A 60,795-nucleotide genomic window follows, 5' to 3' on the forward strand; every position below is an offset into this window, starting at 1 on the left:
TAAATTTGAACCTTGAACTTGAACTGAAAGCCTGATGTAAAGCATCTAACATCATCAGACATTTTAATCTTTAGATTCCCTTTTCAAACCGGATCTCTGAATATCAAATCAGTAGCCACTTTCAGCAAAATCACTATCATTCTAAATAAATTCTGTGAAAAGTGATTGGCAATATATGGTAATATTTGCAAATATTTATAACATTTTCATATGGCTGAAAATCAGTTTTCTAATTGCAAACATTGTTCTATTTTAATTTTAAAAAATACAAATCAAGCAGATAATGCTGTTTGGTTTGTTTTTATTCTACTCAAGAGAAAGCAAAACTTCAAAACAGCAAATCTCAGAGCCTGAGAGACAGATGTGTTTGCAGGAATATGATATCATTTACAAATCATAACTTTCAAATTGTTTTGTCATTAAATATTTCGTGTTTTGAAAGTCATTTATGCCATTAACAAATAATTTTTTAGTAATTGCACATGTATTGACAAGACTTGGTCAACGTCATAATAATTTAAAATACTGTCCCTTTACTAATTCTGATGGAATTTAAGCTCCTGAAGTATGGTTTCATGCCTACTGGTTAATCTTAATTAACTTGTCACTTCTCAAGCCTTGTTAACAATGATGACACGCTATTTATAAACGTGTAGCATTACTACCGAAGCTGATCACATTCTGAATGGAGTCTCTGGCAGGAATTATTGAAAAGTGACTTCTGCATAAGCCTGGAGATATTTTCCTTTCACAGCTCCAAGATGAAGCCAAAGGCATTGCTCTTCCTGCTCAAGGGCAGAAGTTTTGTTTGATTCTGTTACACCACGCTAATATTTGAGCACATGGAATTCCAGCTATCATTAATACCTTTGAACGAACAGATCAAAATCAGGGGTACCTGAACTTACCTTGTGGATATTTCTATCACTTGTGTCAAACACTAGCCAAACTCAAAATAATACTCATGAAATTAGAAAAAAAGGTCAGTTATTTTACACACTTAATATGACAAGGTAAAAAAACAGAAGTTTATTTACATATTGTTAAACTATAGGCCTAATGAACATGATTTATTTTGTTACTGTTAAATTGAAAAATCATGAAAAGTTCCAGCTCTTGATCCATTTTCCTTTCATTGACTTCTCAACATAATCTAGGTAAATTTCAAACACAAACTTGTCAGAAGTTTGATAAGATTGTAATTTTATTTCCAAGATTGAATAAGATCAAAATGGCAGGTTTAAGTATGAAAATTAAAATAAAAATGACAAGGACAGGAGCAACCTACTTTCATAATTTCATTGCAAGATTGTTGTTTTTACATCAGTGATGCCACTCTCCCACTGAAATCAGTGAGATTGGGACATGCCCTGTAGAAATACTGTGCTTAAAATATATCAATAAAAATGTTCTAATTCCTATTTGCACAAACCTTTATAAAATATTTTAATTACAAAACATACTACAATAAAACTAAATTTCCTACAAGGTTATGAAGTATTTGTGAATTTATTGTAATATTACCCATGACATTGTTGTATTCTTGTCTTGGTCAAAACATTACTCAATAATATTAAATATTAAATCAGTGTGCTGAAGTAAATGGAATATCAATAAAATACACTAGCGTTTGGTACTTCTGACTTGTTGAGAAAAGTGCAGTTGGTGCTGTGAGTGTCAGCCTATTTTTGTATTAATTGCACAATTTAAATATTACTATTTGTAGTTTGGAAAAGATGGTTAAAATACGATTTGAAGTTAAATATATTTTCAAAACACTAAAAGTAATGCAGAAGTTGCACCACTTGGAGGTATAAAACATTAATCAGAAAATCTGATTCATGCGTTGCAGTGATTATTGCTTTTAAAAGATACAACACAAACACTGCTTTACTGTTCCCTCAGTATAAACAATTAAATCAATTAGTGTTTTCAACTAGTCTTCAATAATTTGCCAGTATTTTTTCTATAGTATTAGTGTAATTTCCCTTTAAAATATTATTAGTTTTCTGTCAACTTTGCTTTAAGCTATTTGAACATTTGAAACTTAGTCTACTGTCACTGAATGGAAAGGAGATTCCACAATTTTCCATCTTATTTGGCTTCTTTGGTGATACTGGATTGTATATGGCAAATCTGAAGAATTGGAAGCAGTAATTGAAATGCACTTTGGATGTAAGTGGCACTGTTCGAGCCCTGAAAAGAAAACCCGAAGTATTAGTTCCTTACATTATTTTTGCACATAAATAAATGCAAACATTTCTTAGTACTTTTAGGTGTACTTTCTGTACTAGCATACAGTGGATCAAATTGCTTATAGTCAAAAACTTGAGACAACTGGCTTAGTGAACAGCAAACTCTGGGTATATCATGCAGTTAGAATATTTATTCAGGATTTAAAATTAATAATAAAGGATATGGATTTATTTCTAACTGAAACTAAAGATCATATGCTTTATTGATAGTGGTTCTACGTCATGTGGAATGAGCTAAATAAACCAAGTACAGTAAATGCTAAGTAAAATTAAAGTGGAACACTGCAAAAGGTAGAAATCTGAAACAGATAAAATCCTTTACAGAGATGCATTACACGAAAAAGTAAGACTATAATAAATTGTATGTTGAACAGTATTTGTGGTATTGAAGAAAGAGAAATGTGAATGCAGGCCTTCTACCACATAAATACTGCTACCATCCAACTCTACTGCCTGAGTTTGCTTGAGCCAAAACCTGTTTCAGTTAAATACTCGGAAGGCTAAAGCTAGAACACTACAGCACAGAAACAGGCCCTTCATCCATCTAGTCCATGCTGAACTATTATTCTGCCAAGTCCCATTGACCTGCACCCAGACCATCGCCCTCCATATCCCTCCCACCCATGCACCTATCCAAATTTTCCTAAGTGTTGAAATTGAACTTGCACCCACCATCTCTGCTGGCTACAGGTCCCACACTCTCACCACCCTGAGTGAAGAAATCCCCCCTCATGTTCCCTTAAACATTTCACATTTTACTCTTAACCCATGACCTCTAGTTCTAGGCTCACCCAACCACAGTGGGAAAAGCCTGCTTGCATTTACCCTATCTACGCCCCTCAATCTCATAACTCTGAAAGTTAAACAACACAATTGGGTATTTAAATGTCATTGGAGTGCAAAATAAATCCGGATTATGCAACATAAAACAACAACTGGAGAACTTTGAGGGTTTTTTAAAAAAATAAAATATAGAAGTTACCTCCAGCAAAATGGTGTTTATTTGTGGATTTAGCACCTCTGCTTTCAGTTTAGCCTGTGTACAAAAACACAAAAGCAATGTAAACAAAGCCTCCTTAATTTACACTACCTAACTCTTCAAATTCAGGAGAAGTAACTCAAAGATTTATGGATATATTCTATTACAATTTTAACGTTAGTTTGAAATGTTCTATTGTGTATTTAAAGATGATACCTCTTGGCTTAATTACAATGTAAAGCATATATTTGCAAAAGAATGTTTGCATTTGTAAAATAATCATTATTAATATACATAAAAACAATTTTCAGAATTGGTCAGTGGAGTTTTATCTGTGTTACGTTGTCTAACAAATGCAACAACTCCTACTCTTCAGAACTTCAAATTTTGATGCTTCAATTAAAGATCCATTTGTGAGTACAATGACTTTCTTGTGGACTGGGACATCATTATTAAAGGCCACTGATGACTTAAAAGTGCATTCAGGCAGTTCTAAAAAGAAAATTACAACAAATTTTTAACTATGTGGAAATTATAGTAACTTACCCCTGCTCGAGTTAAACAGAGAACAAATTTCTGGGAAAGAAGGGACACATCCTTACACATAGCAATGGTTAACCTGAATCAATGAAAGAAAAAAATATAAAATGTGACTTATAAAGCAAACAGAATGATCATATTTCCTTGACGAAAGACTCGTATTAAACACCAACGTGCAATCATGGAAAAGCTATGCTGGACTTTACTAGATGTTCAAAGGAAGCTATGTTAAAACATTATGACATTTTAATAACATTTTTTCTTCTAGTTGTAGATAACAATCTGACATTAATTATTACATAGAGTTTTGTGGAAATTTGTGATAGGAATTTGACTTATCATGTTTCTGTATTATGCAGACTTAGACTAGTGCAACTGAACAAAATGACTGAAATTAGTCATTTTTTGTTTGTTAATTTTAGCAAATAAACACATTCTCATAAATGGCTTATGGAAACAACCTACTTTTGATTAAAATTATTCCAAACAATGATTAATGATTACGTCTTACTCAGTCAGGACTTTAGCCTGATCCAGTGCTGATTTCTCGATATCCTGTCCGTGGAGGATCAATTCAGCCACCTTATGGAGTTGTTCAATGCAACGTGCTGTTACTTCGGCCAAACTCTCAATGGATGACATCAAGACATCCTGTGTTTAAAAAATGGTTAATTTTAGAAATAAAAAAATCTCTACAATTTTTGCACACCTCTATATTCTGAGATTGCTTTCCAAAAGCACCAGCCGCTTTAACTTATTTTGCCAATGAGAGCTGACATGTGAAATGTCTCCTAAGGTTTCAGTGTCATGCCCAATTATACCGTTTTATCAATGTTCTTTCAGGCACTTCCATTAAAAGCTGCAAAGTTAAGAGCCTGAGTTGTTGCTTTCCTTAACTTAAGTGCAACATTTGTTTTTACTGCTATTCTTTCTGATATTGGCTATCAGAGCAGAATTGAAAAAGCAGGAACTTCTCAGTTTGCTTGGTGGACAAACAAGGAAGTTTTGATATATTAACTCAGACTGCACAAAGCCAAAAGTACCAATTTAAGTCCATAGTACAATTTACTGGGCAGAATTCTCAATTGCAGGTAATGTCAAGACTTGTGTTTGTCAGCATCATCAGGAAAGAGCCATTTCTGACTTATATTTGCATGCTAACACAGAAGTTGCCATTGAATTGTAACCTTCACTGAGCCAATCTACTTTCAGGTCACCGTTACAGTATGATATAGGTTTTATCAGGAAAGTGATAAAAATTATTATTGATAGCGCTATCATTTGACATGGTCAACACAGGTGAATTCCAGAATTGAGGCAAGAGTGACTTCTCTGAATATCAAGACAACAGTCAACTCTGCCATAAGGTCTGGCAAAACTGAAATCTTCAAGGGAAAAGGATTAGAACAGTTGGAGTCAAAGGAAGATGATTGTGGCTGCTGGATGTCAATCACCCCAGGCCAAGACATCACTGCAGGAATTCCTCAAGGCAGTATCAGATCCAGGTGCTTTATCAATAACCTGGAAACACAAAAGACTGCAGATGCTGGAATCCGTAGCAACATATAAAATGCTGAAGTAACTCAGCAGTTGTGGCAATATCTATTGAGGGTAGATTAATGGACAGTCAAGGCCCTTTATCAGACCTGATGAAGCACCATGTGTACTGGCTTCGTCAGTAACAATCCTTCCACAATCAAGTCAATAGTAGGGACGGCTGCACAACATTATTTGGGACTAGTGATTTGCTATCTGACTATTATGAAATAATGATAACTTCACATCTTGTTCACCATTTGAAATCCTGATGATTCACCATCTAGTTCTGGTGATAAAAAAAGAATGGGACGATACATTGGTGGAGCTTCGCAATTTAAAAGGTACTTAAAAGACAACTTAAAAAAACACTTGCAAAATAAGGTTTTATTTTTGATTGAGAAAAAGCATTTCAAATTAGTATTCAATTTAAGCTGTCCTTGGAAGATCTCACCTCTGTTTGTATTTTGCCTTTTTGAATTTCTTCCTGCTTTTCTTTCTCATCCTGCTTATCCTCTTTTTCATTATTTGCACCTGTACTTTTTGTTTCAGCTTCTGCTGCAAGAACAGAAATGGTCTCCTCCACCCAATCGTAAGCTTTTCTTCTTGCCTGGAAAAATGATTGCCTGCCAATTAGGACCACTGCATTTTGTAACTCTCTTTACTTTAAGCAATTGATAATATAATTCCATAATCACAGAAGGTTAAAAGACTAATCCATTACTCTACATCTATTGAAAGTAACATGAAATGGTCAATATCTGAAATTAAAATGATCTTGTTTTGTCTAAGTGAAACTATTTTAATTGTACCAACTCCGCTTTGACAAAGATATTAAGAGTTTGACATACCATGTTTAGATCAAGTTAAGTAACAGGTTCAAACATGTGCTAAAGACATATTACTGATTTATCAGTGCTTTCACTGGGAAAATCAGTAGCCAAATTGTATATAGCAAGGTTCCTCAAATCGCAGTAAACTAAATGCTTCATATGGTATAATTATAATGGACATATTTTATATAAAGCTTCATATTGGCAAAAGAGAATCACTTGACTGAGTTTAGCATCAAAGGGCGCTCGTAAAACTGGTTAATGAACATCAAGGTAAAAACATTACCTTCAGCCAATCAACCATTAGAAAGCTTTAACCTTGACGTTCATTGACTTCAGTTTTATGAGGGCCCTCTGATGCTAAATTCAGTGAAGTGATTCTTTGATGCCAATATAAAGCATTATATAAAATATGTCCATTTTGTCCATTTGTGGCAAGTAATATTTGAGCCACAGATATGACACACATTGTTCACCTTAATGTCCAGCTACCTAAACCTGCTACTCAATGGCATTACAATTACCAGGTCCCCCATCAGCATTATTTGGGGGTCCTTTTGATCAGAAACTAAACAGGACCAGCCAGATGAACATGTCAGAGGCTGAATTTCCAGAGGAAAGTGACTCTCCTTCTGATATCCCAAAGCCTTTACACAATCTACAAGGCAAGGTTCAGAAGAAATCGATGAGTACAGCTCTAAGTTCAACATCAGCAAAGCAAAACAGACTCCTTCATTGGTATCCCATCCATCACTAGCACAGCATGGTTAGGGTGTGTTTCTGCTACAAAATCTAATGCAGCTATGCATTCAGCCTATTCCTACAGCATCTCCTAAACTCTTGCCCTTTAGCACCAGGATGGACGAGGAAAGAAACAGCTCTGTGTTTACACTTCCACTCTTGTCAGACAACGTTTTAAGTTAGAAATATACTGCTTTCTTCATTATTGCTAGGCCCTCAAACTTGAAAATCCCTACCAAATACAAATATAGGAGCTTCTTCAGTAAAAACAAATAGTCATAGTCATACTTTATTGATCCCGGGGGAAATTGGTTTTCGTTACAGTTGCACCATAAATAATTAAATAGTAATAATAAAACCATAAATAGTTAAATAGTAATATGTAGATTATGTCAGGAAATAAGTCCAGGACCAGCCTATTGGCTCAGGGTGTCTGACCCTCCAAGGGAGGAGTTGTAAAGTTTGATGGCCACGGGCAGGAATAACTTCCTATGATGCTCTGTGCTGCATCTCGGTGGAATGAGTCTCTGGCTGAATGTACTCCTGTGTCCACCCAGTACATTATGTAGTGGATGGGAGACATTGTCCAAGATGGCATGCAACTTGGACAGCATCCTCTTTTCAGACACCACCGTCAGAGGGTCCAGTTCCATCCCCACAACATCATTGGGCTTACGAATGAGTTTGTTGATTCTGTTGGTGTCTGCTACCCTCATCCTGCTGCCCTAGCACACAACATCAAACATGATCACACTGGCCACCACAGACTCGTAGAACATCCTCAGCATCGTCCGGCAGATGTTGAAGGACCTGAGTCTCCTCAGGAAATAGAGACGGCTCTAACCCTTCTTGTAGACAGCCTCAGTGTTCTTTGACCAGTCCAGTTTATTGTCAATTCGTATCCCCAGGTATTTGTAATCCTCCACCATGTCCACACTGACCCCCTGGATGGAAACAGGGGTCGCCAGTATCTTAGCTCTCCTCAGGTCTACCACCAGCTCCTTAGTCTTTTTCACATTGAGCTGCAGATAACTTTGCTCACACCATGTGATGAAGTTTCCTACCATAGCCCGGTACTCAGCCTCATCTCCCTTGCTGATGCATCCAACTATGGCAGAGTCATCAGAAAACTTCTGAAGATGACAAGACTCTGTGCAGTAGTTGAAGTCCAAGGTGTAAATGGTCAAGAGAAAGAGAGACAAGACAGTCCCCTGTGGAGCCCCAGTACTGCTGATCACTCTGTCGGACACACAGTGTTGCAAGCACACGTACTGTGGTCTGCCAGTCAGGTAATCAAGAATCCATGACACCAGGAAAGCATCAATGACAGCAGTTCAAAGCATGGCTCATGTTCTCAGGGAGATTTAATGCCAGCAACAACTCATCCCAAAAAATGAACAAATGTTGAGCTCTCATCGTCTAGAAAGACCTCAGGATTGTTCTTCAGAACAAGAAATCTGCCATTAGCTGGGTTAAAGAGAATCACTATAATTGCCATTGAAACGATTGGGTTTGAGAACAGTTGCTCATGAACTGTGTAGAAAGATTAGGATGGGCGTGTTGATGTTCACTCTGGGCTGAGATAGGATCAGGTTCATGCCACGTGGATGTTCCTCCCCTCACGAATGGGGTGCAGCCTTCAACGAACTGAAGGCATAAAATAAAAAGGCTATGGAGAGCAAACACAGAGGCAAGTACGTACTTGCATAGTAATATATATGAACAATCTTAGTGCTTACCCATGAAAATCGCATCTAATTTAATTGTTGCATGTCTGCAATTTTCATTGTACATAAACAAATCTATTTACCTTGTTAAGCTTGTCTGGAGTAGCAGCCACATGCAATTCAAATAGTAGTTCAGTTAGCATGTTCACAAATTCTTCATCATCTGCTTGAAACAAAGCAAAAACAGTTCGCTATTTCACACTTCACTCAGCATTACAGAAGGTGATGAGGATTTTTTCCTAAAGCACGCATGTATCAAAGGCAATAATTTAAGTATTTGCATTACTTTACAGCCTCATCGAAATAATGGAAAATTATTTTTAGATGGTGATAAATGATAGGGGATTTATAAACAAATGACAGGGAAATTGCAGTTTCTACTCAATGATTAAAGACGATGAAGTCTCGGGAAAACAGCTGGTATGAACTTCACATGTCCTAACCCAATTTAGGACATGAACCACTATAGAAATATTATGGAAAACCTCAACCATGACAATTTTCTGTGGAGATGTAACTTTGTTGAATCGTCTGTCATAAATAAATTTTAGTGTTCAACTTATATGGCAGCCATGAAACTAATTTATAGGGAGAAATTCAGCCTAAACAGGCCAAGATTCCAGAATTTCTAGAACAGCTTGATTGTTTCCCTATAAAAGTGAAATTTAGAATCGTTTAGTTACATCAAAATGTTATTGTTGATTAATTTTCTGAAGCCAATACTTTAATTATTTGAACAATTGAAATTCAGGTATATTGGCATACTTCTCTGTTCTTGATTTTCTTCTGTATTAAATTCTTTCAATAAGAACAACTCTTTAATACTAATAAGGTCTGTTTTCATGGTCTCCAATTCTTCTCCTGTGAGGGACATGAGAGCAGTTTGAACCTGATAGAAAAACAAAGTCTATCATTAGTAATTGATTATAAGTAAAGCTGATTAGAGCATTGATTTTATGAGTTGTCATGTGTAACACTAGCAAGAAAGAAATCAAAACAAGGCATATTGCAAAGTAATAGAGCAACCATGTTTTAATGGTATAATGCAAATTTTAAAAGGTTTACCAATAACATATGATTGCTCTAAATATATAGAGAATGGACAAAAAAAACATCTCAGGTAGCAATTATAATACTGAAATTATATTTACTTCCAAATTTTCCCTCTGCTTATCCACCCAATATGACAAATACTCTTTTTCAGGTTAAACCATATCAAAAAGGACTGATAGCTATAATTTATAAATGGTTACTGAATTTGCGAAAGGTATCTAACGATAAAATTAAAGGTGCGTAGGAACTGGAATTTCAAGAGTCACTTTCAGATAATCAATGGGATAACATTTTTCATTTGGTAAATACCTCATCTATTTGTGCCCATCATTCCTTGATACAGTTCAAGGTAGTACATCGGGTGCATATGTCAAAGGATATATTAGCCTGTATTTTTCCCAATATTAATCCTATTTGCGACAGATGTAATATTGACGTGGCTACTTTAACTCATATGTTTTGGTCTTGTATCAAGATAGATAATTTTTGGAAAGATGTCTAAAACTTTATCAAAAGTTTTGAATTTGGACCTACAACCAAATTTATTTACAGCAATTTTTGGTATCATTCCACCGGAAGCAGGTTATGTTCCTGTTTCTGCTCAACGGATGATAGCTTTTACAACTTTATTGGCTAGGAGAGATATTTTGCTTAAAGGGAAGGACTCTAATCCACCTACTGTCTTTTATTGGCTTTCCTTCATTATGTCTTCGAGAAAATAAGAACATTTGGTATATCCTTTAAATTTGAAGAAACCCTGCGACCTTTTATTCAATATTTTCATATGGTTTGATTTACTGCTCTTCCAGTTACTTTCTGGAAACTTTGGATTTGATCAGAAAGTTTCTCTTTTTTCTTACTTTTACTCTCAATATGGACTGCCCAGTCCCCTTTTTCTCTTCCTCTTTTTTTGATTATTTTTTGTTTTTGTTTATCGAGAATAGTGGTTTTTTTATACATATAAAAATTATAAAAGTTTCTTTATCTTTTTTTTCTTTTTATGAAACGATAGGGGAGAATTGATTATCTTATTTTTTATTATATACTATTAGATTAATACTATGTATGATCTTGACAATGTTTATTTTACCTTTTATATGTATTGTTATCGATATAGATATCTGAGATAATCCACTTCTTGTTTGTATATATGTACTTTTTTTAAATTAACAAAAAGATTGATAAAGAAAGAAAGAAAGAAACTATAATACAGTTTGCAGGGGATTGGTGGGGTGAGCAAAGAGCTGGAGGACAAAAAAAAAAGGATTAAAACAAACAACAACATTGAAAATAATGATAATTAAATCAAATGGGGTGGGTGGAACTGGTATAGATAAACAATAGTACATAAAAACAGAAATAATTCATACCGTGGCCATTGCCTGTAATGCCAACACATTCTCTAACCTTTCTCAAAGCACTGCTTTTCATCTTATAGATGGTACACACTTTACTGACAGCAAAGAGTGTAAATGTGCAAGGAGGAAAGTGGGAAGAAAGAGCCAACTAAATGAGACGCCTTGTCCTGGGTTATGTTGAATTTGAGCCTTTTGGCTGGACGCATTTAAGAGTATTCCATCTCACATTTTTCAATGGTGAAAGGGTATCAGGAAAGCACATCCTCTGCAAAGGCTGATTCAATGCCAGCATCCAAGATATTGAACATCACAGATCTGAATGTGAATACATTTGGTTACACAGTCTCTTGCTAGACAATCAATGCATGCCACATGGATGTTTTAATGTTATCAAGGTATGGCTGCATGATTATCTAAGAATAAAACTGAATACCCTTTAATCTTGATCATTTTAACTACTGGCCTTATGACAAAAGGAAAGTCTTAATATAGAAGGTATGTCATAATATTGTTGAACGATGAAGTAGACGCGGAGACATAAATGGCCTGCTCCTGCTTTAAATACCTGAAAAACATAGAAAACATAGAAAATAGGTGCAGGAGTAGGCCATTCGGCCCTTCGAGCCTGCACCACCATTCAGCATGATCATGGCTGATCATCCAACTCAGAACCCTGTACCAGCCTTCCCTCCAAACCCCCTGATCCCTTTAGCCACAAGGGCCATATCTAACTCCCTCTTAAATATAGCCAATGAACTGGCCTCAACTGTTTCCTGTGGCAGAGAATTCCACAGATTCACCACTCTCTGTGTGAAGAAGTTTTTCCTAATCTCGATCCTAAAAGGCTTCCCCTTTATCCTCAAACTGTCACCCCTCGTTCTGGACTTCTCCAACATCAGGAACAATCTTCCTGCATCTAGCCTGTCCAATCCCTTTAGGATTTTATACGTTTCAATCAGATCCCCCCTCAATCTTCTAAATTCCAACGAGCATAAGCCTAGTTCATCCAGTCTTTCATCATATGAAAGTCCTGCCATCCCAGAAATCAATCTGGTGAACCTTCTTTGTACTCCCTCTATGGCAAGGATGTCTTTCCTCAGATTAGGGGACCAAAACTGCACACAATACTCCAGGTGTGGTCTCACCAAGGCCTTGTACAACTGCAGTAGTACCTCCCTGCTCCTGTACTCGAATCCTCTTGCTATAAATGCCAGCATACCATTCGCCTTTTTCACCGCCTGCTGTACCTGCATGCCCACTGTACCATGCAAGGTGATAATTAAGTACTCTGGCAATCTTTACCACTGGAAAACAAGGCAAAGTTTGGCTTGCGGAAGCTGGAAGACATTTCTAACAAATTTCAAATTTCCCAATGTTAAGAAACACTTAAAAATTGTTAGAATTTCTGTAAATAATATAATAATAAAAACTTTTAAATAGTTAAAAAGGGTTTAAAACACAACATTGCTTCAGGAAGTAATTAAAGTATTAGAATAACATGAAATAATAACACAAGTAGAAAATAAACTTAATTTATCTGTTCCTTCCTCTAACACCATGTATACACAAACATGCACACACCTTCCAGAATCTAATCGGGTGAATAGGCAGAATAACTTCAACCATCTGTGGTACCATCCATACAGAGCAACATCACAATCTTTTGAAGTCACTGCTTTAGTCTGATGATGGATACCTAGTTGATTTTGTAACAAGTTCTTGGTTTGGTTTTGATGAAGAAACCTGACATTAAATGGAATAGTCCTGTACTTCAATTAATACTGGATGCTCTCACCCATTAATAACTAATGGGTGAGAGGATTTCTTGGAATGTATGCGGGATGATTTTTTGAACCAACATGTCGAGGAACCAACTAGAGAGCAGGCTATTCTGGACTGGGTTTTGAGCAATGAGGAAGGGTTAATTAGCAATCTTGTCGTGAGAGGCTCCTTGGGTAAGAGTGACCATAATATGGTGGAATTCTTCATTAAGATGGAGAGTGACATAGTTAATTCAGAAACAAAGGTTCTGAACTTAAAGAGGGGTAACTTTGAAGGTATGAGACGTGAATTAGCTAAGATAGACTGGCAAATGACACTTAAAGGATTGACGGTGGATATGCAATGGCAAGCATTTAAAGGTTGCATGGATGAACTACAACAATTGTTCATCCCAGTTTGGCAAAAGAATAAATCAAGGAAGGTAGTGCACCCGTGGCTGACAAGAGAAATTAGGGATAGTATCAATTCCAAAGAAGAAGCATACAAATTAGCCAGAGAAAGTGGCTCACCTGAGGACTGGGAGAAATTCAGAGTTCAGCAGAGGAGGACAAAGGGCTTAATTAGGAAGGGGAAAAAAGATTATGAGAGAAAACTGGCAGGGAACATAAAAACTGACTGTAAAAGCTTTTATAGATATGTAAAAAGGAAAAGACTGGTAAAGACAAATGTAGGTCCCCTACAGACAGAAACAGGTGAATTGATTATGGGGAGCAAGGACATGGCAGACCAATTGAATAATTACTTTGATTCTGTCTTCACTAAGGAGGACATAAATAATCTTCCAGAAATAGTAGGGGACAGAGGGTCCAGTGAGATGGAGGAACTGAGCGAAATACATGTTAGTGGGGAAGTGGTGTTAGGTAAATTGAAGGGATTGAAGGCAGATAAATCCCCAGGGCCAGATGGTCTGCATCCTAGAGTGCTTAAGGAAGTAGCCCAAGAAATAGTGGATGCATTAGTGATAATTTTTCAAAACTCGTTAGATTCTGGACTAGTTCCTGAGGATTGGAGGGTGGCTAATGTAACCCCACTTTTTAAAAAAGGAGGGAGAGAGAAACCGGGGAATTATAGACCGGTTAGCCTAACGTCGGTGGTGGGGAAACTGCTGCAGTCAGTTATCAAAGATGTGATAACAGCACATTTGGAAAGTGGTGAAATCATCGGACAAAGTCAGCATGGATTTGTGAAAGGAAAATCATGTTTGACGAATCTCATAGAATTTTTTGAGGATGTAACTAGTAGAGTGGATAGGGGAGAACCAGTGGATGTGGTATATTTGGATTTTCAAAAGGCTTTTGACAAGGTCCCACACAGGAGATTAGTGTGCAAACTTAAAGCACACGGTATTGGGGGTAAGGTATTGATGTGGATGGAGAATTGGTTAGCAGACAGGAAGCAAAGAGTGGGAATAAACGGGACCTTTTCAGAATGGCAGGCGGTGACTAGTGGGGTACCGCAAGGCTCAGTGCTGGGACCCCAGTTTACAATATATATTAATGACTTGGATGAGGGAATTAAATGCAGCATCTCCAAGTTTGCAGATGACACGAAGCTGGGTGGCAGTGTTAGCTGTGAGGAGGATGCTAAGAGGATGCAGAGTGACTTGGATAGGTTGGGTGAGTGGGCAAATTCATGGCAGATGCAATTTAATGTGGATAAATGTGAAGTTATCCACTTTGGTGGCAAAAATAGGAAAACAGATTATTATCTGAATGGTGGCTGATTAGGAAAAGGGGAGGTGCAACGAGACCTGGGTGTCATTATACACCAGTCATTGAAAGTGGGCATGCAGGTACAGCAGGCAGTGAAAAAGGCGAATGGTATCCTGGCATTTATAGCGAGAGGATTCGAGTACAGGAGCAGGGAGGTACTACTGCAGTTGTACAAGGCCTTGGTGAGACCACACCTGGAGTATTGTGTGCAGTTTTGGTCCCCTAATCTGAGGAAAGACATCCTTGCCATAGAGGGAGTACAAAGAAGGTTCACCAGATTGATTCCTGGGATGGCAGGACTTTCATATGGAGAAAGACTGGATGAACTGGGCTTGTACTCGTTGGAATTTAGAAGATTGAGGGGGGATCTGATTGAAACATATAAAATCCTAAAGGGATTGGACAGGCTAGATGCAGGAAGATTGTTCCCGATGTTGGGGAAGTCCAGAACAAGGGGTCACAGTTTGAGGATAAAGGGGAAGCCTTTTAGGACCGAGATTAGGAAAAACTTCTTCACACAGAGAGTGGTGAATCTGTGGAATTCTCTGCCACAGGAAACAGTTGAGGCCAGTTCATTGGCTATATTTAAGAGGGAGTTAGATATGGCCCTTGTGGCTACGGGGATCAGGGGGTATGGAGGGAAGGCTGGGGCGGGGTTCTGAGTTGGATGATCAGCCATGATCATAATAAATGGTGGTGCAGGCTCGAAGGGCCGAATGGCCTACTCCTGCACCTATTTTTCTATGTAAAGTAGATTTTGTTTTTGTTTTGTTCTAATTGTGTTTTCTTATAAAATTGTGTATAATTTAAGTTTTCATGTGAATACTGCTTATATAATGCTATATGTTCGTGAGGCATTGCAAGAGGTTTTCATTGAACTTGTGTATACCTGTATATGCAAATGATGATGAACTTCAGTTGACCTGATTTTATGTGTGGAGAAAGATGTTCTAATTTTAATGTAAATGTATTACCGAAAGACATATCTATTACTATATACTACCTTGAGATTCATTTTCTGACAAACAACCAACGTGTAAAAGAAGACAAACAAAAAAAAATGAGAACATGAGTGGTAAACAGTTCTTGAAAGTGAATCTGCAGGTGATAGAATCAGTTCAGTGTGGAGGTAAATGAAGCAATCCACGCCAGTTCAGGAGTGTGATAGTTGTAAGGTAATAACTGTTACTGTACCCGGCGGTGTGGAACTTTTAAGTCTTCGCTAACACCTACCGATGGTAGTAGCGAGAGGAGAGCACGGCCTGGACGGTGGGGGTCTTTAATGTCCGATGCTGCTTTCTTGTGGCAGCCTTCCATGTAAATGTACTCAATGCTGGAGAAGGGTTTGCCTGTGATGGGCTGGGCTGCATTCACCACTTTCACTTGTGATGCAGCCAGTTAGGGTACTCTCCTCTGTGCACCTACAGAAGTTTGCCAATGTTTTTGGTGACATGCTGAATCTACACAAACTTTTAATTAGAGATGCTGTTGTGTCTTCTGTGTGATGACACTTATGTGCTGGTCCTGGAACAGATCCTCTGATATGTTAAAGCCAAGGAATTTAAAGCTGCTGATGTGATACGTACACCTCTGGGTATTTTTGACACATTGGCCACTACCCAGGGCCTGGCTTCTGGAGGACTTCTCTCCTTTGCCTCCATACTGAAGACTTGTTCCTGAATCCCTGTGGCTGCACTTATCCCACAAATCTGACTGACACAGGATTCCTGAAGCGGATTCGCCTGCATAAAGTTCCGCAACAGAGGGTCACTGTTCACTGAACACATCTTCAGCTTTTAAGGGATAATCAGATATACATGACCACTTTACTTAGGAGTTTACCTCAAAATGCGGGTCAGAGGTATCATAAATCAGCTCCGAGATTACCACTGTGCAGCAGCATGACTACTTCAAACTGGACAATAATGCCCCTCTAGTTGTCTACTAATAATGTCTCCAAAGTCAGTTTTCTACTCTTGCTATCAAAGATGATCACATTGTTCATGGAAATAAAGCATACAGTGTTTTCTGGTTATAAGAGCTGATTCACTCTTTCCAATACTTAGACATTAAGAGCAGCACTCATTACTCATCCTTTACTGCCTGAGAAAGGAGTGCTGCCTTAGTTGAACTGCTGCAGTCCATCTAGCAAAGGATTTCCAAGATTTAGATCCAGCAACAGTGAAGGAACAGCATTATATCACCAAGTTAGGATTGTGCATGACGTGGAAGGCAGTGATGTTCCCTTAAACCTGTTGGCTTCGTCTTTCTCAGTGCTAGAGGTCAGGGAGGCTCTATAGAGCAGCTTAGACAAGTTATTACAATGCATTTTGCAGATGGTGCAGACTGCAATCATTCTGTGCTGCTATTGCATGGAATGAATGTTTTTGAGTTGATGATGGCATGCCAAATCTATGGGGTGTTAAACTTACTGAATGCTCACAATGCTCTGGTTTCTATAATTGTTCTATGATCCAACTCAAGGGAATCTAAGATAACAACATTCATTAAATAATCATGTCATCTACATTTCCTGTCAAGTCACAATTGAACCTTGCAAGGTGTGTGACCTTTAAGATCTCCAATTTCTTGTATGTGTTGATTATAATCAGATTATACTAACACCAGCAACTTGAATTTCAATGGAAACCTAACTCATTCAAACACAAAAAGAGAAAGTCAATTAAATTTCCTCAAGTATGAAGTGCTTAAGACAGTACTTACTTTTATTTCACTTCCATTGGATAAAATTTCCAAAGCTTCTAAATGAGAAAGACCTTGGAAGTCATCAAACAACATCCCAAAGTGAACTGTCTTCTCTACAGCAATCTGGCAAGAAAGTCGTTGTTTTTCTTTTTCTTTTGCTTCTCTTAACATCTAAACATTGAAATTATATGTGTTAGTTGCTCATGGACATGACACTAGTACACACTTTTACCTCACTACCAGTGGTGGACCAAAATTCAAACATATCCCGAGTATTTATCTTTTAAAGTCCTTATGAAAATTGCAATACTGAATTGTCACTGTCATGCTACTCATATCATGCGATGAAAATCTTGATGAATAGTAGTCATTAAATGTGAATGAATGAACCTTATTATCATCAGGCAGTTTCCACCCTTCTGTTAGGAAATATTCCTTGATAATTCTCAAACCACTACACTTTCAGTTATCCCCTTCTCCCAACAATGAAACACTAAGCATTCGTCAGGTGGGAAATGATGAATTTTAAAATCAGAAGTAAGCAGGCAAAGAAATCTGGTTACTTCACAAAACTAAAACCATGAATGCAATTTGAAAAATCGAATACCATTTGAAAACAGCAAGTCACGTCAGGAGGGAGTCATTCTTTGAAGTAGTAAGTGAGAGCACAACATTGTTGCAGAGTGGGGGTAATTTGAAAACTGTAAGACTCGCTGGGAGTGAGTTTTATTTGAGCCAATTAAAAGAAGTGAGGTGTAAGTAGAGTGGCAATTGTCAGGAATGTTCCGGTATGAAGGAAGGACAAGGATTGAGTGGATGTCAAGGAGGAAAAGGAAAAGTATGCAAACCTTAGCAAGTTAGAATCAGACACAGCCCTTGAGTATAAAGAAGCTAGAAAAGAACTCAAGAAGGAAAAGGAAAACCAGGAGGGGCCATGAAAAGTCATTGGCAAGTAGGATTAAAGAGAATCCCAAGGCATTCTATACATACATCATGAGAGGTGGAAAACCAGGCAGAGATTAGGACCAGTCATGGATAAAGGAGGGGGGGGGGGGACATTTGCTTGGATGTGGATAATGTGGATGAGGTCCTTAAATGAGTACTTTACATCAGTATTTACCAAGAAGAAGGACATGGAGGATAGGGGAGATCAGTGCTGAGCTAGAGCACTGACAGAGCATTTCAAAGTCAAGGAGAACGTAGTGTTGGGTCTCCTAAAGAGCTTTAAGGCGAATAAGTCCTTAGGGACTGATGGGATATCACCAAGATTATTGAGAGAAGCTAATGAAGAGATTGCTGGGACCTTGACCAATACCTTTGTGTCCTCTCTTGCTACAGACGAGGTCCCCGATGACTGGTGAGTAGCTAATGTTGTTCTGTTATTTAAGAAGGGAACCAGAGATAATCCAGGAAACTGTAGACCAGTGAGTCTCCCATCAGTGGTAGGATAGTTACTGGAGAGAACTCTTAGGGATAGGATTTACGAGCATTTGGAAAGCCATAGCCTAGTTGGAGAGAGCCAGCATGGCTTTGTATGGGGAAAGTTGTGTCTTACTAACTTGATTTGAGTTTTTTTTTGGTCGTGGCTGATTGATGAAAGTGAGCTGTGGGTGATATCTCCATGGATTTTAGTAGGGCATTTGACAACATCCCTCATGGGAGGCTCATCCAGAAGATGCATGGGATTAACGGCAAGTTGGCCATTTGGATTCAGAACTGGCTTACCATAGAAGACAGAGGGTAGTGGTCGAAGGAACTTATTTTAGCCGGAGGTTCGTTATTAGTGGTGTTCCGCAGGAATCTGCAGTAGGACCTCTGCAGTTTGGGATACAATGAATGACCTGGATGACATGTAGATGGGTGGGTTAGTAAGCCTGCACTTGATACAAGGGTTGGTAGAGTTGTTGATAGCATAGATGGCTGGCAAAGAATACAGCGTGATATAGATCAATTGCAGATATGGTTATAGAAATGGCAGACGGAGTTTAACCCAGCCAAATGTGAAATGTTGCACCTTGGTAGGCCAAACTTAGAGACAGCACACTGTTAAGGGCAAGATCCTGAACAGTGTTGAGGAGCAGAGGGAACTTGGGGTTCAAGTTCATAGCTCCTCGAAAGTGGCTGCACAGATTGATAAGGTGGTTAAGAAGGCTTATGGCATGCTTGCCTTCATTACTTGAGGCAGAGTCCGAATATCAGGAGGTTGTGTGACAGTTTTATAAATCTCTAGTTAGTCCACATCTAGAGAATTGCATACAGATCTGGTCACCCCAATATAGGAAGGTTGTCCCAGCTTTGGAGAGGGCGCAGAGGTTTACCAGGATGCTGCCTGGATTTAGAGGGCATGTGCCATAATGAGAGGTTGATTATTTCCCATGGAGCAGCAGAGGCTGAGGGGAGATCGGATGGGGGCTGGGGGGAGATCGGTCGGGGGCTGGGGGGAGATCCGACGGCGGCTGGGGGGACATCCGACGGCGGCTGGGGGGACATCCGACGGCGGCTGGGGGGACATCCGACGGCGGCTGGGGGGACATCCGACAGGGGCTGGGGGCACATCCGACAGGGGCTGGGGGCAGATGACAGAGGCTGAGGGGAGATCTGACGGAGGCCGAGGGGAGATCTGACGGAGGCCGAGGGGAGATCTGACGGATGCTGGGGGGAGATCTGACGGACGCTGGGGGGAGATCTGATGGACGCCGGGGGGAGATCTGACGGACGCCGGGGGGAGATCTGACGGAGGCTGAGGGGAGATCTGACAGAGGCTGAGGGGAGATCTGACAGAGGCTGGGGGCAGATCTGACAGAGGCTGAGGGGAGATCTGACAGAGGTTGAGGGGAGATCTGACAGAGGTTTATGAAGCAGAGGCCGAGGAGAGATCCGACAGGGGCTGAGGGGAGATCCGACAGGGGCTGGGGGGAGATGACAGAGGCCGAGGGGAGATCTGACAGAGGCTGGGGGGAGATCTGACAGAGGCTGATGGGAGATCTGACAGAGGTTTATGAGGCAGAGGCGAAGAAGAGATCCGACAGAGGCTGGGGGGAGATCCCACAGGGGCTGGGGGGAGATCTGACAGAGGCTGATGGGAGATCTGACAGAGGTTTATGAGGCAGAGGCCGAGGAGAGATCCGACAGAGGCTGGGGGGAGATCCGACAGGGGCTGGGGGGAGATCCGACAGGGGCTGGGGGGAGATCCGACAGGGGCTGGGGGGAAATCTGACAGAGGTTTATGAGGCAGAGATGAAGTAATAAGACAGCATCTTTTTTTGGGATTGAAATGTCTAAAACCAGAGGTCATGTATTTAAGCTGTGAGGGGGTAATTTCAAAGGAGATGTGCGGGGCAAGTTATTTTTTAAAATACAAAGCAGTGGATGCTGGAAAGGCACAGCCCTGGGCAGTAGTAGAGGCAGATACATTAGAGACTCTTAAGAGACGTTTCGGTAAGCGCATGAATGTGAGGAAAATTGAACATTGTATAGGAAGAGGGATTAGACGAGTTGGCTATTTGATTACTAATTTATTTGATTTGGCAATAACATTGTGGGACAAAAGGGCCTGTTCCTGTTTGTACTGTTCTATGTTCTACATTCTAATTTAACAAAGGATTTGAGTTAAAATTTTTTAATTTCTCTCCAATCAACTATCATGAACAACAGCAAACTCTACAGACACACACAAAATGCTGGAGGAACTCAGCAGGCCAGGCAGCATTTACTGAAAAGAGCAAATAGCTGACATTTCAGCCTGAGACCCTTCACCAGTCCTGAAGAAGGGTCTGGGCCCGAAACATTGATTGCAGTCTTTTCCATAGATGCTGCCTAGCCTGCTGAGTTCCTCCAGTATTTTGTGTGTGTTGTTTGGGTTTCCAGCATCAGCAGATTTTTCATCTCTTTACTCTACTGACATGAATTTTTTAGATATATACTCAGTGGCCACTTTATTAAGTATCTCCTGATAACACTCTTCTGCAAACCACTGTTTGCAATAATGTGTGGGGTATTTGAGTTACTGTTGCCATCCTGTCAGCCTGAACTAGTCTGGCCATTCTCCTCCAACCTCTCTCATTATCACGTAATCTTGCCCTAAGAACAGCTGCTCACTGGATGTTCTTGTTTCTCACCACTCTCTGTAAACACTAGGGACTGTTGTGCATGAAAATCCCAGGAGATCGGCAGATTCTGAGGCACTCAAACCACCCCGTTTTGTACCAACAATTATTCCACAGTCAAAGTCACTTAGGTCACATTTCAGTCCCATTCTAATGTTTGGTCTGAACAACAACAGAACCTCTTGACCATGTCTGCATGTCAGGGAGCAGGAGTGAGAGCCATTACTATTACAAAGGAAAAAGTGCTAGGCAAACTGAAAGGTCTTAAGGTGGATAAGTCACCTGGACCGGATGGACTACATCCCAGAGTCCTGAGACAGGTTGCTGAAGAGCTAATAGATGCATTGGTCATGATCTTTCAAGAATCACTTGATTCCTGGAGGACTGAAAAATTGCAAATATCACTCCATTCTTTAAGAAGGGAGGAAGGCGAAAGAAAGGAAATTACAGGCCAGTTAGCTTAACCTCAGTGGTTGAGTAAGTGTTGGGGTCTATTATTAAGGATGAGGTTTCGAGTTACTTGGTGAATAATGATAAAATCAGTCAAAGTCAGCATGGTTTCTGTAAAGAGAAACCTTGCCTGACAAACCTGTTATGAGTTTTTTGAGGAAGTGACAAGCAGGATGGACAAAGGAGAGGCAGGGGATGTCATTTACTTGGATTTTCAGAAGGCATTTGATTAGGTGCCACACATGAGGCTGTTTAAAATCCTATCATGATACAGGAAAGATATTGGCATGGATAGCAGAATGGCTGACAGGCAGGAGGCGGAGAGTGGGAATAAAGGGGCCTTTCCTGGTTGGCTGCCAGTGAGTAGTGGTGTTCCTCAGGGGTCAGTATTGGGACTGCAACTTTTCACATAGTTTGTCAATGATTTGGATAATGGAATTGATGACTTTGTGGCAACGTTTGTAGCAGGACTTAAGACAAATTGGAAGAATGGGCAAAAAAGTTGCGGGTGGAATACAGTACTGAAAAATGTATGATAATCCATTCTGGCAAAAGGAACAATAGTGCAGACTATTATCTAAATGGGGAGAAGGTTCAAACATCAGAGGTGCAGAGGGACTAGAAGTCCTCATGCAAGACTCCCAGAAGATTAATTTACAGGTTGAGTCTGTGGTAAAGAAGGCAAATGCAATGTTGGCATTTATTTCAAGAGGAATAGAATATAAAAGCAGGGAGGTAATGCTGATGCTTTCTAAGGCACTAGTCAGGCTGAACTGGGGAGTATTGTCAATAGTTTTGGGCCCCATATCTCAGCAAGGATGTGTTGTCATTGGAGAGAGTCCAGAGGAGGTTCACAAGGATGATTCTGAGAATGAAGGGGTTAACATATGAGGAGCGTTTGCCAGCTTTGAGCCTATACTCACTGGAATTCAGAAGAATGCGGGGGGTTTTCTTTGAAACCTACTGAACGTTGAAAGGACTAGATAGGGTGGATGTGGAGAGGATGTTTCCTATGGTGGGGGTCTCCAGAACTAGAGGGCACAGTCTCAAAATGAGGATAATCCTTTGGAACAGAGGTTAGGAGAAAAGGAACTTCTTTAGCCAGAGAGTAAATCTGTGGAATGCTCTGCCACAGACTGCAGGGGAGGCCAGGTCCATGCATATATTTAAGGCAGAATTTGATCATTTCCTGATTAGTCAGGGCATTAAAGGATATGGCGTACAGGTGTACGGGGTTGAGCAGGATCCGGGATCAGCCATGATGGAGTGGCGGGGCAGACTCGATGGGCTGAATGGCCTAATTCTGCTCCTACGTCTTATGGTCTTTATGGATTGTCTTGCTGCCCCATGGTTGGCAGATTGGATATTTGCATTAATGAGGTGTACAGGTGTACCCAATAAAGTTGTCACGGAGTGTATATTAACAAAATAATTTTTAACGGTAGGGAAGTGAACACAGCTTTCAGCATGTCATTTTTAAAATGAACATTGGGAAACAAGCAGAAAATGGGGCTAGCTATTCTAATCAATAGATGTGAATACTCCATAACAATATTTTCACCCAAATTCCATCCTTTTATCCAGCAACTATCTGAAATGTAGCCAAGCTTCGTACCAAACTTGAAGATCAAGTTTATGATCATGTATGTGTCATAACCCACACAGCCTACACCCACCTCTGTTAAAATCACTCAATTCTTCACTGCCCTGCACCATTTGGTGCTCCAGTGCCTAATCCAGCTTTTGTTACCTCAAGATCTTACTCTCCTGATTGGTCTTTGTCATTCTCCTTTCTAAAGCTTCAGGTTGTTGAAAATCAAAGTTGCTGGTGAACGCAGCAGGCCAGGCAGCATCTCTAGGAAGAGGTGCAATCGACACTTCAGGCCGAGACCCTTCGTCAGGACTAACTGAAGGAAGAGCTAGTAAGAGATTTGAAAGTGGGAGGGGGAGGGGGAGATCCAAAATGATAGGAGAAGACAGGAGGGGGAGGGATGGAGCCAAGAGCTGGACAGGTGATTGGCAAAGGGGATACGAGAGGATCATGGGACAGGAGGCCTGAAACGTCGACTGTACCTCTTCCTAGAGATGCTGCCTGGCCTGCTGCGTTCACCAGCAACTTTGATGTGTGTTGCTTGAATTTCCAGCATCTGCAGAATTCCTCGTGTTAGGTTGTTGAAAATATTATTTTATTTTTAAATTCGATTTCTTTTTGACAAAGCTTTCTTTATTTTTTTGCTCACATCTTTACACCTGGATTGTTGCCAAGATTTTGTTTATTTTGCTTCTATGAAGTAGCATGAGATGTTCGTTTGCTTTACAGGCATTACATAGATGGATGCAACAGATAGCTCTTGTTAAAAATGACAGCAATGTATCTTTTCAAATCAAAAACAAAATGATAGTCGGAGAAAGAGTGGGTCCCATTAGGTAGGGAGCTATATTGCCTCAGTTGTGGTGAGGACTATGTCTTCGCTGCGGGATGGCCTGTTGCAGTCACCAGGGAGAGGAAACACAGGTAGTGTGGGAGAGAGCAGTGGCCTCAGAGGCACACTGGAAGCTGCACTGGGTTGGGGGCTGATCCCTCCCATCAGTGCTGCCCTCTGGTGCTCACTCAGTGGAAGAACAAGCCGGACTAGGACAACTTACAGTCATGCTACTCAGAGACTTGGGCTATATTGTTTTTGTATTGTGACAATACGGTTTTCTGCAATCGTAACCATATACACCACTTGTGCTATGTGCAGTCTGGGGCTGGTAATGTGTTTTGTACCTTGGCCCCGGAGGAACACTTGGCCATATTCATTTATGGTCGAATGATAATTAAACTTGAACTTGCCCTTGGAGAGAAATCAATCTATGAATCTTGCTGATAAAACTGAAGGATGGTACAATCAATATGTTCAAGAGACATTTAAAACAGGCACGTAAATAGGCAAGGCACAGAAGATGGGCAAAAGGCTCACTGAAGGACTTGCTGGGCTGAGGGCTTGTATCTGTGCTGTATAACACTGACTATTTGCAGTGATTCTAGACCATGTAACGCCAAGATCTCAAATAACTGTTGGGTTTCTTCCATCAGTTATTGAAATTCTCTAAAAGGATGTTAGTAGTTATGTGATGGTCCAAGTAATAGTTCTGAGAAATTATGGACATCAGCAAGATGCAAAGATTCCAGCTTCTAGCAGAATATTGTAACGGTGTTCCTGTGTAACATGTCACATGTAATTAATTGTAAAATGATCACTTACTGTAGTTACAGAAACAAGAACGATTCCAACATGACATGCATTTGAAGTCTCTGTAAATGTTCTTAAGAAATCAATAAAAGTGGTTTACACTTTTGAAATTTTGCTGTACAACTTTAAAAGGCAATCAGATGAGGCATATTTCTAAATACCTGGGATAAGGTAGCAGTTCGATTTATTAATATCTTTGTTTTCTTGAATCCAGGATCATTTTCTGCAAGGACATTCATGGTTTTCTTGCCAATAAATTCTAATGCATCCAGGCCACCCGTGATTACAGTTTTACCCTAAATAAAGCAGAAGTGATATGAGTATTTGTAGACACTTGCCATTTTTACAATTCATAAACTGTTGAATACCAGAGTGAGTCAGTTGTTGATTTGGTGGTAACACTCAGATCTCTTAAAAGTCAAGCTTAGAAATCCAGAATCTCAAACAGATTGACACTCCATTGTACAGGAAGTGGGGTCTTGCTGTGCATGATTTGGTTGCCACACCCATTTCTAAACAGTAATTATACACCAAACATAATTGGGCTGCAAGAGGTTCCTCCTTGCAACTTGAAACTTGTTTATCTGTTATACCTGGGATATTTGCAGTGCCTTTCAGCATAGAGTATTGCAGAGCATTGATTTAATTATCTACCATTCCCTGTGGGTGGTGGGGTGGAGCTACTTCTCTACGAAAGGAGGTGTAAGGCGCTCCTTCTCTCTGCTAGCCTGTAGGTCACCCTTGGGGCAAGGTGTAGCACCTGCTTAGCCCCTCCGATCAGGGTCATGTAAAGCCATAGGAGCAGGTGGTGGATGGTTGTACGGGTAGCTGGTGCACATCACAAGTTTTGTTTATGCAACCACTGACGCCAGGCAATCTATGAAGTGTACTGATAATGGCTAAGGTCACCTGTTTTGTAAAGACACTGCCCAGAAGAAAGCAATGGCAAAACACTTCTGTAGAAACACTTGCCAAGAACAATCATGGTTATGAGACCATGATCACCTACATCATAAAGATGATAATGAGGACGATCATTCCTTGCTTCCCTTTAATATCATCGATGGGCCCCACATTTAGCTTCAATCGCCCTCTTCATTTTTGCATATGCATACAAGTACTTGCCGTTTCTTTCAATGATAATTGCCAGTTTTCCTCTCAATCATTGGGTCCCCTTTTTTGAAGCTTTCTGATCTCTTGCTATTGGTTCTCAGAAATTCATAAAGTTTTGGTGTGCCACTTGCTTCTGTCTCTTTGCATGTATTCTATAGTTGGTTTACTTTTCTAGTCCATTCCAAGAAACTATCTTTGTACTTGCCCTTCTTTAAATGGAGGACTCTGATTTAGGATAGAACATAGAACATAGAAAACTACAGTACAGTACAGGCCCTTCGGCCCACAATGTTCTGCTGACCCCCAAACCCTGCCTCCCAAAAACCCCCCACCTTAAATTCCTCCATATACCTGTCCAGTAGTCTCTTAAACTTCACTAATGTATCTGCCTCCACCACTGACTCAGGCAGTGCATTCCATGCACCAACCACTCTCTGAGTGAAAAACCTTCCTCTAATATCCCCCTTGAACTTCCCATCCCTTACCTTAAAGCCATGTCCTCTTGTATTGAGCAGTGGTGCCCTGGGGAAGAGGTGCTGGCTATCTACTCTATCTATTCCTCTTATTATCTTGTACACCTCTATCATGTCTCCTCTCATCCTCCTTCTCTCCAAAGAGTAAAGTCCAAGCTCCCTTAATCTCTGATCATAATGCATACTCTCGAAACCAGGCAGCATCCTGGTAAATCTCCTCCGTACACTTTCCAATGCTTCCATATCCTTCCTATAGTGAGGCGACCAGAACTGGATACAGTACTCCAAGTGTGGCCTAACCAGAGTTTTATAGAGCTGCATCATTACGTCGTGACTCTTAAACTCTATCCCTCGACTTATGAAAGCTAACACCCCATACGCTTTCTTAACTACCCTATCTGCCTGTGAGGCAACTTTCAGGGATCTGTGGACATGTACCCTCAGATCCCTCTGCTCCTTCGCACTACCAAGTATCCTGCCATTTACTTTGTACTCTGCCTTGGAGTTTGTCCTTCCAAAGTGTATCACCTCACACTTCTCCGGGTTGAACTCCATCTGCCACTTCTCAGCCCACTTCTGCATCCTATCAATATCTCTCTGCAATCTTCGACAATCCTCTAAGCTATCTACAACACCACCAACCTTTGTGTTGTCTGCAAACTTGCCAACCCACCCTTCTACCCCTACATCTAGGTCGTTAATAAAAATCATGAAAAATAGAGGTCCCAGAACAGATCCTTGTGGGACACCACTAGTCACAATCCTCCAATCTGAATGTACTCCCTCCACCACCACCCTCTGCCTTCTGCAGGCAAGCCAATTCTGAATCCACCTGGCCAAACTTCCCTGGATCCCATGCCTTCTGACTTTCTCAATAAGCCTACTGTGTGGAACCTTGTCAAATGCCTTACTAAATTCCATACAGATCACATCCACTGCACTACTCTCATCTATATGCCTGGTCACCTCCTCAAAGAACTCTATCAGGCTTGTTAGACACGATCTGCCCTTCACAAAGCCATGCTGACTGTCCCTGATCAGACCATGATTCTCTAAATGCTCAGAGATCCTATCTCTAAGAATCTTTTCCAACAGCTTTCCCACCACAGACGTAAGGATCACTGGTCTATAATTACCCGGACTATCCCTACTACCTTTTTTGAACAAGGGGACAACATTCGCCTCTCTCCAATCCTCCAGTACCATTCCCGTGGACAACGAGGACATAAAGATCCTAGCCAGAGGCTCAGCAATCTCTTCCCTCGCCTTGTGGAGCAGCCTGGGGAATATTCCGTCAGGCCCCGAGGACTTAACAGTCCTAATGTATTTTAACAACTCCAACACCGCCTCTCCCTTAATATCAACATGCTCTAGAACATCAACCTCACTCATGTTGTCCTCACCATCAAGTTCCCTCTCATTGGTGAATACCGAAGAGAAGTATTCATTGAGGACCTCGCTCACTTCCACAGCCTCCAGGCACATCTTCCCACCTTTATCTCTAATTGGTCCTACCTTCTCTCCTGTCATCCTTGTTTTCTTCACATTTTTGCCTTTACCCTACTCGCCAAGGCCTTCTCATGCTCCCTTCTTGCTCTTCTCTGCCCCTTCTTAAGCTCCTCTCTTGCTTCCCTATATTCCTCAATAGACCCATCTTAGCCCCGCTTCCTAAACCTCATGTATGCTGCCTTCTTCCACCTGACTAGATTTTCCACCTCACTTGTCACCCATGGTTCCTTTACCCTACCATTCTTCATCTTCTTCACTGGGACAAATTTATCCCTAACATCCTGCAAGAGATCTCTAAACATCGACCACATGTCCATAGTACATTTCCCTGCAAAAACATCATCCTAATTCACACCCGCAAGTTCTAGCCTTATAGCCTCATAATTTGCCCTTCCCCAATTAAAAATTTTCCTGTCCTCTCTGATTCTATCCTTTTCCATGATAATGCTAAAGGCCAGGGAGCGGTGGTCACTGTCCCCCAGATGCTCACCCACTGAGAGATCTGTGACCTGACCCGGTTCATTACCTAGTACTAGATCTAGTATGGCATTCCCCTTAGTCGGCCTGTCCACATACTGTGACAGGAATCTGTCCTGGACACACTTAACAAACTCTGCCCCATCTAAGCCCTTGGAACTAATCAGGTTCCAATCAATATTAGGGAAGTTAAAGTCACCCATGATAACAACTCTGTTATTTTTGCACCTTTCCAAAATCTGCCTCCCAATCTGCTCCTCTGTATCTCTGCCGCTACCAGGGGCCCTACAGAATACCCCCAGTGGAGTAACTGCTCCCTTCCTGTTCCTGACTTCCACCCATACTGACTCAAAAGAGGATCCTGCCACATTACCCACCCTTTCTGTAGCTGTAATAGTAACCCTGACCAGTAATGCCACCCCTCCTCCCCTTTTTCTGCCCTCTCTATCCCTTTTAAAGCACTGAAATCCAGGAATATTGAGAATCCATTCCTGCCCTGGTGCCAGCCAAGTCTCTGTAATGGCCAGGATCGCAGGTCTTCCTCCTCAAACTCTACCTGGAATTCTACCATGTTATAATCACTACTCCATTAGAAATTCTCAAGTACAAGATCCTTTATCACCACCAGCCCCTCGCCCCCCCCGCCCCCACACCTCGTTACACAAGACCAAAACTAAAATGGCCTGTTCTTGGTGAGGTTCTATAATATACCACTGTAAAAAAAATCTGTGATGTACTCCACAAATACCTCTTCCATAGTAGTCCTGCCAGTTTGACTAAAGTTACCCATGATGAATGTATTTACCTTCTCATAACTCCCCATTTATGCTTTGCTTTACAAGGATGTAACCAGGACTTGAGGACCTGAGCTATAGAGAAAGGTTGAATCGGTTAGGGCCTTATTCCGTAGAGCGTAGGAGAATGAGGGGAGATTTGACAGAGGTATACAAAATGATGAGGGCTATAGATTGGCTTAATGCAAGTGGACATTTTCCACTGAGTTGGGTGAGACTAGGTCATGGGTTAAGGGCAAAAGCTGAAATGTTTAAGGGGAACATGAGGGGAAACTTCTTCATTCAAAGGGTGGTGGAACAAACTGCCAGGCGAAGTGGCGGATGCCGGTTGATTTCAACACTCAAGAGAAATTTGGATAGGTACATGGACGGGAGAGTTATGGAGGGCTATGGCCCAGGTGCAGGTCGACGGGACTAAGCAGATTAATAGTTAATCACAAACTAGATGGGCCATAGAGCTTGTTTCCGTGCTGTAGTAGTTTGTGACTATGATTCCAGGGGAGGGAACATTTTGGCTGCCTATAGACTATTCCTATCCAAGTCTTCTCCCCCCCAGCTATTCCTTACTTGCAATGTAGCCAATACCACATCATGATCCACTACATTGACTCTTTCTGTTTTGGTACCTCATCCCCTTTCACTTTCCGTCTTTCCTTCTGGAACATGAATGACCTGGAATACTGAATTCCCACTCCTAACTAGCTTGCATTTGTTACTGTTTCTGGCATCTTCCATCTTATTACAAACGTCAAGTGCACTCAGATAAAAAGACATTTTCTCCTTATCTGGATTCAATTCTGGCCACACTTGCTTATAATTTCTGTTGTACTTTGATTTTCATTCACTCCTTCATGCCAAGCATGTTAATGAATCTTATAAGTATAATTAAAAATAAGTAATGCCAAGTATACTGGCTGCCCATGTTAATTAAGTGTCTGACTTGTCTTACCGTGCTGTGAACTACATTAGAAATGGTTGACAACATGCCACGAGACCCAGCTGTGGGAGAAGAGTGTGTCACATCTGCAGAATGTGCTTCTTCTTGTGTATCTAACCGGGAAATTAAAAATATACTAAAAACAGTTATTTGGGAACAAAAGGGCACAAAATTGTATCTCATTTCTTAGATTAATCCCGTAATAAAGCTGAAATCCCCCTCTATTTCATTCTCTGAACTTCTTCCTGCTTGACACCAGGAATAGCATAAAATTAAATTAGTACCAGTCAACTTTATTTTCAAAATGCTTTCATCTCTGATGCACATTATTGGAAGTGAAAACTTCAACTTGACATCTTTCATTAAAGAACTTCTCTCATTAATATCTGTCATTATCACTAAAATGCAACCAAACACAATTATTAGTTGGCTTTCCTCTTACCAAAAACAACAATAAATATCTTGTAGCTCTTTGAGAAGTTCTATAGTTCACTTGCTCACATTCTACTATCTGATGGATTTATACGATTACATAAAAATATTATAAATACCCAGCAATCTATTCTATACTGGATAGACCTTGCTTTTTAAATTCGTCACCAGGAGGTCACACAACTTCTACTAAACTATCATTTGTCAGAGCCCCAAGTTGAAATCAAAATTAGAATGTTCAGCAGTTCAAACAAACTCCAGTCCTGGTCAGATCACTATTGGATAGCATGTAATATTTATTTTATTAACAAGTTATACTATGGTTGAATACATCCAAACCGTCAAAGCCAGTCACAATGACCTTGAAAAAACTAGCGTATCACCAAAATCCTATCTTCTGCCAGTTTAATCTACCATACAATGTGACAGAGATCTGTGTGATTCTTATTAATAAAACAGGGAGTTTTAATCCCAGTACAAACATATTGCTCACTTTTTGGAGGTTTGTCAATTTGTACAGATTTTGGATCAATCTGTAGCTAGAAATGGAAAATACCAATTTATCTAGGACTTGCTTCTGATACCCATTTCCCCAGGTCAGTAACTAGATTAGTTTCAAACACTGACGAGATGTGCTGACAATGAAGACATCAACCCTCCCCAAATTACAGTCTATGTTTCAAGAGTGGAGTTTAACTTGGATTCAACAACAACTCTAATATATGTCATAATTAGAGCTGCGCAAAAATGATTGAATTTATTTATTTTAGTAAAGATATAAAAGTAGCGTCAGTTTGCAATTATCAATGAGGAGGAAGTGGGTTAAGTATGGAGTGCAAGCTTTCTGAAATAATAATTTTTTGGTGGAAAAAGGAAAACATAAGATTAAGATTAGCATTATTTGCCAAATGTACATTGAAAAATACAGTGAAATATGTTGTTTGCATCAAATCAAATCAAATCAGCAAGGATTGTGCGAGGCAGCCCACAAGTGTCACCACGCTTCTGGTGCCAACACAGCAGGTCCACAACTTACTAACTCTAACTTTACATCTTTTTGGGATGTGTGAGGAAACTGAAGCACCCAGAGGAAACCCACACAGTTACAGGGAAAACGTGCAAACTCCTTACAGACAGCAACAGGAGTCAAACCCTGGTCTTACAGCTGGCACGGTAAAGTGTTGTGCTAACTGCTACACTTCTGTGTTGGCCTGAACTAAAAATCTCACTGAAACTTTAAAAGACCTCATAAACTGCTTCCTCGTCATCTTTTGTTGACAAATACTAGAATCATGAATCAGTACAAATTAAATATAATTGGAAAAACTATAGAACTAGACTCTACATAAAAGGTAACAGCACAATATATGCTACTTCATCAAGTTCAAGAACTTTGACAAGTATATTTTACAGATGAAATAAGATGGGTAAAAATTTAGAAGAATTTCTGGTGTGTTAAGCTCCATGAATTTAACTCTTCCTTTCCTGCTCCTCAGTGAATTAGTTAACTAAGTCCCATGCATGAGTGCACCTTACACCCTGAAGACATTGACTCAGTACAGAAAATGGGTGAAAAAGGTACTAAATATCATAAAGAAGAAATAAGTGACATCAAGAACAGAACAGCAAAGAGAAAAAAAATTGGTTATTTTTCAGCTACCTGATGCTAAGGCAACTTCATCTGTCTCAGCTAGTTTCCTCTCCTCAGAAGTGGGGGCACCACCATGTATTTTGAGAGATGCTTCTGCCTTTTCCTTCACAGTGTTCAATCCATGACCTACAATTAAGTGTTAAATTATTTGAGGCACATACTAAAATAAGGCTTTTTCAGAATAAATAAAGAAGTAGCAAGCATAACCAACAAAGCTCAAAAGCATGGCCTTCACTAAGAATCACCGCGGAACTTCCACATCAGCCCTACCTTTTTGTCCGATCTTCATGCTCCTTCAATACCACTGTGATTGAATCCAATGATCTTAATCAGATCACTCTCAGGTAGAAGGTACCAGAATTCCAAAGATTCATAAACTCAAAATATTTTTTCTCATCCTACAATTCATCAGCTATAACTATGACACCCCTTCCCAGTCTAGACTCAAGCCAATCAAAGCCCTTTACTGACGATATAACACAATATTAATTTCGATTTGGAATAATCAAAGGTCATATTGTTTGAGGGACCAACAGTTGATTAATTTTAACTATAGGTGAAAAAATTGAAGGCTTATTCCTCATCTCCATAATCTTATCAACAAGTATATTTACCAATCCATATAGCTGTCTTGCATCATCTATTATGACTACCAGGTGACGCAAGTTCCTAGCTCCTAATCTTTTATGCTCAACTTATCTGTATATGAAACATTGAGTACAATTTGAATTCCCATTACTTTGAGACATTTCATTCATATGTTAACTTGTAAAGTAATTGTTCTCCTCTGGAAACTTATATAATCAAAAAACAACCTGAAATGTCGACTGTATCCTTTTCCATAGATGCTGCCTGGCCTGCTGAGTTTCCCCAGCACTTTGTATTGTTACTTGGATTTCCAGCATCTGCAGATTTTGTTTTATTCATAATCAACTAACATTTACATTTTCCAGTCAATGAATAACAACCATAACACTCACCAACGGTTGCTGTAGCTGTGGAAATCAGAGATTTTCCCCAAGCTCCCCAGGATCCCCAAGAACTTTTATTTGAGAGGGAAATCTGCAAAATTGATCCACGATAGAAAAGGTTTACCCAATGCAGCATCAGATTTTTATTTGAGATCATTTGACATGGCTCAACATGTAATGAAATCCCATCTTAATAAAATGATTGTTACCGGTTATCTTAGCCAATTTTTCAAACGTGCACTCACTTGACAAGGTTCCACAGCAGATTTAAAGGCATTCAGGTCAGTGAAAAATTTTATACTCAAATATGCTTCTGCAGAATCCTGGTCTCTGATCATAAATGTCAGTATACCAGACATCCCACCCTGCAAAATCTCATTTCAGGGAGGTAGCACCAACAATTTGCAGGAGATTCCTGGAACTTCCGGGAGAGGTGGGATGTCTGCAATAGAGTAGCTCCTTAGCAGCTAGCCAGCTAGTTTAAATAACGTTAGCTATGCTAATGAACGAATGACACCTGTTAAACTCACCTCAACATGTCTTTTACAGTCTTAACCCACCATGGGCAATAGCAAAGTCATTGTTGCAAACAGTGCAGCGAGCAACACGGTCATTATTTTTGACCCCTATTAGGCAGGGGTACACTTTAGGGTAGTCTGGAGTGACGTACGTTTTATATTTTCTTTTTTTGGAACACTCTCCCATGGCGTGCTCTCGCTCTCTCTCATGGTCGCTCTCTCGTGGTCGCTCTCTCGCTCTCTTTCTCTCGCACTCTCTCTCTCATAGTCGCTCTCTCTCGCTCTCGCTCTCTCTTGCTTTCTCTCTCTCTCGCTCGCTCTCAAAAAAACTGATTTCCAGGATATTGTATATAATTTGCAGGCATCAGGGAGCCACTATTAATATGCGGGAGACTCCCAGAACTTCTGGGAGAGGTGAGATGTCTGGTATATAATGAAATCCATTTTATGTGGGTGACGGTCAACGGTTATGGGCTTACTGCTTGTTGCAATGAAGACCTGCACGTTATAAACAGTCATATCTCAAGAAAAACTGCTCTAATGTTCCTGCAGCACCATTTTAAGCATTACCAAATGGCAATCACTCAACAATTCTCAGTTCTGGATCTGAAAGCACTCTACTGTCACAGATGCTCTCCACTTGCATGGTAGCATGCATCTAAACAGTCCATGAACCCATGAACACTCCCTCTTTATTCCTCTATTTTGCACTACCTACTTTTGCAACTTATACTAATTGTTTGGCTTTGCACTGTATTGCTGTTGCAAATTAGCAAATTTTATGTAACTCATCAGTGATAATAAATCTGATTCTGATGGAAAAGGGTACTCTGGTCCACTGCCAAGCACACATTTACACTCCTGTGGAAGGAATTCTTCTTTATTCTCTCCAGATTCTACTGCTCTCCTACACATCTGGGGAATTTAACAATGGCCGACTAATTTACCAACCTACACATCTTCGGGACACAGTAGGAAACTGGAACACCCAGAGGAACTCATGCAGTTAAATGGAGAATGTGCAAACTGCAAAAGATCTGGACTAGAGTAAAGGATTAAACCCAGGTTTCCGAAAAATGTGCATTTGATCCTATGGATTTCAACAGGCCACAGGCATAAAATATTCATAATGTAATATAATATAAAATGTAGTCATAAACCTTTGTTAGAAAGCACTGAGGAAGTTGCAGCTAGATGTCAGAATGATGGCAGTGCTACATGTGCCATTCCACATGAATATGGAGTTCGGTGGTTTTAACAATAGGTGCGGGGAAATATTTTTATAATTTCTCATCTGGAATGTAGCCTCATAATAGGTTGGTAACTCCAGTGAAATTACTTGGCCTCCTGGAACACCACTGCAAGCACAACACCAGTGTTTGACCAGCAGGAATCCAGTTCAGGATTGTGATTTTTAACAGGAGACAGGAAATTGCTGAAGTCCATTTGCTCAAGGTCGGTGGGGAAGGAGATGGAAGGAAAAATGAAAGATTACAAGGCAATGTTAGATTAAATGAAACTAGTTTTGTTCGTGATTGGTGGGGTTTTATTTTAAAATCAAGACCTCTCGGCCATGAAAGTACTACAGTCAGGGAAGGATGATCTGATCAGTCATCAAAAGTTGTGTCTTACTGGATCATTAGCAGGTTGGCACTGGTCACCATTATAACCTAAGCTTGGAGTGTTGACGGATAGAGGAAGTGAAGGGTATCATGATATTAGATATTACTTTAAGGTCATTGACACCATGGTAGTGTAGGGGTTAGTGCAACACCATTACAGCTCAGGGCATTGGAGTTTGGAGTTCAATTCCAGCGTCCTCTGTAAGCAAGTTTCTATGTTACTTCCAGAGTGTGAGTGGATTTCCTCCTGGTGCTCTGACTTTCTCCCACAGTCCAAAACTGTACCAGTTAGTAGATTAACTGCAGATTGGAAACTGTCCCATGATTAAGCTGGAGTTACTGGGTGGCGCGTCTCAAGGGGCGAGAGAGGTCTGTTCCAAGTCGTAGCTCTAAATTAATAAATACATTTAACTCAAGTAAGGGAATTTCATCACAGTATAAGGAATTCTTATTTATTAAGGTCCTTAGTCAGAATTTCTGCATCACCAACAAGTATTCAATAACTGCTGCAAACATAAGTAGGCAGAGAAGATGCTGGTCAAGCATTTGGTATTTGTGAACATATTTGACAAGGGAAGAAGGAGAAAACTGTATCTTTTCTGCCCTGATAACTACACAATAATACTGCTGAAAACTAAACACAAATACTTAACAAATTAAGACATGACTAGATTAGATGAGGAAGTTTGTCTCTTCAAATCTACTATTCCTCTGAATACACCCTGAATCCCTTTATCAATGGACACTTTTGCCTAATATTGAGTTTTCTTAAATTGCAGAGATGAGAGAAAAAGGAATGTTTTAAAAGCAATGTGACACAGATCAAAGTTGTCAAGATAATAATTACATAACAAATAGGAACTAGAGAAAGATTAAACATTTAAAGCTAAAAAGTACAGACAAATCTGGAAAGAAGAAAAGTAGTTTACTTGAAATAGTTAAAGTCTGAGATAACACCCAAGGATTGCAACCCATTCTATCATAGAGGTGTGGGAAGGGGGTGGTGGGTGGATTGAATACGTGGCAGAAAACAAAATTACCTGCTTATGAGAGCATTATTTAGTTAACAGAATTTACCTCCATAAAATTAATAAGCATGCTACTATTATAAGGAACCTATAGAATTATTCCCAAACTATGTGCCATTGTTTGGGCGTATTTAAAAACTTCAATGTTCTGGATTGAATCAAAGAGCCAAACAAGCCTTTAGATGTTTAGCAACTAATATTCCATAATATAAATCAAACTTTAACTGTGAAAAACATGATGGAACTTCTTTTCATTGCATGAGATACTCAATATGTTGGCTATTTAGAACAACTAATTGTATTGCATACTAAGTGCAAACTTAACTACACCAATAATTTATTTAAATATTTATTTGATAATTTAACAGCTATAAAATAACTTGCACAACCAGAGTTTGCATAATATTTAGTCATCAGCAAACACATTTGTAGCCATTCTGAAACCCGCTGCAGAAGAAGAATCAGTGACGACATAATATGAATGTGTCCTGAACAGAATCTGACTTTAGCCACCTAGCTGGTATTAAAAACTGGTTCTATTCTGATTACTTATAATTTATCTTTTGAACACATCACATACCTCTGTGACATTTTCCTCTGCTGGTGTATGTGCGTCCAATATCTGAGGTCTGCTGGATTCTGTGTCAAGACTTATAACCTCATTATTTTCAGTGGATATAGCCTTAAACGACTCTTCAGTGGACAATGGATCTTCTGATAAAGTTGCTTCTTCCAGGCCACTCTGTTTTCGCTCATCCACAGCCCCAGTCTTGGGTACAATTTCTTGATGTGAGCTCTTATCATCAACTGGGACATGACTGAGATCATACTCCGAAGGATCACTCAATTGAGAAGATATGGTATCTGTTGAAATTCTTGTGCTATTTCCATTTGCTGTATTGGACCCATCTTCAATTGATACATTTTCTATTGCAGCTGAAATATCATCCTTGGTGTTACCTTCTGCCTCAGACATTGTTAATCATATCTATAAAATAAAATGTTAATCATTACTACTCACATTTATTCTCATCATTTCATTCCCAAACAAATGTTAGAAGCAAGTATTTGAACAACCTGATATCTGCATAACTATCCAATATTCCTTAGTTAGCGAGAATTTTCAAACTCTGGCACCTGGTAATATTTACCTGGACCCACTAAAAAATTCCCACAATCAGATATTCTTAGCTAGTGTTTGACAAAAGTTCCTGCACCACACTGCTTTCAAGGCAGATTACTTAGTAAGTGTTCAAATATGATTCCCTTTAGAGACAAAGCAGGCACTCAAGAGAATAGGGTTATAGACAATAGACAATAGGTGCAGGAGTAGGCCATTCGGCCCTTCGAGCCAGCACCGCCATTCACTGTGATCATGGCTGATCATCCACTATCAGTATCCAGTTCCTGCCTTATCCCCATAACCTTTGATTCCGCTATCTTTAAGAGCTCTATCAATCTCTTTTTTGAAAGCATCCAGAGACTTGGCCTCCACAGCCTTCTGGGGCAGAGCATTCCATATATCCATCACTCTCTGGGTGAAAAAGTTTTTCCTCAACTCCGTTCTAAATGGCCTACCCCTAATTCTTAAACTGTGGCCTCTGGTTCTGGACTCACCCATCAGCAGGAACATGCTTCCTGCCTGCAGTGTGTCCGATCCCTTAATAATCTTACATGTTTCAATAAGATTCCCTCTCAGCCTTCTAAATTCCAGAGTATACAAGCCCAGTCGCTCCAATCTTTCGACATATGACAGTCCCGCCATTCCGGGAATTAACCTTGTGAACCTACGCTGCACTCCCTCAATAGCAAGAATGTCCTTCCTCAAATTTGGAGACCAAAACTGCACACAGTACTCCAGGTGTGGCCTCACCAGGGCCCTGTACAGCTGCAGAAGGACCTCTTTGCTCTTATACTCAATTCCCCTTGTTATGAAGGCCAGCATGCCATTAGCTTTCTTCACTGCCTGCTGTACTTGCATGCTTGCTTTCAGTAACTGATATACAAGAACACCTAGATCTCGTTGTGCTTCCCTTTTTCCTAACTTGACTCCATTTAGATAATAATCTGCCTTCCCGTTCTTACCACCAAAGTGGATAACCTCACATTTATCCACATTAAACTGCATCTGCCATGCATCTGCCCACTCACCCAGCCTGTCCAAGTCACCCTGCATTCTCATAACATCCTCTTCACATTTCACACTGCCATCCAGCTTTGTGTCATTGGCAAATTTGCTAATGTTACTTTTAATTCCCTCATCTAAATCATTAATATATATTGTAAACAGCTGCAGTCCCAGCACTGAACCCTGCGGTACCCCACTGGTTACCGCCTGCCATTCCGAAAGGGACCCATTAATCGCTACTCTTTGTTTTCTGTCAGCCAGCCAATTTTCAATCCATGTCAGTACTCTGCCCCCAATACCATGTGCCCTAATTTTGTGCACTAATCTCCTATGTGAGACTTTATCAAAGGCTTTCTGAAAGTCCAGGTACACTACATCCACTGGCTCTCCCTTGTCCATTTTAATAGTAACATCCTCAAAAAATTCCAGAAGATTAGTCAGGCACAATTTCCCCTTTGTAAATCCATGCTGACTTGGACCAATCCTGTTACTACTATCCAGATGTGTCGTAATTTCATCTTTTATAATTGACTCCAGCATCTTTCCCACCACCGACATTAGGTTATCCGGTCTATAATTCCCTGTTTTCTCTCTTCCTCCCTTCTTGAAGAGAGGGACAACATTAGCCACCCTCCAATCCACAGGAACTGATCCTGAATCTATAGAACACTGGAAAATGATTACCAATGCATCCACAATTTCTAAAGCCACCTCCGTAAGTACCCTGGGATGCAGACCATCAGGTCCTGGGGACCTATCAGCCTTTAGACCCAACAGCCTATCCAACACCATTTCCTGCCTAATATAAATTTCCTTCATTTCATCCATTACCCTAGGTCCTTTGGCCACTATTACATCTGGGAGATTGTTTGTGTCTTCCCTAGGGAAGACAGATCTAAAGTACCTGTTCAACTCGTCTGCCATTTCCTTGTTCCCCGTAATAAATTCACCCGCTTCTGTCTTCAAGGGCCCAATTTTGGTCTTAAATATTTTTTTTCCTTTTCACATACCTAAGGAAGCTTTTACTATCCTCCTTTATATTCTTGGCTAGTTTACCTTCGTACCTCATTTTTTCTCCACGTATTGCCTTTTTAGTTACCTTCTGTTGCTCTTTAAAAGTTTCCCAATCCTCTGGCTTCCCACTCGTCTTTGCTATGCTATACTTCTCTTTTATTTTTATACTGTCCATTACTTCCTTTGTCAGCCACGGCCTCCCCTTACTCCCCTTAGGATCTTTCTTCCTCTTTGGAACGAACTGAACCTGCACCTTCCGCATTATTCCCAGAAACACTTGCCATTGCTGTTCCACTGTCATCCCTGCTAGGGTATTGTTCCATTGAACTTTGGCCAGCTCCTCCCTCATAGCACCATAGTTCCCTTTGTTCAACTGTAATACTGACACTTCCGAGTTTCCCTTCTCCCTCTCAAATTGTAGATTAAAACTTATCATATTATGGTCACTACCTCCTAATGGCTCCTTTACCTCGAGGTCCCTGATCAAATCCGGTTCATTGCACAACGCTAAATCTAGAATTGCGTTCTCTCTGGTAGGCTCCAGTACAAGATGTTCTAAGAATCCATCTCGGAGAGACTCCACAAACTCCCTTTCTTGGGGTCCAGTACCAACCTGATTCTTCCAGTCTACCTGCATGTTGAAATCCCCCATAACAACTGTAGCATTACCTTTGCAACATGCCAATTTTAACTCTTGATTCAACTTACACCCTACATCCAGACTACTGTTTGGGGGCCTGTAGATAACTCCCATTAGGGTCTTTCTACCGTTAGAATTTCTCAGTTCTATCCATACTGACTCTACGTCTCCTGATTCTATGTCCCCCCTCACAAGGGACTGAATATCATTCCTCACCAACAGAGCCACCCCTCCCCCTCTGCCCATCAGTCTGTCCTTTCGGTAGGACGTATACCCTTGAATATTCATTTCCCAGGCCCTGTCCACTTGAAGCCATGTCTCTGTTATTCCCACAACATCATACTTACCAATTTCCAACTGTGCCTCAACCTCATCCACTTTATTTCTTATACTCCGTGCATCCATATACAATACTTTTAATTCATTACTCCCCTCACCTCCCATATCAATTCCTATTTCACTTGGCCATACTGTACGATCCCTTCTTGAGCTTTCTGCTCTGTTGATTCTGCTGTCTTTCTTAACTTTTCTTATTCTCACTTTCCCTTTAACTCCATCCTTATGTTTCCAGTTCGTCCGCTCCCCCCCACAACTTAGTTTAAACACACCCGTGTTGCAGAGGCAAACCTGCCTGCCAGAATGCTGGTGTCCCGCTTATAAGGTGCAACCCGTCCCTTTTGTACAATTCATCCTTACCCTGAAACATACCCCAGTGGTCCAAGAATGTAAATCCTAGCTTCCTGCACCAGTTCCTCAGCCACACATTCAGATCCATTATCTCCCTGTTCTTGACCACTCCAGCATGGGGAGCTGGAAGCAAACCGGAGATAACCACCCTGGAAGTCCTGCTTTTCAGCCTTCTTCCGAGTTCTCTGAAGTCGCGCTGTAGAATGTCTTTCCTCTTCTTCCCCACGTCATTTGTGCCGACATGCACCACCACTTCCGGATGTTCGCCTTCACCCTTGAGGATTCCCTGCAATCGGTCCGTGACATCCTGGATCCCGGCACCAGGGAGGCAACACACCATCCTTAAATCTCGCCTGCTGCCACAGAAACCCCTTTCTGTACCTCTCACTAAGGGTTGTGGGACAGGAAGGTGTTTTAAGAGACAAGAAAATCTACGGATGCTGGAAATCCAAGGAACATGCACAAAATGCTAGAGGAACTCAGCAAGCCAGACAGCCTCTATGGAAAAGAGTAAACAGTTGACGTTTCTGGCTGAGACCCTTCATCAGAGTCGTGCAAGACTTTATGATAGTGAATTATGTACCCTTAGGTCTTTCAGCTTTTTGAGCACCTTCTCCCTTGTAACAGTAACTTCACTCACTTCTCTTCCTTCAAACCATTTAACATCTGGCACACTGCTAGTGTCTTCCACAGTGAAGACTGATGCAAAATACTCATTTAGATCATCTGCTATCTCCTTATCCCCCTGTTATTATTTCTCCGACCTAATTTTCTAGCAGTCCTACATCCATTCTTATCTTTCTTATTTTTTATATACTTGAAAAAGTTTTTATATTCAGCTTGACAGTGTTGCTAGCTTGCTTTCATATTTCATCTTTTCCCTCTTAAAGATTCTTTTGGTTGCTTTCCGTAGGTTTTTAAAAGCTTCCCAATCCTCTATCTTCCTGCTATTTTACTTTGCTCTTTTGCTTTTACATTAGCTCTGACTTCCCTTGTCAGCTGTGGTTGTACTATTTTGCCATTTGAGTATTTCTTCATTTTTGGAACACACTATTCCTCACCTTCCTCATTTCTCCCAGAAACTCAAGACATTGCTGCTCTGCTGTCATCTCTGCCAGCATCTCCTTCCAATTTACTGTGGCCAAATCCTCTCTCATACCACTGTAATTCCTTTACTTCACTGAAATACTGCAATGTCAGACTTTACTTTCTCCCTATGAAATTTCAAGTTGAACTCAATCATACTGTGATCACTGGCTCCTAAGGGTTCCTTTATCTTAAGCTCTCCAATTGCCTCTGGTTCATTACATACCACCCAATCCAGTATAGCTGATTCCCTAGTAGATTCAACGACAAACTTCTCTGAAAAGCCATCTCACAGACATTCAACAAACTCACTCTCTTGGGATCCATTACTAACCTGATTTTCCCAATCTACCTGCATGCTAAAATCTCCCATAACTATCCTAATGTTGCCCTTTTGACATGCTTTTTCTACTTCCCGTTGTAATCTGTAGTCCATATCTTAGCTACTGTTTGGAAGTCTGTACATATCTGCCATCAGGGTCCTTTTATTTACCCTGTTTCTTAACTCAACCCAGAAAGATTCAACATCCTCTGATCCTATGTCACATTTTTCTACTGATTTGATGCCATTCTTTACCAGCAGAGCCACGCCACCCCCTCTGCCTACCTTCCTATCCCCCTGATACAATGTGTAACCTTGGACATTCAGCTCCTAACAATAACCATCCTTCATCCACGATTCAGTTATGGCCACCTCAAACCCAACAATCTGTAAAAGTGCAACAAGATCATCCACAGTATTTCTTACACTGCACGCATTGAGATATAACGTTTTGAGTACTATTTTCACTACCCCTTTTGATTCTGCACCACTATTTCACTGATACTCAACCTGTTGACTGTAATGTCGTCATATCATCTGCTTCCTCTTCCTGACAGCCTTACTGCACACTATCTTTTTATTTAACCATCCGTCCTATCCTGAGTCCCTTCACTCCAGTTCCCACCCCCCTGTCAATTACGTTTAAACCCTCCTCAACTGCTCTAACAAAACCTGCCTGTGAGAACATTGCACCCCGCCCACCCACCCCGCCCCCGGTTCAGGTGCAAATCATCCCTTTTGTACTGGTCATACCTCCCCTAGAAGAGATCTCAATGATCCAAGAAACTGAAGCCATGCCCTCTGAACCAGCTTCTCAACCATGCCGTCCAAATCATCCTGTTTCTACCCTCACTGGCATGTGGCACAGGTAGTAATCCAGTAATTACTACCTTAGAGGTCCTGCTTCTCAGCTTTATGCCTAGCTCTCAAAATTCTCTCTTCAGGACCTCTTTGCCCTTCCTTCATATGTCATTGATACCAATATGTACCAAAATATCTGGCTGCTCTGCTTCCTTCTCCAAAATGCTGTGGACACGATCCGAGATGTCCCTGACCTTGACACCTGGGAGGCAACATATCATCTGGGTAACACACATCAAAGTTGCTGGTGAACGCAGCAGGCCAGGCAGCATCTCTAGGAAGAGGCACAGTCGACGTTTCAGGCCGAAACCCTTCGTCAGGACTAATCTGGGTGTCCCATTCAGGTCCACAGAACCTCCTGTCTGTTTTCACTCATGAAAAAAAATCTTTAACATTGGTTTGCGTCAAAACTACTTCAAGCATCTTGATGTGCAGAAAGGTAAGTAGGAGAATTTTCCTCACTCTGAAGCTCCTCAGTTGCTTTCACATGATGGAATGCAAAGCTGAGATGCCCCAGTAGCACAGCAAAACTGGGGATTGGTACATGGTCATCTAAAAACACACAGAAGGTTCCACATGTACTTGGGAGAGGCTTAACTGTATCATCTGTTGCAAAGAAAATGCAAGACTTATGATTAGAAGTAGTCCAAGTGATCGATTTTAAGGAATGTGTTAAAAGCAGAGTGCGGGTAGAGAACCAGAACTTCTAGGAAAGAGACACCAAAGTCTGGGGTTTTTGTTGTTGATAGTTATTGATGGTCAAGCTATTGATATCAGTGATGCTCTCAAGGATATAATCAAAAAAACAACTATCTTGGTGGGTTTCAGGCTTGGACATAGTAAGAGAAAAAGGAGAGAATTCTTAAATGTTTGAAGGGGAACTGATGTGGCATACAAATTAAAGATCCAAATCTCATTTCCCAACACTTGGCCTGAAGCCTTCTATATCATAGCATCTCAAATGATCAACAACTACTTCTGAAAACTACCTTTCCTCACTGCTCCTTTGGGCAGCAAGTTCCAGGTTTCGGTCATCTGCTGGGTGAAAGTAATTCCCCAAGATGGACCTTGTACAAGATCCCACTGTACCTCAGTATTTCCTAACCATTGTTCTGTCCATCAATGCCATTCTGTAGCCAAAGATAACTCACTATCTACAGCAGAACCAGTATTTGGAAATATATTGTTCATACTTTCTACATTCATATGCATCTTTCCTTTATATAACAAAGGTCCCAAGACCGATCCCCTGTGGTATAGATGGAAGATCGGGCACCTGGTTGAGCAGTGTTAAAACATCCTCTAGCTCAACATCTGTACAACTTAAGGGCTGATTGTTGACAAGGAAGGAAGAGATGGTTGAACATGCACTAGTCTATATTAGTGGATCAGTGGTGGAGAGAATCTGCAGCTTTAAATTCCTGGGCTTAACATACCAGATGAACCGTCTTGGGCCCAACACATGGATGCAATCACAAGGAAGAGGTGTCAGCATCTCTACTTTCTTAGGAGGTTAAGGAGGTTCAGTTTGTCACCACAAACTAACAAACTTCTATAAAGTGTACTGTTGGAAGTATTCTGACTGGGTGCACCATGGTCCAATGTGGCAATTTTAATGCACAGGAACACAAGAAGCTACAGAGAGTAGCAGACTCAGGCCAATATACAATGGGCACATCCCTCTCCACTATCAGTAATACCTACAGGAGGTGCTGCCTCAAGAAGGCAAAATTCATCATGGTCCACCAACTGGACCACGAGATCTTCTCACAGGTACTACCAGGCAGAATGTACAGAAGCCTGAAGTCCTATGCACTAGGTTCAAGAACAACTATTTCTCTTCAACCATTTGGTTCCTGAACCAACTGTCACAACCGTTATCACTAGTCTAGAAACACTATAACCACTTTGATCATTTTGCACTAAAATTGACTTTTTGTTTTGATTGTGTTTTACTTGTAAGACTGTGTATTTTGTGTTTTACTTGTGAATGGCTGCTTCGGTAAAGCTATGTGTCTCTGATGCTGCTGCGAGTTTTTCCAGTGCACCTTGTGCATATGACAATAAACTCAACTTTGTCTTTGGTACAAAACTGTTCATAAGCTTTCACTGCAAAAACAATCTCCTTCATCGATCCCTGTCCGTATTACTGAACTAATTTCAGATCCACTCTACCAAATTGCCACGAATCTTACCGCTTGGACATGTCAAAGGCCTTACTGAACTTCACGTAAACTACATAACCGCAGTACCTTTAACACATTAATCATCTCCTTGAAAATGCATATTAGACAGGATCTTCTCTTAACAAAACCAAGCGGATTATTCTAATAACGCCCTACTTCTCCAAGTATAGATTATTCCAATAATTTCACACCACTTTTAAGAATCTGTTTTATGCCTGCTACGGCATTTATTAAAATAAGCCCCCTTTTTTGTATCCAGATCTGGTTTTTTTTGCAGGAGCTCCCGAAATCTCCATCCTTGCTTCTCACAGCAGGGATAAAGAGCCTCGCTGCTTTAGGTCCATGGCTTCGTAAACTGCAGCACATCTATTGCAAAACTTGTAAAGGTGAGAGTTTCTGCCTCTGCTCCCAGAGTTTTGCACACACCTATCCCCCTTGGGGTGAGAAATTTTCTGTGGTCCGGTTCGGGAGCCGATCAGCTGCACTGCAAACCGCCTGGAGTTTAAAACGCTCTGGACTTTGAAGCGTCGGAGGGGGGTGCACGCCGAGCCGAGGGTCTAACCCCGGGGGCTGTGACCGTGGCCTCCCACCGTCGTCCGTTCGCAGTTTAAACCCTCCGCCCTGCTGTGGCGGGCTCAAGACTCACCTGCCGGCACACCCGCTCGCTGCCGCCACCGCCTCACCCTTCTCAGCGCCGCCACGTCGACAGCCAAGCCCCATCCTGGGCCCGGAACCTCGGGCTCAGCACGGCACAACCCACCGGAAAGCAGTATCGCATCCAATAGGGATCGGGCCGGCCCTGCGCTGGGTTTCAGCGCGACGTTTCGAACTAATCGCTCATGGGGGAAGCAGGTTCAATACCTCACCTGGCAACACACACAAACTGCTGGAGGAACTCGGCAGCATTGGCAGCATCCGTGGGAATGAATGAACAGTCCACATTTGGGCCCGAGACCCTTCCTCAGGACTGGAAAGGAAGGGGGAAGTCGACAGAATGAAAAGGTTTGGGCGGGGGGTGGCAAGTGTTAAGAGGTCAGAGGCTCATAGGGGTAGTTGGTAAGGACAAGAGGAACTCAGCGGGTAGATGGGGTGGGTGCAGATGTACAGGGAATGGAGGAGATGTGGGTGATCAATGGTGAGGAAGGAAGGCCCTTCCAGGTGAGGCAACACTTCACCTGCAGATTTGCTGGGGTCGTCTTTTGCATCCGGTGCTCCCTTCTACATTGGTGAGACTCTTCATAAATTGGGGCATTGCTCAGTCAAGCACCTCCGTTCCATCCGCCTACAGCAGAACTTCCCAGTGGCCAATCATTTTAATTCCAATTCCAACTCCCATTCTGACAAGTTGGCCCGCAGCCTCCTCTTGTGCCATGTTGAGAATATAAGCAACACCCTAGATTCTGTCTGGGTAGCCTCCAACCAGTTGGCATGAATATCGATTTCCCCTTCTGGTTAAACCCCCACCCCACCTCTGGGTAATCCTTCTCATTCACTTTCTTCTATAGTGTACTCTTCTCCACTCTCAGATTTCTTCATCTCCAGCTCTTTACCTTTCCCACCTGCCTGGCTTCTCCTATCACCTTCTAGCTATCCTGCTTCCTCTCCCCCATCTTTTTTATTCTAGGAACTTTCCCCTTCCTTTCCAGTCCTAAAGAAGGGTCTTGGCCTGAATCATCAACTATTTGTTCATTTCCATGGATGCTGCCTGACCTGCTGGGTTCTTCCAGCGTTTCGGGTGTTGCTTTGGATTTCCAGCATCTGCAGGATTTCTTGTATTTAGGTTCAATAATACATGTACTGGTCCTGGGCAGGGTAATGGGTTCAGCCGGCTCCTAGTTTTGTAGGTTGCAGATTCGCTCCCATTCCTAGTCAATTTAATTCCTTTTGATGAATACCCCCAAGCTAGTGCTTCATGCAGTATGTTGAAGGGTTGAGAGTATTGATAGGAGGGATTGATATTGACTAGGAATTAATGTTTAGTTGCATTGAGACCAAATGGAAGCCAATCTATAACCTATAGTGCAACACACACAAAATACTGGAGGAACTCAGCAGGCCAGACAGCATCTATGGAAAAGAGTACAGTCAAAGTTTCAGGCCGAGACCCTTCAGCAGGATTGGAGAGAAAAAAAAAGATGAGTAGATTTAAAAGGTCAGAGGAAGGGAGAGAGAAAGGCGAGGTGATAGGTGAAACTGGGAGGGGGTGGGATGAAGTAAAGAACTGGGAAGTTGATTGGTGAAAGAGACAGGGCTGGAGAAGGGGGAATCTAATAGCAGAAGATGGAAGACCATGGAAGAAAGGGGGGTGGGGGGAGGAGCACCAGAGGGAGGCAAGGTGAGAGATGGAGAAGGGGATGGGGAATGGTGAAGGAGAGGGGGTGGGGATGGGGGCATTACCAGATGTTCGAGAAATCGATGTTCATGCCATCAGGTTGGAGGCTACCCAGACAGAAAAAAGGTGTTGTTCCTCCAGTCTGGTGTGGCCTCATCGCGACAGTAGAGGAGGCCATGGATTGACATATCGGAATAGGAATGGGAAGTGGAATTAAAATGGATGGTCACTGGGAGATCCCACTTTTTCTGGCGAAGCAATCTCCCAATCTACGTTGGGTCTCACCGATATACAGGAGGCCACACCGGGAGCACCGGACGCCCAGCAGGCTCACAGGTGAAGTGTTACCTCACCTGGAAGGACTGATTGGGGCCCTGAATGGTAGTGAGGGAGGAAGTGTAGGGGCAGGTGCAGCACTAGTTTTGCTTGCAAGGATAAGTGCCAGGAGGGAGATCAGTAGGGGGGACGAATGGCCAAGGGAGCTGTGTAGGGAGCGATCCCTGCAGAATGCAGAAAATAGGGGTGGGAGGGAAAGATGTGTTTGGTGGTGGGATATAGTTGAAGATGGTGAAAGTTCTGGAGAATTATGTGCTGGATGCAGAGGCTGGTGGGGTGGTGGGTGAGGACAAAAGGAATCCTATCTCAGGAAGGTGGCGGGAAGATGGGGTAAGAGCAGATGTGCGTGAAATAAAAGATATGTGGTTGAGGGCAGAGTTGATGGTGGAGGAAGGGAAGCTCCTTCCTTTGAAAACAGGACATCTCTTTCATTCTGGAGTGAAAAGCCTCAACCTGAGAGCAGATGCGGCAGAGATGGAAGAATTGAAAGGAGGGGATGGCGTTTTTACAAGTAACAGGGTGGGAAGAGGTATAGTCCAGGTAGCTGTGAGAGTCCATGGGTTTATAATAGATATTAGTAGATAAGCTGCCATCAGAGACAGAAACAGGGAAATCGAGAGAGGGGAGGGAGCTGTCAGAAATGGACCAGGTAAATTTGAGGGCAGGGTGGAAGTTGGAAGCAAAGTTGATGAAGTTGACGAGCTCCATGTGGGTGTAGGAAGCAGCACCAATGCAGTTGTCGATGTAGCGTCGGAAAATTGGGGGTGGTCAACAGTGTAGGCTTAGAACGTAGACTGTTCCACGTAGTCGACACAAAGTCAGGCAGAGCTGGGACCCATGCGAGTGCCCGTGGCTACACCTTTAGTTTGAAGGAAGTGGGGGGGGGCATTACCCTTCTCTCAATTCCTTGGATTTCCAGCATCTGCAGATTTTCTCTTACTAATGGCCTAGTGTACCCATTCGTCTCTTCTCGTGACTCATTTAATTGATAGCTCTTCTCTGAATCACCATACAAAAGATTCTGCAGATGCTGGAAATCTGGAGCAATACACCCAAAGTGCTGGAGGAAGCCAACGGACCAGGAGGTATCTATGGTGGGAAATGAACAGTCGTGACCCTTCATAGGACTGGGAAGGAAGGAGGCAGAAGCCGGAATAAAAAGGTGGGGAGAGGGGAAGGGGCACAAGTTGGCAGTTAATTAGTGAGTCTAGGTCAGGTGTTGAAAGGGAAAGATGTGAGATGCTGGGAGTGATGGTTGGATTTCTGAATCAATACGTTGTTAAGTCCCATTAATAGACTATGGAAACCTAAATCCAGGCTGTTATCCCAACACTTAAGAGAAGCCGGAGATTCGGTGTTAACTCTCATTTAATATCTCTACATTTCTTTTTGAACGAGCTTGACTACACACTTTGTGCATTTCAAAAAGCTTTCTGGGTTATGAACTGACAACATACGAGCATTTGGGATGAATTTGCCGGCCGCTCAGGGCTGCGGGCATCTTCTGTCTCCTAAGAACTTGGTTCATGGCTGCATTTGTGACTTATGAACTGTCAGGTTGGGAACAGAAATCTTCTATAATGTTAGTCAGACTTGTAATTGGCTGCAAAGTGATCTGATATTGTGATATGAACTATATATTTATAAACATTTACTTCCTGGTCTTGTTTTTACATATTCATTGTTCCTGAAGCCACCGTTGGTGGAAACATTAAACTGAACTTCCGCTCTGGAATTTCCTCTTACTCTTGAGACACTCCCAGAAAATTAGACTTTGACATAGAGTTACTTGTCACAAGACATCTAGCTTAGTAATCAGTGAGTTTCTGACATCTGGATACCGTCATGGAAGAGGGAAGCATGCAGTGGATCTTAAGGATCCCATAAAAGCAATCATCTTCTGTGAAAGGACTAAGCCTAATACTTGTGACTGTGGGGAAAAAGGCTTTGGCCATTGGGTGGAGACAGTAGTATAAGATTTCTGGAATTCCTATTTTCCAGTGGAACAGAAGAATCAGAATCAGGTTAATTCACACTAATACAAATCATGAAATGTGATGTTTTGCAGCAGCAATATAGTATTCTCCTACAGATGTCTGGGGGAGAGCATTTTGACGGGTTGCGTTAGTGCCTAGTATGGCGGCTCCAATGCACAGGATCAAAAGAGTTTGCAGAGCCGGCCAGGTCCAGCAAGGGGAATAGCCTCCTCACCATCAAAGACAACCTCAAAAGGCAGCGCCTCAAAAAGACAGTGTGCATCATTAAGGGTCCTCACTGTCCAGGACATTCTTCTTCTCATTACTACCATCAGGGAGGGACAGGAGCCAGAAGACACACACTCAGCGTTTCAGGAAACTTCTGTCCCTCCACCAATACATTTCTGAACAGTCCATAAACACCACTTCACTAGTTTGCTCTCTTTTCGCACATTTTATACATTGTAATTTGTAATTTTTTAATGTTTTGCATGATACTGCTGTCACAAAGCAACAAATTTCATGACATAAGTCAGTGATAATATACCTTATTCTGATTCTGATTCTTATGTTCCAAGAGGAATATTATTGCATGGATCTTACACCACTGTCTACTCCCAGTGGCTAAAGCATTTCTCCCTCATCACAAAGAAAATACTCCCTGTCAAGAGTTGCCCTCTATGACAAATACAAGAAAGATGCAAAGAATGGCAGCAGCCACTAGTCACCTTCTATCTCAAAAAAACATTTGTCCAAAAACCTATCAGTGAGGTGATGCCTTTCAGTTTGTCAATTTACAAAACTGAATATGGCATTTCCATGATCCTTATGACAAAAGAATGATAATGGAGAACCATTTGGAAATATAATATAGCTGTCAAAAAGTTTGTTCTAGAGGCTGGTTGTAAGAAACTTCTTAAAGGAAGAGTCAGATATCCAGTACGTCGTATTGAAAAGACAGGCAGGTAGGTAGAGGGGGTGGGATGACATTGTTGGGAAAAAAATGAAAGAAGTACATAGGATCAGATGAGAATTCTTATGAGTAGAATGGAGAAACTGCAAGCGTAAGAAGACCCTGATGTGAGTTCTATACAGGACTCTGAAAAGTAGCCAGGACATGGGATACAAACCAAAAGAGGAGATAGAAAGGCAAGTAAAAATGGCAATGTAATAATAGTCGTGGGGAATTTCAATATGCAGGCGGACTGGGAAAATCAGGTTGGTGCTGGATCCCAAGAGAGGGAATTTGTAGAATGATAGTGAAGCTTGTGGTTCTGGATTGGGTGTGGTGTAATGAACTATATTTGATTTTGGCGCTTAAGGTAAAGGAATGCTAATAAGGCAGTGATTATAATATTTCATAGAATTCACCCTGTGGTGTGAGATGGAGAAGCTAAAATTGGATGTTTTGCTATACAGTAAAGGTAACTACAGCAGTGTGAGAGAGGAGTTGGCCAAACTTGATTGGAAGGGGACACCAGCAAGGAAGATGGTAGAGCATTAATGGCTGTTGTTTCTCAGGGCAATTCGGAAGACACAGGACTAGTTCATCCCAAAGAAAAAGAAACATTCTAAAGGAAGGATAAGGCAACTGTGACTGATAATGGAAGTCAGAACAGCATAAAAGCAAAAGAGAGGGCATGCAATATAGCAAAAAATTAGTGAGAAACTATAAAATTGGGAAGCTTTTAAAACCCAACAGAAAAATCAACTAGAAAGGCAATAAGAAATGAAAAGATGAAGCCTCAGCTACCCAATAATGTAAAAGAGGATACCAGCATTTTTTCATATATATAAAGAGTAAAGGAGAAGCAAGAGTGGACATTATACTGCTGGAAAATGATGCTGAATCATTAGTGCAGTGCACAAAACATGCTGGAGGAATTCAGCAGGCCAGGCAGCATCTAGGAAAAGAGTACAGTCGATATTTCAGGCCGAAATCCTTCAGCAGGACAGTTAGTGTAATTAGTAATGACAACACAGAAATGGCAGGCAAACTGAATAAGTAGTTTGCTTCAGTCTTCACTGTGAAAGACACCAGCAGCATGCCAGGAGTTCAGGAGTGTCAGGGGGCAGAAGTGAGTGTAGTTGCTTTCACTAAGAAGAAGGTGCTTGTGAAACGGAATGGTCTGAAGATAGAGAAGTCACCTGAACCAGATGGACTACTCTCCAGGGTTCTGAAAGAGGTGGCTGAAGAGACTGTGCAGGCATCAGTATTGATCTTTCAGGAAGCATTATATTCAGGAACAGTTCCGGACGACTGAAAATTGCAAATGACACTCCACTCATTAAGAAGGGAGGGAGGCAAAGACAGTAAATTATAAGTAAGTTAGCTAGACTTCAGTGGTTGGCAAGATGTTAGAGTCCATCATTAAGGGTGAGGTTTTGGGGTACACTTGGATGCACACAATAAAATAGGCTGAAGTCAACATGGTTTCCTTACGGAGAAACCTTGCCTGACAAATCTATTGAAACTCTTTGAGGAAATAGCAGGCAGGATATACAAAGGGAAGTCAGTGGATGTTGTTTACTTGAATTTTTAGAGGACTTTCACAAGGTGCTGTAAATGAGGCTGCTGAACAAGTTAAGAGCCTATAGTATTATAGGATGGATACTGGCGTGAACAGAAAATAGTCTGTCTGGCAGAGGCAAAGAGTGGGAATAAGGGGGGCCTTTTCTGATTGGCTGCCGTAGTGTTCCACAGGAGTTGGTGTGGGGTCTGCTACTTTTCACATTATATGCTAATAATCAAGATGAGAGAATTAATGACTTTGTGATCAAGTCTGGAGATGATACAAAGATAGCTGGAGTGGTAGGTAGTGTTGAGGAAAAAGGTAGTCTGCAGAAGGACAGACATTTGAAGCATGCCAAAGATTCTAAATCCAGATGGAATATAGTTCAGAAACATAGAAAACCTACAGTACAATACAGGCCTTTCGGCCCACAACACTGTGCTGAACATGTATTTACTTTAGGAATTACCTAGGGTTACCCACAGCCCTCGAAGCAGGAGCCTCTCAAAAGAACCTATCGTTTCTGCCTCTACCACAGTGACCGGCAGCCCATTCCACGCACTCACCACTCTCGGCGTAAAAAACCTACCCCTGACATATCCTCTGTACCTACTTCCAAGCACCTTAAAACTATGCCCTCTCATGTTAGCCATTTCAGCCCTGGGAAAAAGCCTCTGACTATCCACATGATTCATGCTTCCAATTACCTCATACACCTCTCATCCTCTGTTGCTCCAAGGAGAAAAGGCCAAGTTCACTCAACCTGTTTTCGTAAGGAATGCTCCCCAATCCAGGCAACATCCTTGTAAATCTCCTCTCCACCCTTTTTATGGTTTCCACATCCTTCCTGTAGTGAGGTGACCAAAAATGAGCACAGTACTCCAAGTGGGATCTGACCAGGGTCCTATATAGATGTAACATTACCTTTTGGCTTTTGAACTCAATCCCATGGTTGATGAAGGCCAATACACCGTATGCCTTCTTAACTACAGAGTCAACCTGCTCAGCAGCTTTGAGTGTCCTATGGACTCGGACCCCAAGATCCCTCTAATCCTCCACACTGCCAAGAGTCTTACCATTAATACTATATTCTGCCATCATATTTCACCTACCAAAATGAACCACCTCAGACATCTGGGTTGAAATCCATCTGCCACTTCTCAGCCCAGTTTTGCATCCTATCGATGTCCCACTGTAACCTCTGACAGCCCTCCACACTATCCACACCACCCCCAACCTTTGTGACATCAGCAAATATACTAACTCATCCCTCCACTTCCTCATCCAGGTCATTTATAAAAATCACGCAGAGTAGGGGTCCCAGAACAGATCCCTGAGGCACACCACTGGTCACCAACCTCCATGCAGAATATGACCCATCCACAAAAACTCTTTGTCTTCTAAGGGCAAGCTAATTCTGGATCCACAAAGCTAGGTCCCTATGGATTCCCTGCCTCCTTACTTTCTCAATAAGCCTTGCATGGAGTACCTTATCAAATGCCTTGCTGAAATCCATATACACTACATTTACTGTTCTACCTTCATCAATGTGTTTAGTCACATTCTCAAAAAATTCAATCAGGCTCGTAAGGCATGTTCTGCCTTTGACAAAGCCATGCTGACTATTCCTAATCATATTATGCCTCTCCAAATGTTCATAAATTCTGCTTCTCAGGATCTTCTCCATCAACTTACCAACCACTGAAGTAAGACTCACTGGTCTATAATTTCCTGGGCTATCTCTACTCCCTTTCTTGAATAAGGGAAAAACATCTGCAACCCTCCAATCCTCCGGAACCTCTCCCGTCCCCATTGATAATGCAAAGATCATTGCCAGAGGCTCAGCAATTTCCTCCCTTGCCTCCCACTGTAGCCTGGGATATATCTCGTCCAGTCCTGGTGACTTATCCATCTTGATGGTTTCAAAAAGCTCCAGCACATCCTCTTTCTTTATGTCTATATGCTCAAGCTTTTTAGTCTGCTGTAAGTCACCTCTACAATCACCAAACTCCTTTTCTGTAGTGAATACTGAAACAATGTATTCATTAAGTACCTCTGCTATCTCCTCCATTTCCATACACACTTTTCCATTTTCACACTTGATTGGTCCTATTCTTTCACTTCTTATCCTCTTGCTTCACATACTTGTAGAATGCCTTGGGGATTTCCTTAATCCTGCTCTCCAAGACCTTCTCATGGCCCCTTCTGGCTCTCCTAATTTCATTCTTAAACTCCTTCCTGCTACCCTTATAATTTTCTAGATCTCTGTCATTACCCAGTTTTTGAACCTTCTGTGAGCTTTTCTTCTTGACGAGCTTTTCAACAGCCTTTGTGCACCATGGTTCCTGTACCCTACCATCCTTTTCCTGTCTCATTGGAACGTACCTATGCAGAACACCATGCAAATATCCCCTGAACATTTGCCTCATTTCTGCCATACATTTCCCTGAGAACATCTGTTCCCAATTTATGCTTCCAAGTTCTTGCCTGATAGCTTAATATTTCCCCTTTCTCCAACTAAACACTTTACTAACTTGTCTGTTCCTATCCCTCTCCAATGCTATGGTAAAGGAGATAGAATTGTGATCATTATCTCCAAAATGCTCTCCCACTGAGAGACCTGACACCTGACTAGGTTCATTTCCCAATACCAGATCAATTACAACCCCTTCTCTTGTAGGCTTATCAACATATTGTGTCAGGAAACCTTCCTGAACACACCTAACAAACTCCACCCCATCTAAACCCTTTGCTCTAGGGAGATGCCAATCAATATTTGGGAAATTAAAATCTCCCACCACGACAACCCTGTTATTATTGCATCTTTCCAGAATCTGTCTCCCCATCTGCTCCTCGATGTCCCTGTTACTATTGGGTGGTCTATAAAAAACACTCAGTAGAGTTATTGACTCTTTCCTGTTCCTAACTTCCACTCACAGAGACTCAGTAGACAATCGCTCCATGACTTCCTCCTTTTTTGCAGCCGTGACACTATCTCTGATCAACAGTGTAAAGCCCCCACCTCTTTTGCCTCCCTCCCTGTCCTTTCTGAAACATCTAAAGCCTGGCACTCAGTAGCTATTCCTGTCCCTGAGCCATCCAAGTCTCTGTGATGGCCACAACATCATAGCTCCAAGTACTGATCCACGTTCTAACCTCATCCGGTTTGTTCGAGCACAACAGCACAGAGGCAGTCCATTTGGCCCATCTAGTCCATACTGGCCTAATCTTCTGCCTAGTCCTATCTACCTGCACCTCTATAGCACTCCATTCTCCTCTCATCCATGTACCTATCCGAACTTCTCTTAAATGTTGAAATCAACACTGGATCCACCACTTCCACTGGTAGCTCATTCCACATTCTCACCACCCTCTGAGTGAGTAGGTTCCCCTTCATATTCCCCTTAAATACTTCATCTTTCACCCTTAACCTATGACCTCTAGTTGTAGTCTCATCCAACCTGAGGGGGAGAAAGCTTGCTTGTATTCACCCTATCTATGCCACTCATAATTTTGTACACCTCGACAAGACCTCCCCTCATTATCCTTTGCTACTGGAGAATGACCATATGACACAGAAGCAGAATTAGGCCATCATCCTCATTGATATGTTGTATGATGTAGGTAATCATGGTCTTCCGACGATCATGATTGTTCTTGGCAAATTTCACTGCAGAAGTGGTTTGCCATAGCCTTCTTCTGGGCTATGTATTTACAAGATGGGTGACTCCAACCATTATCAATACACTTCAGAGATTGTCTGCCTGGCGTCAATGGTCCCTTAACCAGGACCTGTGATATGCACCAGCTGCTCATACAACCATCTGCCACCAGCTCCCATGGCTTCACGTGGCCCTGATCAGGAGGCTAAGAAGGTGCTACACCTTGCCCAAGAGTGACTTGCAGGCTAGTGGAGGGAAGGAGCGCCTTACACCTCCATTGATGGAAACATATCTCCAACCCGCCACCCCTCCAAAACATTGGTCCTCGTAAATTCTAGCAGGCGATCTGCAGAACGCAATGAAAACTTTCTTCATTAGCCGTAAAAATATTAGTAGAGATGCAGCTCCACCCTGCCACCCTAGAATTAGGCCATTCAGCCCATTGAGTCTGCTCTGCCATTCCATCATGGCTCATTTATTAGCCCTCTCAATCCCATTCTCCTACCTTCTCTCCATAACCTTTGACACCTTTGAGGTTCCTATGTGACCATCAACTCTCCCTGATGAACCTATACTATAGGGTGCATTTACACCAGTCAAATAACCTTCCAGCAGGTCTTCAGGATATGGTAGGAAACCAGAGAACTTAGAGGAAACCTGTGGAATCACAAGGAGAACAGGAAAACTCCACACAGACAGCCCCAGAGGTCAGGATCAAACTTGGATCCCTGAAGCTGAGAGGTAATGGCTCTATCTGAGTCTTCCCCACACAGTAATAATTAATCCATCAGGCAGTGCGTTAGATACCGAGGTCAATGATGCTAAAACATGTTTTAAACTCCCAATACAATAGCCAGGAGCTTAAATTCAATCAATTAAATACATCTTGGAGCTAATTTGTTATTTTTCAGTTAATGTCAACCATAAAATCAACAGGGAGTGGGAGAAGCTGGACTCATGTAATGAATACAAATTGGATCAGATGATTCGGGAAATCAACTCAGGCTGTGAATTGGATACGGGGGATTGCTAGGATAATGCAATTTAAATAGGCATGCAAAAATTAGTCTGTATTCTACAGAAGAACAGAGCGTTGCGGTCCAGAGTCCCAGAGCAGACTCTATGACTCTAAATCGTGCCTCTCCACTCCTCCACAGAGCACAGACCATTTTCTTTTGCTTCCTTATTTAAATTGCATTATTCCAGCTATCCCCGTAATCCAGTTTCAGCCAGTAAATTGTGGGCATGTTATGTTGCTGGAATCCTGGCGATGCTCATGGGCTGCCCCCAGCACAATCCTCGGACTGTGTTGGTCGTTGATGCAAACCCATTTCACTGTATGTTTTGGTGTTTATAGACATATGTGTGACAAGTAAAGCTAATCTTTAATCTTTAATCATTCCTAATGAAGGGTTTCGACCCAAAATATTGCCTGTTCATTCCTCTCCATAGATGCTGCCTGACCTGCTGAGTTCAACCAGCGTTTTGTGTGAGCTGCTCATGATTTCCATCCTATACAGAATGTCTTGTGTTTAAAATATTGCAAGGGGTTTAGTTTCCATGGAGCAGAACTACTGGCTGGTGCGGTAGTGTGTTGGTCAGCACAACACTTTACAGTACCAGCATTCTAGGTTCAATTTCCGCCACTGCCCGTAAGGAGCTTGTACGTTACGTTCTCCCAGTGACCACATGTGTTTCTTCCGGGTGCTCCAGTTTCATCCCACAGTCCCAAGATATACCAGTTGGTGGGTTAATTAGTCATTGTAAATTGCCCCATGATTAGGCTCGGATTAAATTTGAGGTTGCTGGCTGGTGTGGCTTGAAGGGCCGGAGAGGCCTGTTCCATGCCGTATCTCAGTAAATTAAAAAAAAAAATTAATTAATTAAAGGGCTGAACATGTTCACAAGATCACAAGACAAAGGAGCAGAAGTAGGCCATTCGGCCTATCGAGTCTGCTCCGCCACTCCACCATGAGCTAAACTATTCTCCCATCTAGTTCCAATTTCCAGCTTTTTCCCTATATCCCTTGATACCCTGACTAATTAGATACCTATCAATCTCCTCCTTAAACACCCTCAATGATCGGGCCTCCACAGCTGTATGTGGCAATGAATTCCATAAATCCACGACCCTCTGGCTAAAATAATTTCTCCTCTTCTCTGTTTTAAATGGGTACCCTCTAATTCTAAGACTGTGGCCTCTTGTCCTGGACTCACCCACCAAGGGAAACAGCCTTTCCACATCTACTCTGTCCAACCCTTTCAGCATTGGAAATGTTTCTATGAGATCCCCTCTCATTCTTCTGTACTCTAATGAATACAGTCCAAGAGCCGACAGAAACTCATATATTAGCCCCTACATTCCAGGAATCATTCTCATAAATCTTCTCTGAACTCTGTCCAACATCAGTACATCCCTTCTAAGATAGGGGGCGTAAAACTGCACACAGTATTCCAAATGAGGTCTCACCAGTGCCCCATAGAACCTCATCAACACCTCCTTACTGTTATATGCTATTCCTCTTGAAATGAATGCCAACATAGCATTCGCTGTCCTTACTGCCGATCCAAACTGGTGGTTAATCTTTAGGGTATCCTGCACGAGGACCCCCAAGTCCCTTTGCACTTCCGATTCTTGAATTTTCTCCCCATCTAAATAATAATCTGCCGGATTATTTTTTCTTCCAAAATGTACAACTGTACATTTCTCAACATTGTATCTCATCTGCCATTTCTTTGCCCACTCTCCTAAACTGACCAAGTCTCTCTGCAACTGTTCCATTTCTTCAACACTTCCTGCTCCTCCACCTATCTTGGTGTCATCCGCAAACTTAGCCACAGAACCATTTAATCCATAATTTAAAACATCGATAAACATTGTAAAAAGAGGCGTCCCCAACACCGACCCCTGCGGAACACCACTAATAACCGGCAACCAATCAGAATAGGATCCCTTTATTCCTACCCTTTGCTTTCTGCCTATCAGCCAATGCTCCACCCATTCCAATATCTTTCCTGTAATTCCATGGACTCTCATCTTATTAAGCAGCCTCTTATGTGGCACCTTATCGAAGGCCTTTTGAAAATCCAAATACACAACATCCACAGCCTCTCCCGTGTCAATCTTATTTGAGATTACCTCAAAAAATTCCAATAGGTTGGTGAGGCAGGATCTTCCCTTCATGAAACCATGCTGGCTTGGGCCTATCTTGTTATGCACCTCGAGGTATTTCATAACCTCGTCCTTGAGGATCGACTCCAATAACTTTCCAACTACCGATGTCAGACTAACAGGTCTGTAATTTTCTTTTTGCTGCCTCCCTCCTTTCTTAAACAGCAGAACTACATTTGCGACCTTCCAGTCCTTTGGAACCATGCCAGAGTCTATTGATTCGTGGAAGATCATTTCCAATGCCTCCACAACCTCCAAAGCCACCTCTTTCAGAACCCGTTCATAATACTCCTTGCATTAAAATAGACACATCTGCTCCAAGGTTCTTTCAGAAGTCAAGAAAGAGGAACAAAACATGTTTCATCATGATTGTTTTCTTAAGCATTGATAGAACAAAGGAAACAGGAACAGAACCGTGATATTGGACTACTAGTTAAGAGAGAGAGGAAAAAAACTGAGATGGCGCTGCCTTGTAGTCAGTAATTTTTATACCCATAGATCAGGAAAATTCCATTCAAATTTGGAGATAAGAGTCAACAAATGAGAAAACCATTATTCAAATAATGCAGTACCAGGATGCTTCCTGAATGATACCAGTATTATGCCGCTAGGAGAACACACTGAACTTGCATATACACACTATTACCATCAGGAAGCATAATAGGCAGTTAGATGTATATAAATAATTGTATAACATACAGGCAGATCATTAATTGTTCAACTGAAAAGTAAATAACAATTAGACAGTCCAATCTAAAAATAAACAGTCAGATCCAACAATCCCCCCTTTGATTTTAAATCACTCATTTAGAATCATTACATCTGAAAATTCAGAGGCAGGAATACTTATGATATCTATGTCAAGTGTAAAATAATCAAAATATACTTATAAAATATCAAGGAGTATGTATTCTTCAAACTGTTCATAGGATTATATCGTGATCAGGCAGATTAGTTGGCATACTTACATGAATTTGAACTATTAATAATCGCTTTTAAGCAAGTAAAAAAGATGTAAATTATGATAAAGCATATTAGTATGAATAATATGACGTAATATGACAAGTATGATGTTGTAGGCATCACAGAATAATGGTGAAAGATTATAGCTATGAGCTTAATGTCCAAAGATATAGATTGTATTGAAAGGACAGGCAGGACGGCAGAAAGGGTGGTATTGCTCCGTTGGTAAAAAATGAAATCAAATCCTTAAAAAGAGATGACATAGGGTCAGAAGGTGTTGAATCAATGTGGATAAAGCTAAGGAACTGCAAGGGTAAAAAGACCCTGATAGGAGTTGTGTACAGACCCTCAAACAGTGGTAAGGATGTTGCCTACAAA

At 41.5% G+C, this 60,795-nt stretch overlaps 1 protein-coding gene across 2 annotated transcripts; it reads right to left on the bottom strand.

The window, feature by feature from the left end:
* Positions 1 to 334: 334 nt before the first annotated feature.
* Positions 335 to 46,230, bottom strand: fam114a1 (family with sequence similarity 114 member A1). 2 transcript variants are annotated; one of them, XM_063042150.1, is made up of 14 exons: positions 46,110 to 46,230; positions 37,120 to 37,527; positions 33,381 to 33,462; positions 32,410 to 32,526; positions 30,330 to 30,430; positions 25,176 to 25,310; positions 17,241 to 17,393; positions 9,377 to 9,500; positions 8,695 to 8,774; positions 5,765 to 5,920; positions 4,286 to 4,425; positions 3,781 to 3,853; positions 3,238 to 3,291; positions 335 to 2,196 (listed from the first exon to the last, which is right to left on the bottom strand). In XM_063042150.1, the coding sequence occupies exons 2-14, from the start codon at positions 37,513 to 37,515 to the stop codon at positions 2,095 to 2,097; spliced, it is 1,713 nt and encodes a 570-aa protein (XP_062898220.1). In that variant the 5' UTR covers positions 37,516 to 37,527; positions 46,110 to 46,230; the 3' UTR covers positions 335 to 2,094. The 2 variants fall into 2 exon arrangements, with proteins under 2 accessions (XP_062898220.1, XP_062898219.1); XM_063042149.1 differs by having other exon boundaries at positions 8,695 to 8,777.
* Positions 46,231 to 60,795: the final 14,565 nt, after the last annotated feature.

This window comes from Mobula hypostoma, chromosome 3, assembly GCF_963921235.1.
Source record: "Mobula hypostoma chromosome 3, sMobHyp1.1, whole genome shotgun sequence".
NCBI classification, from domain to species: Eukaryota; Metazoa; Chordata; class Chondrichthyes; order Myliobatiformes; family Myliobatidae; genus Mobula; species Mobula hypostoma.

Bases quoted from the DNA above. Each gene is read 5' to 3' on its own strand.
- fam114a1 (XM_063042149.1), bottom strand. From the start codon at position 37,515: ATGTCTGAGGCAGAAGGTAACACCAAGGATGATATTTCAGCTGCAATA. The intron at 33,463-37,119 runs GTATGTGATGTG...TCAATTTTGCAG, and splicing joins CAGAGGAAAATGTCACAGAG to ATTTCCCTCTCAAATAAAAG. The intron at 17,394-25,175 runs GTATTTAGAAAT...TTCAATGTTTAG, and splicing joins GAACTGCTACCTTATCCCAG to ATGTTAAGAGAAGCAAAAGA.